Source organism: Chenopodium album, chromosome 3, assembly GCF_948465745.1.
Source record: "Chenopodium album chromosome 3, dcCheAlbu1.1, whole genome shotgun sequence".
Lineage (NCBI taxonomy): Eukaryota > Viridiplantae > Streptophyta > Magnoliopsida > Caryophyllales > Amaranthaceae > Chenopodium > Chenopodium album.
This window is the reverse complement of record NC_137836.1, coordinates 308,302-369,249: the sequence shown is the minus strand read 5'-3', so window position 1 is coordinate 369,249 and position 60,948 is coordinate 308,302. Positions and strand designations below refer to the sequence as shown.

Genomic DNA, 60,948 nt, shown 5'->3' with positions numbered 1-60,948 from the left:
AGGAAGGAGAGTGAGGGTCGTCGACGGGGTTCTGGGGTTGGGATAGCGTCGCCGGCGGGGGGACAAGGAACCCTAGACGCTGGCAAGAGGTGGTGGTGGACTGTGGTGGTGGACTGGTGGGTTTGGGTGGTTTTCCGTTGAACACGTGGGTGGTCAACGTCTGAAAACGGGGTCAAACCCCGTTTTCTGTCTAAAGGTATGATTTTGTAAAAAAAAAATTGATTAAGGTATGATTTCACAAAAAAAAAATTTATAAGGAGGTTTTTGACAAAAAACATGCTTTTAAAAGGAGGTTTTTGACAAAATTTCCATATTTAAATTAATGGAAAAATTGCCCGGAATAATCCCACCTTTGGGTCGTCCGCCCAAAATAATCCCACCTTTGGATTATTTTAAAATAATCCGACCTTTATACCCGATCCGCTCTAAATGGTCCCAACCGATAATGTAACTTGTTATAGCAGGTTACCTAACACATGGCGGCCTGTGATTGGTCAAAAACATAAAAATAAAATAAAATTATTAAAAAATAGATTTTTTAAAAGAAAAAAATAGAAACAACCCATCACCAGCATGTTCCCTCCCGCAGCTCCGGCCACCCACCCCACAGCGAGCTGAGCCTGTTCCCCCCTTAGCTCCGGCCACCCACCCCACAGCTGAGCACCAATGCCAACGCCGGTGTCACGACATCATCACCCTCCCCCTCCCTCCTTCACGCGGCATCCCCCTACCCTCGAAAACCCCTTTCCCATCCCGATCCCAACCCCTACCCGTCCCTAAACAGGCCACAATGACCTTCCTTGTCCCCTATCCCGAACTCCTCCCTTGACGTCGATTCTGGCCACACCAACCTCTATCTTCAACCAGTTTCATTGGTTTTGGTTTGGTGTTTGAATTTTCGAAGGGGGTTTGGGTGCTTGGATGGGGGTCTTGTTCGGTTGTGGTGGTTCCAGGGTTTGTTTTGGTGGCGTCGTGGCGGTGGTTCCTGGGTTGGCTGGGTCTGTTTTCGTGGCAGTGGTGGACTGGTGGTTCTGGGTTTGGGTGGCGGCGGGGATGGCGTGGTGGCTGAAACTTTGATTTTTTTTTGTTAATTTTTTTTAATTTTGGACAAATCAAGTTGTGACACGTGTAAAGTAAATTTAATAAAAAAAAAATTACCTCTTCAACCGGTTACTAGTCACTCGGGACCATTTAGAGCGAATCGAGTAAAAAGGTCGGATTATTTAAAAATAATCCATAGGTGGGATTATTTTGGGCGGACGGCCCAAAGGTGGGATTATTCCGGGCAATTTTTCCTAAATTAATTTTTTTTATGATGAGTTAAAAATACATAACTTACGATTTAACGGTTTGATCTTTAAAAGTATTGATTGATTTAAAAAAAGTTATTTTTATAAATCAATTGGTTGAATTAATTGCAGCCTGATGAGTATTTGATAATTTAATTGTACCCCTACCCGGGACTGGTTAAGTAAGACCATGAGCTTTGTATTATCCGGTCTTTCCTCGAGTATAGTATAACTTTCTTGGGGGGTGTGCACACTTAGGTGAGGAAAATTGGTTTGAATTTATATTTTATAATTGGAAAGTTTATAAATTGGAAATTTATTGGTTTATGGATATTGCTACCCTTGAAGATTTAACTTTTGGAAAGTCTAATTTTGGGAAAGTGACTTGTGGCAAGTTTAAATTTAAATGGTTATTCGAAAGCATGTTTGCCTAATAAAAGTATTTACATGCCTTGCACTTATACGTATTTAGCGTTTTAGCTAAGCTTTTTTTTTTTTTTTTTTTTTTTTTTTTTTTTTTTTTTGCCCTGTTTACCATTACTGGTAAGCAGTCTTGATTTCAGGTTTGGAGTTGTTCGTTCGCATGCTAGAGTCGGGATGGGATCACGTAGTTAGGAGTTAAATTTTATTTTATGACTGGACAAATTTTTATTGAAGTAAATTGAAACAGTTTTATGGTTATTCATTTTATTAATAAAAGTAAGTTATTTTCCGCTGCAACTTGAGTATTTATTTAAGCCTTACGTTTTCACGTGGCGGTAATACGCCAAGTCTGTCTCTACGGTATTTGTATACGTATAAATATTGTATTTTCGCAGAGGGAGGTTTGGGGGTGTTACAACTTCATCTTTGAAAACTAAAACTCGAGTTGAACCTAACAAGATTACACATGACTATGTTTTGAAAAATTAAAAGGAAAATTGAAAACTAATAATCCCACCTTTGTCTTTTCTGCTCAAAACAATCCTACATTTTCGAATTCCCAGAATAATTCCACCTTTAACCCCTATCTTCTTGAAACAAGCCTTTTACCAGTTTATGATTTTGGTAACTTGGTTTAGAAGGTGACTTGCCACATGTCACTGACAGGGTAAAGTCGTATCCCCTAATCAAAAGTAATTACCTAAGTCCTCTAACTAAAGTAGATAGGGAAGTAGGGTCGAACTCCACAGGGAAACAAGTCTTTCTATTCCTAATTAACTAATATAATTAATCTAGATTATGAGGTAACCAATATTTATAATTGTAACACCCCAATAATTCTCTCTTAAAAACCTGTGAGAAACCTGTATATAACCTGAACAATTTCAAGAGAATTACTGGTGCGCTACCGCCACGTGTTCAAACGTTAAGGCTATCTCAGAAATTTGCAGCAGAAAACCAAACAGTTTTAAATAAACCTCAAAACAAAGGAATTAAATCAAAATAAGTATTACAAGTTGGAACCATTAAGGCCCTTATTCAAAACCCAATAAAAGTAGTAAGTGATTAAATTCAGAGTTCCAATAACTTCAAACTCAAAAGAATTAGTGTCAACTAAAAACGAATTAAAATAAATTCAAACTTTGCAAAATAAATAATATGGAAACAACCAACTCTCTACTCAAGATCCCACAACCCTGATGAATGCTGCATGTATAAGAACCTGTGGTTATTCTGCTCCCCAATATTACAAGTGTAAAAATTGGATCGTCACAGGGTCATTGAAAGGCGAAGGCTATGACCAAAGAAAGACACACACAAAAGCACGCAGTCAGCAAAGATGAGTACATACAAGCTGCGAAAACAAATTGAGAAAATACCTAACATGCTACTAACATTCAAGCACAAGCATCATTAAATATAGACTCAATTCACGACTCAATTAACAAATTTATTAAGACTTCACTAGTTAATATTAACTGACTCGTTTATTTATTTCATTGGATTTAGCAATAGACAAGGTTGTCCAACCCATGTCCCATTTGGAACATCAATAAAGAAAAACCCCATGCCTCCTTTCGGAAACATCAATAAACATCCAACGACCACGGGCGCGACTCCGTGACCGTAGTTAGTATGAGATCTCACCTAACTCCTAGTTTTAGAAAAATAATATTTGAAAGAAGAGACTCGTAGATCAGACGGCCTCGATAAAAGTACACGGCTAATACCCCATGTACCCCAACCCCTGATTGTCATTACTCTAGATGTGCACCATTCCAGAGTTTTATTGCTCATCCATCTTGCACTTTACGTGATTTACAGGTTTAGACTCAATGATGACTCTTATACATATCAATACAAACATCCCAAAAGCAATTCAATCAAACATGGCAAATTTTCAATTTAGATTCTTAATTTATTAGTGACAAACAACATTTATTAATTATTCCATTACAACCTCGGTGTATAAACACCTTGAGTGCATAAGGCAACCCAAAACCTTAACCTCGTCTTACAAGACTTGAATTTCTCCTTTACTCATCCTGTTTACATAATCCTGAACGAGTAATAATTTGATCTTTACACCAATCACATACCTTTGCCTTTAAGCGCACCTTGCATAAATAAAGCACAAATAATACTTGCATTATAAACTAGTGCACATCATTTGAAATTCACAATGTATAACCAAACAATTTAACCCAGTCAATCCTATACATGATACTAAGTTCTCGATCCGTCCTTAAACATGCACCTACAAGCAAGGTTTCGTATCTTGTACGTACCTTGTGTAAACAATCCGGTTGGCCACTTTAAAACTAGAAGTCGCCTTCTACAAAGTCCTCTCCTAAACCAAACAATTAGGAATAAATCAATACCAAAGCAATTACAATTACAGCAATACTAAACTACTTTAAAACCTCTTAAATTACCAAAACAAAGTCTTTAGATTGTCCCCAAAAATCAAAGTTAGTAATATAACATCCCAACTTTAAGTTTACATGTTAGAATTATGAAAATATAGTGTTTTATATCAAATTACAGCAACTTTAAAGTAGGTAATTAAATCTGGAATTTTGTTTTAAATATATAAAATAACCCCATAAGCATAATTACTTGAAATAGTCATTATATAGCAAGTTAGTGTGTTAAAAACCCAAGAATATATCAATTCAATGCAATTAGAGGCTTCAAAATAAAAGGTATAAAATCTGAAAATTATTTTTAAAGTTAGAATATCAAGTTCAAAGCTTTTTTAATCACAAAATACTCACAATAATTATTTTATAGGTTTAGAAGCATAAAAACATGAAATTAACACTACTTGTTCATAAAAATTGAAACTTTAATAAATATGAAAATTAATATACAACCAAAATAATCATACTTTGACATACTTTGAACATAGAATAATTAAGTAATTTGTTTAGTACGTTATTAAGCCTTAAAACATGAAAAATCAACACTTTAAACCCTAAATTCATACATACCCAAATCTGAAAATTAATATAATAATTTAAACATGTTAAAACCCATAAATTTATAATCTTTTGTAATTTATACATACTATTAAAGCCTAATAACAATAATTTTATAATTATAATCAAATAAAAATTGAATCTTTAAATCAAAATAACAAGAATAAAGGAAGAGAAATAGGGGGAAGGAGAAGGGAGGAAGGCGAACTGCAGGGAGGGAGGTCGGTTGCTGGGCGGCGCGGCGGTCAGGGGGGCGGCGGCTGCTGGGCGGCGCGGCGGTGCTGGGCAGCGGTGCAAGGGTTTGTGTGTTTTTTTTTCTTTTCTTTTCTTGCTGAATGTCGTGAAGAGGGAGGATGAAGAGAGTGAGGGTTTTCCTTTTTTTTTTTTTCTTTAATCCCACGTGAAAGAGGAGTAGAGGAGTTAAGGTGGGTTTTTTTTTTTTATAAAAGTTTGGCCTAAATTCCTAACCCAAGTAGAATTAGGAGTAGGAACTTGCAGAACTTGCAACTTGGGCTTGAATAAGAGGAATTAAGTGTTTGGGCTAATCACAACTTAGTAGTTTTAGTTTGAAAATAATTAAAATCTTAATACTTTACCTCAAATAAAATTCATACTTATAAAATAAGAAAAATATAAAAGTATTTGTAAAATAAATACTAAATAAATACATTATTATTAAATTGAAAATATGGGGGATTACAATAATTGAATAATAAACTAAACTACGGAGATCAAGAATAAGGAGAAAATAATATATAAAAGGATCTAGGGCATAGGTTCACCAATAAATAATATTTCAGGGTAGAATATAATAATCATTCATCAATGCATACATCAATCAGATTATAAAGGGCTTTCGCTACGTATTATAATCACACAATTAATTTACCGGTATTAAATCTCATCTTTCGAATCTCGACTTAACCATTTATAAATTAACCTGCCTAATGAAACTAGACCTAAACATCAATTCTCATCTGTCGAATCTCGAATCAATATTGTCAAACTCATGCATAAAAGATCAGGCCTAATCTAGTCACAGAGCATTAAATCAATCAATAGGAAATTAATCTAGCATTGATAATTAACAACAATAAATTACCCCTTCATATTATTTATGGATCCCCATAAACCCTAGAAAGAAAACTACTCACGCATAATAAAAACTAAACTAATCAAAGCAATAAAGAAAGACATGAAAGGAAGAAAATAAGCAACTAAGATTAAGAGAAGAGAAATAGTTACCAAACAAATCTGGAATTAATGAAAAGATTAAGAACAAAAGTATAAGAGAGAGAAAATCTAAGAAAACAATTAAGAGAGTAAAGAAAAGAGTCGAGAGAGAGAGAGAGAGAGAAAGAGATCCTAAAATCGTATTACGGAAGAGTATTTATACTCCGTACAAATCTTAAACTAAAACAAACTAAAACGAAGAAATTAATCCCTAATATTTACACGCGCCCGATCGGGCGCGCCTTTTGATCTTCAGTACGCTTCTCGCTCCCGGCCGGGCGCGTCACCGAGCGCCGACCTTTGCTTCTCTCGCCCGGCCGGGAGCCAGCCTTTTTGGCCGGGCGTCTCTCTTGGGCCACTAATTGGACTACGATTGGGCTCTAATTCTTTGGGCCAATCTGGGTTTCCTCTTCAGGTCTTGAATACTCGGTCCAAATGCCCCGGTATCACTTATACCGAGCCTTTAATCACCAGTTCGATGGCTCTAACCGACCCTAGGCTATAAAATCTGGTCGTGCTTCCCCAATGCTCGTGATTGCTCCAAAATATCTCGGGAAAATACTCTAAAAGTGTAAATCCCTGCAAAAGTCAACCAAATCTACGAAAACACTAGAAAACACCAATTAGTAATAAAAGTGGCTCTAAAGAGCCAAAAACACTACCAACTATGACCAAAGGACGGGGGTAAAATACTATATAAAATAGACACATCAGTCACCTTCTAAATAGTCCAAGTTTAATTATTTACTTTAAAAAAATAAAAATAATTTTCCCAACCCACCTCCCCACCATCGCACCAACCACCACCTCCCTTTTCCGGTTGCACCGCATCACCACCCTCATTGTTGCAATGGTCGAATTTTGTGAAGATGGTCGAATTTCGCCACCTAGTCCCAATTCGGTTTGAGTTTCGATTTTTAGGTGCGGGTTTAGGTGGGTTCAGGTGAGGGTAAAGGTGAGGGGGGGGGGAGCCAAAGGGGTTCAGAACTGTCGACGGTTTATTAGGCAAGGGGAGATCAGGGGGTTTCGACGGGTTCTAGGCTATCTGTAACACCCCTAAATCTCCCTCTATGTAAATATTATATTTATACGTTTACAAATACCGTAGAGATCGACTTGGGCGTATTAACGCCACGTGAAAACGTAAGGCTTATTTAATTACTCAAATTGCAGCGGAAAAATAACAACTTTTCTTAATAAAAATATGAATAACCATAATAAATGTTTCAAAATAATCTAATAAAAAAACTCGTCCACACATAAATAAAATTAACTCCTAACTATGTGATCCTAATCCTGCCTCTAGTATGCGCACGAACAACTCCACACCTGAAATCAAGACTGCTTACCAAAAATGGTAAACAGGGCGAACCAAAACAAAAAGGAAAACATATTAACAAAACGCTAAGTACGTATAAGTGCAAGGCATGTAAATACTTTTATTAGACAAACATGCTTTCAAATAACCATTTAAATTTAAACTTGCTACAAGTCACTTTTCCAAAATTAGACTTTCCAAAAGTTAAATCTTCAAGGGTAGTAATATCCATAAACCAATAAATTTCCAATGTATAAACTTTCCAAATTTAAGACATAACTCAAAACCAATTTTCCTCACCTAAGTGTGCACACCTCCAAGCAAGTTAAACTATACTCGAGGAAAGACCGGATCATACAAAGCTTATGGTCTAACTTAACCGGTCCCGGGTAGAGGGATAATTAAAATATTAAATACTCAGGCTCATAATGAGCTGCAAATTTTAAATTAACTCAATCAAGTGATTTATAAATATATAAAACAAATTTTATTAAATCAACCAACACTTTTCTAGATCAAACTTTTAAATTGTATATTTAAATTCATCATCATTAAATATTCATATGCAACATTTATTCAAACAACATTAAAACAAACATTTACCCCAAACATGCATTCAAAAATTATATCAAGAACCTAGCCACCTATACGTACCTTGGTCACGCGAAAATAAAAGTACGACCATTAAACTTGACCACGATCGAGGGACTCCTCCTACACAAATAACATAACCTTAATTAATATAAGGTTGACAAAACTAACACAAAAATATAAATAATACTCTATTTGTGCATGGACTACCTAAATATTAACCTTTATAAGATCAAGTCTTGTTAACAAGTTATTTTAGTATCAAAATAACAATCTTAGTATCTTAATAGTATTGTTTGTACCATAAATGGGTATTAGAAAACATAATAATAATACTAATAACAACAATAATAAGGAAATAAGAAGAGTAGTATGTATATATATTGGCAAAGGGTAAGGAGGGAAGTTGCGTATTGCACCTTACTGGCAGCAGGTGGCGTCAAGCAAAGAAGGAAGTGGCAGGTTGTTTTCGGCGACAGTAAGGTGGCGGCTAGGGTGGTGGCAATACTTGGTTGCGGTGTTTAATCAAACAAGAATGAAATAGAAGAGGGCGTGAAATTGAGAGTAGAGTAAAGAGTTTTCTGATTTTTGGTGTGAGGAATTTGTGAAGGGTTGAGGGTCTATTTATAGTGTTTAAGGGTCGGGTGGAAAAGAGTTTAAGAAGGTATAAGATTAAACTAGATAAGTTTGGTTAGTAAGATGAATTTGAATGTCATTTAGCCTAGGTTAATTTATGTGAAAAAGAAACTAATGAAAGATAAAAGAGGAAAAAGTAAGATAGGTGTTAATTGGTTAGGGAAATAAGATAGGAAGTAAGATAGATTAAGAGATTTAACACTTAAGATTGAAGATAAAACCATCTTCAAATCTCACGACCAACTTCATCTTTTTTTTATTATTATTAAATTATTCTTAAATAAATAAAATAATTGGATTTGATAATTAAATCAAGTTAAAAGATATAGATAATATCAAACTAAGAGTAGTTGTAATTCATGAGATAATAATTAACCTAAGGTTGTTAATTATTATTAAGATAAAATCCGGAAAACAAAATAATAAATTTAAAAACGGCGTACAACGTTAATAAAGTATGGACCGACCAAGATCATAATTTAAAAATATTTAATTATTTTAAATAATTAAAGAAATTACTAATTAAGAAAATATTTCCAAAAATTAGGGGTATTACAGTCTACCCCCCTTAAAAGAAGTTTCATACCGAAACTAAAAATTATTTAATAACTCGAATGAATACTCCAAATTATCTTAAATTAGTTAAAATTTAGTAAGTTCATGCACAACCTAAAGACTCAACTCAAAAGACTCGTAAAAGAAAAGCGCGAAACTCTATTGTATTCTATTCCCCTTAAAAGGGAGTTACGTCACCATAACTTAACCACTCACCATAAAAAGTTTAGGGTACTTGTAGACACCCAAATGTGTCTCCCCAAAACCAAACCTAGTGATGAATATCTTTCATGTCATTTGATTATCAAACGAAGTGAAAATGTGAAAAGTCTAGTGATGTGGATGTTTTTTGTTAAATATCTCTCTTTCCGTTTTCAAAAATGTTTCTTTTCTTCACTCTATTTTTGAAAAATAACAAGTGCAATTTATTCTGGTCTATGATAAGGGTCCAATAATAGTGCAGTTGGATTGGGCTCGAAAAGAGCTTTCCAACGATATATTATAAGCCCTATTCCGAGGAATAATGAGAAAATTATGGATTAGATTGCCCAATGATTTTACATGAGGCCCAATGATCTAGAGGAGGGCCTATTAATTATTAATCCTAAAGTTATTAGGATTGATTTTAAGTTATTAGGATTGATTTTAATCTTCTAGAAATATTTAGAAGGTTCTTTTTAATTCTAGGAAATTTTGATTTTTGCAACCTATCAAACACATCAAATTGAATTTTGCTACCTATCAAAACTTTTATTTTATTTTGCTACCTAACATATGCCCCTTTTTAAAATTTTTCTACCACTGAACGGAATCCATTAAGTGGGTCCATAACGACACGTGTCGTGTTATTATTGGCAAAAAAAAATTAAATAAAAAAATTTAAAAAAAAATAAAAAAAAAACCTAAACTACCCAGCCACCATCCCCGCGCCACCACCTCCTTCCCCCCAACTCACCGCACCCCTCCCCGAAACCACCACCCGCGTCGCACCACCAGCCCCAACCCACCTGAACCCTCCCCCTCCCTTTCCCGCAACCGCGTCGCCCCCAAAAACCACCTAAACTAAAACCCTAGATCCCACCACGGCCACGAATCTGGCCACAAATGGCCGAAATCGGCTGGTTTTGGGGCTCAGTGGCCTTAACCGGCCGATTTTGGCCTTTTAAGGCCAGATTCTTGGCCGTTTTTGGGGACGAGGGTTTTGGGTTTAGCGGTTTTGGGGGCGACGCGGTTGCGGGAAAGGGAGGGGGAGGGTTCAGGTGGGTTGGGGCTGGTGGTGCGACGCGGGTGGTGGTTTCGGCGAGGGGTGCGGTGAGTTGGGGGGAAGGGGGTGGTGGCGCGGGGGTGGTGGCTGGTATACGTAGTTTAGGTTTTTCTTTTTATTTTTATTTTAAAATTTTTTATTTATTTATTTTTTTAATTTTTTTGGCCAATAATAACACGACACGTGTCGTTATGGACCCACTTAACGGATTCCGTTCAGTGGTAGCAAAATTTTAAAAAAGGGCATATGTTAGGTAGCAAAATTCAATAAAAGTTTTGATAGGTAGCAAAATTCAATTTGATGTGTTTGATAGGTAGCAAAAATCAAAATTTTAATTCTAATAAGATTAGGATTGATAATTATATTTTATAGAGTTTTATTTTGAATAAAATATGTGATTTGTCACAAACATGGTTTTAAACGCGGAATTAGCTGCTTAATCGTATTAAGAAGATGATTCCGCGTACAAAGCGCGTTTTAAATTTGACTTAGCGCAAGACGACAAAGCTGTCGCCTGGCGCTGACAGCTGTAGTCTGGCGCTGCTCCTGTCGTCTGGCGCTAACTCCTGTCATTAGCGACAAGAGGTATTTTATTCCGAATAGGACTTGATTTGTTTTTGGACTATTTTTTCTATAAATAGGGGTCGTATCTCCCCGTTTTTCAGCATTCACAATCATCTAATTCTATTCTTTCTCTCTCTAAAAGCTAGAAGCTTTCTCTCTCTCTATTTATTTTCTAAACATTCCCTCTCATAAAATTCCTCATACACTAGCTCTAGACACACCTAACCAAGTTCAAAGTTGTCTTCGCCCTTGACGTGAAAGGTTTAATATTTCTGAGGGTTTGGTCCCAAATCTCTATTTCAATTATTTAAATTAATTACTTGATATTATATTTTCCTTGAAGTTACTAACGTGTGTATTTTGTTATTAGAAAGAGATACGAAGCATCCAAGTAAGTGATTTAATTACTTTAATTATTGATCTTTTATTATGGATATCATGCTTAGATTATTTTGTTGATTCCTAGTATCATGTTAGGATGTTTAATTGCTTCCTAGTATCATGTTTAGGGTTAACTAAGATTTCTAATATTATGTATGTTTACGATGCTTCCTGTTTCTTTCCTAATATCATATTAGTATCATGTTAAGGCTAAAGATTTGATCTTTAATGTTTAGTGACATGCTAGGATTTGTTATTAATCTTGTTAGTATCATGCCTAGGATATTGCTATTATTATGCTTTATTATTACGATTGTTATTTATATCATGTTGCTTGATATATATTATTATTGTTATTGCTTGATCACACCTTTTATGCATGTTTAAAGGGACTTGTACTTGTGATCACACTTGATAAGATAATTAATAATCCTGTTTAGGTTAATATGATTATAACTCAAGTGATCACCAATAATAGTTTTGTTTGTGCATTAATATTCAACCAACATAGTTTAAACAGGTTTAGGGTTAACCTATTGATTGCATGTTAGTCAGAAAGCGCACAAGAATAAGAGAAGAATAAAGTAGAGGCCTATTTTTAGGGCAAGTTCAATCTCTTTTAGGTTGGATTTGTACCTTCATCCCCGAACTTCCAGTCATGGTTCCAGACCTATTGGAGTTAACGATCTCCTGAATCGTTAAGGGGTGTAACCTTCATCCTGTGAACGGTTTACAAGTTCCTAAAACTTGTTGGCGACTTTTACTCTGGCTTCCTTTCTTTTGGACGCCACCATGCTTAAGTGTATGATCACAGTGGGGCTAAAGTGTGGGATGCTTGAAGTATTCCCTATAGTACATTTTACGCATTTCTGCCTCAGCCTCCCAAGTTGCTTCCTCAACCTTATGGTTTGACCATGGAACCTTGACAATCTTCACATCCTTGTTTCCGGTGCTTCTAACTTTACTATCTAAAATTTTCACCGGTCTTTCTTCATAGGTCAAACTCTCATCTAGCTCAATTGTCTCTGGTTCTAGCATATGTGCATCATCAGGAACATATTTGCGAATCTGACGCACGTGAAAGACATTTTGCACCCTTTCCAACTCGTTGGGTAAGTCCAACTTATATGCTACTTTCCCAACTTTCTGAAGAATCTCGTATGGCCTAATGTACTTTGGGCTCAACTTCCCTCTTTTCCCAAATCTCATTACCCCCTTCATAGGAGATATCTTTAGCAACACCTTCTCTCCTACTTGGAACTCTACATCTCTGCGCTTCTCATCAACATAAATTTCCTGGATCAACTTCACTTGCTTAACAATTTCCTCGATCATTTCAAGCCCAAGTACAATGGTCTCACTTATGTCACTCCAACAAACTGGGCTTCTACATTTTCTTCCATATAATGCCTCAAATGGGGCCATTCCAATACTTTCATGATGACTATTATTATATGAAAACTCCATCAAGTCTAAGTGATCTTCCCATGAACCTTGATACTCCAGTACACACACTCTCAACATGTCCTCCAAGGTCTGTATGGTCCTTTCAGTCTGTCCATGAGTTGCAGGGTGAAAAGCTGTACTAATCAATAACTTAGTTCCCATGGCCTTTTGTAAACTTTGCCAGAAGTTAGATAGGAACCTCGAATCACGATCTGAAATGATATCTGTAGGCACTTCGTGATACTTCACCAGAAAATTCACATATGCCCTTCCCAGCTGATCCATAGACCAAGTATTTTTCATAGTTATAAAAGTTGCAGACTTAGTCAATCAATCCACAATGACCCAAATAGTGTCATTCCCTGCCTGGTCCTTGGTAATGCTCCCACGAAATCCATGGCAATCGGATCCCACTTCCACCTTGGTACCTCCAAAGTTTGAACCATTCCTTGTGGCCTTCGATGCTCAATCTTCACCTTCTGGCATGTTAAGAATTTTTCCACAAACTCAGCTACTTCTCTCTTCATGTTTGGCCACCAAAATACCCTCTTCATATCCTTATACAACTTATCCCCTCCAAAATGCATTGAATAAGGAGAACTATGGGCTTTTTCCATCAGTCTATGCTTGATGTCCCCACGATGTTGTGGAACACACAATCTCCCTTTGAAGCGAATACTTCCCTCATATGCAATAGTAAAGTCCAAAACCTGCCCTTCCTCAATCTTCTCCTTTATTGCCTTTAACTTCGAGTCCCCCAACTGACTTTCTCTAATCTCATCAAAAATAGAAGGTTTCACTGTCAAGGCATTCAACATCTTACTGACCTCTCCGTGCTCCACCACTTTTAAATTCATCTTCTGAAATTCCACACACAGCTGTGAAGGATTTATGTCTTCATCGTGTACAATTACTAGATACATAAATGGATCAAATTATGAAGATAATTAAGTTTGGACATTTGGGTCGTCGTTTTATCATAGATAGAGGTACTAACAATCTTTAGGCTAGTAAAATAGCCCAAAGCCTAATTTCACGGATCCTATAAGGTCACACAAAGGGCCTAGATTGAGCATGAGAGGACGAGGCCCATGATGGGCCTCATCCTCGAGTATGGCCAGCCATATAGAGTAGGATAGGAGAGTTTCGGGCTTCCTAACCCTAGTCTAATTACAATGTGATTATAAATAGACTATGTGCCTAGGGTTTGCATGACAGTTGAATTCAGTTGATCAGTAAGATCAAAACCCGAATTAGCAAACACGAGACCTTGCCCTCTAAAACACTCCTCTCTCTCACGGCACTCTCTCTCATCCTCGACGCCGGTTGTGGTAGTGATCGTGGTTCTCCTCAATCACTCGACCAATCTAGTATTGGTGGACGACTCGTTCGTAGCTTGTGGACTAAGTAGAGGAGCAACGCTTGGGGCTCTATTCTCTCCTTGATTTGTCAATCAATTGCTACGTGGAATTCACTCTTCAAAGGTATGATTATGTGTCTTGTGTGTTATGCATGTGATCTTGGGATTAGGTACTTGATTGAATATGATTCATGATTTTCCGCTGCGTAGTACCTATAAACTCCTACAGTGGTATCAGTTAGCCTCTTGCATGAACGCGCTTGATCACATTAATACGATTAATTTGAAGTCCATGTTAATTTTATAATCAATAAAGAGGGAGAAATTAATTTAATTATGGTTCAATTGTTATATTTAATGTGATTAAACTTTTGGAATTGATAAAATGTGATTTAATTATGCTCAAAATAGCCATGAAGAAGACCGAATTAAGCCTTAGATCACTCGAAATTTTCGAACTCTTGCATGATTTTTGTGCTTGATTTTGATTTTAATTGGATTTTTTTATGTTTCTTAATTTTAATCGAATTAATTTATGCATAAAAACGTTTTGTGTATGATCATCGATTTAATTTTAAGAGTTAGAATTAAATTGGGATTAATTTTATGATGTACCCTAATTTTAAAGTTGAATGTTGATTTACGAAAATTTTAGAAAATAACACCACAAAAAAACACAAATTTTGATTATAACACCACAAAATTTAAAATTTTGATTATAACACCACCAAAAAATTTGATTTCACCACTACTTTCTAATGTCATCCAAAAAACCGTTAGTGAGCCCCACAAAGTACACGTGTCAGATGTATATTGGATTAAAAAAAAAGGAAAAATTAAATAAATTAAAAAAAAATGAAAAACCCTAAAATCCAAACCCAGCCACCGTACTGACCATCGGCGTCGGTTTCTATTGATCACTGCCGCTGCTGGTTCGCGCAGTCAACCACCCTCGACCCCCGACCACCTGAACGACGCACCACCCTAACCGTTAAACGCCGTACCCATCTTGGCCTCACCCCCAACTCCGATTTAATTCGAAATCTGGAAACGGGTTAGGGTTCAGGTGAGGGCGGTTTTTAGTTGGTGCGGGTTGGGGTTTCGACGACGGTTTTGGGTAAGAGAGAGGATAATCGGCGACGATGATGGTGTGGGAGAGGATTTCGGCGACGTGGGTGGTTTTTGGGTTGTGTGGGAGTTGATTTCGTCGAAGCTATTGGTTTTTGGGTTGGTGCGTGATGTGTCTATTTTATATTGTATTTTACCCCTGTCCCTTGGTCATAATTAGTAGTGTTTTTAGCTCTTTAGAGCCACTTTTATTACTAATTGACGTTTTCTAGTGTTTTCGTAGATTTGGTTGACTTTTGCAGGGATTTATGCTTTTGGAGTATTTTCCCGAGATATTTTGGAGCAATCACGAACATTGGAGAAGCACGACCAGATTTTATAGCCCAGGGCCGGTAGAGCCATCGAACCGGCGATTGGGCTTGGTATGTAAGATACCGGGGCATTTGGGCCGAGTATTCAAGACCCGAAGAGGAAACCCAAATTGGCCCGAAGAATTGGAGCCCAATCGTAGTCCAAATAGTGGCCCAAGAGAGTTGCCCGGCCAAAAAGGCCGGCGCCCGGAGGCGCGCCCGGCCAGGCGGGAGAAGCTAAGGTTGGCGCCCGGTGACGCGCCCGGCCGGGCGCGAGATTAGTATTAGGGAGCAAAAAGGCGCGCCCGATCGGGCGGTGCCTCGCCCGATCGGGCGCGTGTTATTGTTAGGAGACGATTAACGTCGTTTAAGTTTGTTTTAGTTTAGGATTCTTACGGAGTATAAATACTTCTCCGTAAAACGAATTTAGTAACTTCTTTACCTTCTTTTTACTCTTTCTTAATTTTTCTGAGACTTTCTCTCTCTAACTCTTTTCTCTCTCCTCTTAAACTCTTGGTATTATTTTCTCTCTATATAACTCTTGGTTTAATTTCAATAATTTATTCTCTTTCTTTGATCATGTCTCCTGTAATTGTCTTGATTAGTTTAGTTTTAATTATGTGTGAGTAGTTTTATTTCTAGGGTTTATGGGGATCCATAAATAATACGAAGGGGTGATTTATTGTTGTTGATTGTCAATGCTAGATTAATTTCCTATTGATTGATTTAATGCTATGTGACTAGATTAGGCCTGATCTTTTATGCATGAGTTTGACAATATTGATTCAAGATTCGACAGATGAGAATTGATGTTTAGTTATAGTTTCAATAGGCAGATTAATTTATAAATGGTTAAGTCGAGATTCGAGAGATGAGATTTAATACCGGTAAATTAATTGTGTGATTGTAATACGTAGCGAAAGCCCTTTACAATCTGGTTAATTGATGCATTGATGATTGACTATTATTGATTATTGGTATTGCATGATAATTTCTTATTGAATTGTTTTAACGCTTTACAATTACGGCTTGTAAAAGTATAGCAATATTGAATTGATGAATCGAGCAGATGTTAATTTGATATTAAAGGCTATTTTCAATAAGAACTTAGATCTAGTAAATTGCGAGAGCCTGTTAGATCTATGTTGATTAATAAATTGCGAGAGCCTGTTAATCATGTTATTCATGCAATGTTAATGATTGATTATTATGTTTTACCCTGGAGTATTATTTATTGGTGAACCTATGCCCTAGATCCTTTTATATATTGTTTTCTCCTTATTCTCAATCTTAGTAGTTTAGTTTCTTATTCAAATATAAATATTGGTTACTTCATAATCTAGATTATTTTAGTTAATTAGGAATAGAAAGACTTGTTTCCCTGTGGAGATCGACCCTACTTCCCTATCTACATTAGTTATAGGATTTAGGTATTACTTTTGATTAGGGGATACGACTTTACCCTGTCAAAATTTGGCGCCGTTGCCGGGGATTAGTTAATCATAATTTGATGTTTGATTGCCTTGAAATCTTAACATGAGTTAGAGGATTTAGGTATTACTTTTGATTAGGGGATACAACTTTACCCTGTCAGTGCGGGTGAGAATTTCAGCGACGTGGGTGGTTTTCGGGGAGGGGGAAGGCAAAATACGGCAGCGTGGGTGGTTTCGCCAGTTTTGGTGGAGGCAAATGGGTGCCGGCGACCTGGGTTACGGTGTTGGCGGCTAAGGTAAGGTGGCGCTGGTGGTGGAGCTAGCTAGGTTAGGGATTTTCTTTTTTTTTTTTTTAATTTTTTTTTCTTTTAATTAATTCAATTTTTTAAACCTATAGATTATTGACACGTGTCTAATTATGGCCCCACTAACGGATTTCATCCAAGAATTCGTTAAGTGGTGGTGAAATCAAATTTGTGAGTTATTTTTGTGGTGTTATAAGCAAAATTTTTAATTTTGTGGTGTTATAATCAAAATTTGTGTTTTTTTGTGGTGTTATTTTCTAAAATTTCCTTGATTTAATTTTAATTTTTGACTGATTTGATTTAATTTTTATAAAAGTTATTTTAATTAAATTTAAAACAAAAAAATAATAATTAGTTTTAAGGCCGGCAGCCGCGGCTTGGTGGCGCAGCCACGCGCGGCTGCCGACCTGGTGGCAGTCCAAGAGGGAGGGGAAGGGGAGGGCGACGGTCCAAGGTGGCTGGGGCAGCAGCTGTGCAACAGTTGCACGCTGCTGCCGTGGATGCAAATGCTACAGGGTGCTGCTGCCTTGCGGCTAGCCACAGTGGCTAGCTTTGGCTAGCCAACCAAGTTGGCCAACACCATGCAGTCACAGTTTTTCAAAAAAAAAAAAAAAAAAAAAAAACTGTTTTTTGAAAAATTATTTCAAGGTAATTACAAAATTATTTTGGGATAAAATCGGTTTTGTTTTGGATAAATTTTTTTGTTTTAGGATAAAATCAAATATTTAAAAGTTGTTATATTTGATATTATCCATATTTAAAGTTGTTAAATTGGTAATTATCCAAAATTAAAGTGGTTAATTTTGGATAAGATTGATTAGGATATTTTGAGCATATTCCAAAAGGATAATTGATTTAAATAATGTGATTATCCCATAATTAGATTAGGATATAATTGATTTTAAAATTATTTTATTGGCTAATAAATAGGATAGGATCTCCTAAATTTGTTAGGATAATCATGGAAGATTAAATATGATTTATCTTTCTAGATTAAAATAAGATTTGATTCTATCTCATGCCTAAATTAAAATATATGATATTTTATAATTGATCATGAATAATATATAATATTATCTAATTATGTTAAAATATATGATATTTTAGGAAATACGTTGCCTTAACTATGAACATTCGATGTTGTAGTTTAGACAAGCATGTTGAGTGATTTATTATATGACATTTTATATAATATATGATATTATGTTGCTGTATATAGACTAGTGTGGCTATAGATTCTAAAATACGATCTGCGCATCGTGATGTATTTTTGTAATCTAAATACGGCCTGCGAACCGTTAAGAATTTTTGTAAATTTTATTTAAAGTAAATAGGTTAGTTATTTAAATAGTGTTAGTCCAAAGAAGCCCGTGAAGTGAAGGCCCAAAGGAGCAAGGTGGATGGAGATCCATGATGATTCAAGTGGGAGCTTTTCATTTCTAGTTTTCTTAGGACTAAGGAGCCATACTATGTCATGTTTTATTGCATTAGTAGATTATGCATGTTAGATTTTATTTATGTTGATTGATGATGTGCTAGAGTTCACTAAATAATCACAACATAAATGAATCTAGGTCCCAATAATATTGAGATTGCTTTTCCAATTAGATACCCAACAATCTTTGAATAGTGAGTGATAGGTCGGCCTCCGCAGAGTGTCACTTGTTATTTTAGGTATTGTGGGGTGGATAACGTTCTACATATTTAATTGATTATGCTCAACAAGGTTACCTAAAGCGTTTAGAACCTTGAAGCAAAGAGTAATAATTAAACATGTGATGGTTAATTATTCAACTAAGAGTTACAAGAGTTGTAATCAGTAAAGAGTTTACTCACCTTGAAAGTGTAATACTTGATGGTAGGGCCTCATTCCGGTCAACTATTACACAAATAAAGGATCTTGGAATCACTTAAAATTCAATTGGGATCAATTAATATTGAATAAAATGCTTTAAAGTTACCTAATTAATTCGTATATGATACTTTAATGTTAAATTAAACATAATTATTAAACTTTGCCTTATTTTGACTTAGATGGGTAACCATAATCACAATGACAACAACATTTACAATCTTCGACCATTCCTTGAGAAGGATAGGTTGACAGGAGAAAACTTTTCCACTTGGGAAAGAATGCTAAAGCTCGTTATGAAATCTGAAGGTAGAGAGGATGTCATTGACATTCCATTGCTACGGCGAAGTTAAGAATCACAAGGAAGCTCATGATAGAGTTGTTTCTATCACTTGCTTGATGATTGTTACCATGGAACCTAGTCTTCAAAAGCGTTTTGAGGACCAGGATGCGTACACAATCATGCAAGAACTCAAAGCTTTGTTTAAGAAACAAGCTAAGCTAGAGTTGAAAGGTACAAGCTCCATCGTGAGAATCTAGATTGTAGGATGGAGAAGGGTGCCACAGTTCATGATCATGTTTTAAAAATGATCGGCCTTATTCAAAATATGGAGAAACTGGGGCACCCATACAGTGATGAGATGGCCACTGACATCATTCTCCACTCACTTCCAGAAAGTTTTAACCAGTTTATCATGAATTTTAACATGACTGTGACTGCAAAGACTATGAATCAATTGCACACAATGCTGGTTAGTGCTGAAAAGCAAATCCCTAAGGAACCTAAGAAAGAGGTTTTCATGGTTCAAAAGGGAAAGGGGTTCAAGAAGAAGGGGCAAAAGGCTAGTGCCAAGAGCAAGGGCAAGCAAGTTGCAAAGGCTCCTGATAAGCCTAAGGCAAATCCAAAACCCAAGGCTGCAAGTGAAAGTGAATGCTTTTACTGCAAGAAGGGGCATTGGAAATGCAATTGCCAGAAATACCTTGACTTCCTCGAGAAGAATGGAGCATCAACCTCAGGTATTATGTCACAAACATTTTAATTTTCACTTAGGTACTTTTGTGTTACCAAGGTTAAAAAAACGCGCATTGATGACGTACTATTGAATTATCACAATCCAAACTCTCAGAAGTTGAGTTTGAAAAAATTAGGAGGAGGAGCTTCCCACACCACCAAGTTACAATTGGATGGAGGTAGACATGTCAATTCGGGTTAACTTGTCGGGTTCGGGTCAACAGGTCGGGATGGGTCATTTGGTTCGAATGGTTGGATCATTACAAATTAAATTATGATAAATGGGTCAAATCGGGTCTATTTCGAGTCATTTGGGTCGGGTTGGGGTCAGGCTCTCTCTCATTAAAACGGGTTTGAAATCAAGTAGGATTGGGTTGCCACGTCGGGTCAGAAATTGACAGGTCTAGATGGAGGAGTATTGCAGTAGTTAGATGTCCTCGGAGGAGTAAAAGGTTTGTGAGAATTGCTCTTTGTGGTAAATTCTATATATATTTGAGACTCATTATATGATTATATTTATGTTGGTGTTTCGTTCTTTCCATGTACTCTAAATGAGAAAACAGTCCCTCCGTATTTTAATAAGTGTTACACTTTGACATAATTGTTTTGACTTAATTAATTTATTAATATTTAAAAAACAAATATTATTGTACATGGTTTGATTCGCTATAATGTACACTTTGGTAAATATTAATTTTCCTATAGTTTTACAAACATATAATTAGATAAATAAATTAATGGTCAAAGTAGGTGTCTTGACATGTGTGTTCGATCAAACTATAACACTTATTAAGGCCTAATTTGGCAATTGGATGCTGCCTATTGGCTGTCGACTGGTTTGATTGGCTGTTTGTATTGGCTTTTTTGTTGGCTATTTGACTTTTATTAGTCTAAAAACATATTTAGTAAAATTGGTTGCTGGATGTTATTAGTAACTTAGTTAGCAAAAAGCCAAAGGCCTTGTTTGGCAATTAGTTGCTGGCTATTTGTATTAGCTTTTTCGTTGGCTGTTTGACTTTTTATTAGTCTAAAATATGTTTGTAAAATTAGTTGTTGGATGTTATTTGTAACTTAAGTAGCCAAAAGCTACTCCAAGTAGCTTTTACATTTTGGCTTAAAAGCCAACTTTTTAGCTGGCTAAAAAAACCATTTACCTAACACAAATTTTGGATATTTGACCAAATGAAAAAGCCAAAAGCCCAAAGCCAATAAAAAAGTCAATGAAAAGTCATTTACCAAACAATCAAAAAGTTTAGAGCCATTTTCCGCTTTTTTCAATGTATTAGTTGTTGTTTTTGCAAGTTTACTTTATTTAGTCCCTTTTATGACCATTGGAAAAAAAAAAAAAAATGTATCATGGTTCCAAAACACCAAGCTAAGCTTAGTGGTAAGATATGTACCTTCTAACCTTAAAGTTGTGGCTTCAAACCCTGCTGGGGAATTTAGTCCCTACTTCCAAAATATGAGATTTCCAAATTTGAAGGTTTATTGACAGATTCTGTTTACTATCCCCTAAAATTCAGAAAAGCAATTTTCTGCACATTAACACCAAATACAAGTAGTTGATCTCCCATATGCATATCAGCCCAACCATGGGATGGAAATCAGATATCAGAATAATATACAACACAGCATAACAAGCTGGTGCAACGTACATGAAAAATACAAAATAATGGAATACTAGGAAGATTACAAGGTCAAGATTCTTGATCCATTTCAATGCCCAGGAAATCTTCCATCCATTCTCTGAATCACTCTTGTGCTGGTTCTATAACAGGGGGTATACAATCTACCTTGTAAAACAGAGCCTATTCCAATGACAAAAGAAAAAAAATGACGATGTAATCAATATTGAGATAGAAAACAACCAAGCCCAAATGCCAGAACAAGACCAACGTGTGCTATCTAACGCTTAGCAGGTAAAGCTCAAGTTGCGAATGAAATGCAATACTACGCTTCCTTAAACCAACTAGAATCTTGGATAGCATTAAGGAAATCACATACATAAGCCCCACCAAAAACAAGGCATAGGGGGTCCAAAACGTAAAAATTCTATTACATGTGCTAAAAACCTCATCTCAAGGCTATTCTAGGAACCTACATCTTCTCCGATATTAATTTCAACTTTTCAGATCATAAACCAAGGCTTTCCACCCTCTTTGAATGCAATGACTAGTTTAGCCCACCGCAAGTCTACTATATCATTTTACCTTTCCATAAATGTAAAAGGTATATGCAATGAAAGATAAATGCATAGATCACCAAACACATCTATCTAGTTCACAGAAACCAATTTCAATTTAAGCATTCCTACCTTTTTAAAAAAGGTTGAATATGAATTGTCCCATACTAGTTTGTAAGTTCCGGCCATACACGTGCAAAAATTTCCCTGAAATTTGTCAATTCATATAATTACATATCCCCATCAAGAACATCAGCAGAACAAAAAGCAACAGAAGTACAGAACTACTCACCTGATCAGATTCACAACGGCGATAAGGCAAGATAAGCTGTAGCATGTAAGTCAGATAATGCTTCAGTCACAGATTCATGAATGTTGTCATGTCGAAGCTCTATATAACTATTAAACTATATCTAGATGCACCATAGATATGAGAGTTTCCAGAAGACCAGAGAGAGAGAGAGAGAGAGGGGGGGGGGGGGGAAGAGAGAGAGATTTCTAAACTTATCACTCACACTTTTTTCACCAGAAGAGTTTGTATATTCCACGCTGAACCCAATATCCTGCATACAGCAAGATGAAGCTAAAAATATTACTCATAAGGATAAGTATAGCTTCGAGACATAATAATATATATACACAACATAAGTGTAAGAACAGAAGCCTCATACAGCTATAAGAAGCCAAATAAAATCATGCCACTATATCACCCCAGTGTAAGAACCCATCCTCATCACATATACTGTGTGTGTGTTTTGTTGGTACCATAGGCCTTAGAGCCATATAAGTTACGTACTTGCATTTGGACCTTGGATATGACAAAGTATTAAGTTTTCTAGTAATTAAAAAAAATATTGTGCTCCAAATGCAGTTTTATAATAAAAAATAGGGTTTTTCTATACAGTGCCCCTGAAGTATTGACTTTTCCAAGCTGTGCCCACCCATTTTCAAAATTCTACGCTGTACCCCTAAAGAGCCTTTAGTGTTTACGCTGTAACCCTACCCTAATCCCTCCGTTAACATAAGTTAACTTCAAAATAAATTAATTAAAAAAAAAAACAAAATTCCCAAAAACACCCAAACACCTCTCTCTCCTCCATCACAAGTACCCACCACCGCACCTCCAGCCGCACCGCCGCACTTTCGATCCACCTGCACCGCCGCACCACAGTGGCTCGCCCCTCTCTCCTCGACCCACCACCGCATCATCCTCCTCCCTCCTCTCTCACTTCTCCTTTTACTGCCAGATTTTCGACCATTTTTCGAAATTTTTGGGCGTAATTCGAACAATCTCGACCAATTAAACCATATTCGTGCAGATTTTCATTGGAAAAATCAATTAAAACAAATTTATGTATTTAATCTCAATCTAATTGAACCAAAATTGATGATTTAACAATTAAAATCAAATAGGGGGAAAAATTAGGGTCTGGTGTCGTTTAATTGTTGCGGTGGTGCGATTGTGGTTGCGCTAATGTAGGGGTTGCTGGTGTTTTGTGATTTTAGGGGCTGAGGTGAGAGGAGAAGCTGGTCGGTGGCGTTTGCTGGTTCGTGCGGCTGGTCTGTTTTGGTGGTGTGGAGTGCAGGGAGCAGTTGGGAGTAGGAATGTGGGTTTTCCGGTGCAGGAGGGGATTGGGGTGGCTGGTATTCTAGCGGGCAGTAGGCGGTCAAGGAGAGAGGGGCAAGCCACTGTGGTGCAGCTGGAGGTGTAGTGGTGGTTGGTGGGTAGTTGTGACTTGTGAGGGAGGAGAGAGAGGTGGTTGGTTTTTTTTTTTTTTTGTTTTTTTTTTTTAATTATTTATTTTAAAGTTAACGGAAAGTTAACTTAAGTTAACGGAGGGATAAGGGTAGGGTTACATCGTAGACACTAAAAGTACCTTAGGGGTACATCGTAGAATTTTGAAAATGGGTGGGCATGGAAAAGTCAATATCTCATGGGCACTGTATAGAAAAACCCTAAAAAATAAATATACTACTCTAAATCTTCTTTCTCAGAGTAGTGAGTCTAGTGACAAACAAAGACCATCACGAGGATTCAACCTTTTGATCGGACCATAGTGTTAACTACTTTTTTTACCACCCACCCGGCGAGCAAAAACGATATGTCGGCTTATTTGAAGAATCGAGCATCCACAGGCAAGCATAAAGCATTGGTGTACACAGGTGAACCCAACTTGAAGAGATTAAGATTAGTCAAGAGACATGAACTACAACCGAAATTCACCAATTGATGCTTTTTACACTTTGCAGACAAGTTGACAAGTTGACAATGCAGGTGATTAATCCACGACACTTCTGTATGCAATAGGCCGAGACCATGGTGCATCGAATAATTGCTGAAGCAAAAATTAAGCTGCCAAGACTTCGATATTACAGTAATAAAAGGGATGCTACAGAAGTTAAAAGCTTCATCTTTAGCATTAGCTTCTTCAAAGAAGATATTTTTAGTTCATCGGCATACAAACACCCTTCTAAAGTGAATAGTTTTAGAGGTATTTGATGAATCATATTTATAAAGGATTCTTAGACACGTTTAGTTACTTTTATAGTTACTTTTTGGCTCTTTTAGCCACTTTTTGTGGTCACATTTGCATATATTGTCACATTGTGCTCTATTACACTTTGCCAGTGTTATTATAGAATCTTAATACTTCAGTTGACTTCACAATCATTTGGATGCTTTCAAAGTATTCAAAGTTAACTTGGATGATATTTGAAAGGAAAGTCAATGGATCAAGTTAGTGAATCAAAGTGTTCATGTTCGATTTGGATGATTCAAGTTGATTGGAAACTACACTTGAAGAGCTTTTCAACAATAGGTCACATGCCCTTATCACAGGGATAAAGCGAGAGTTATAAAGGAAACAAGGACTAGTTGCCTTTCGTTGCTAGTGACAGCCGCTAGAGTGAAAACATTAACGGCCAACCATTGGGCGTTAGCCAAGTATTGTGATAGGGAATAAACTAAATTTGGAATTAATCTTGGCAGATGAGGCAAGGTTGAGATTAATGGTGGCAATTTTTCCTTTATATTATGAATCTCAATTGATCTTTTAATTTTCAATTGATAGTTTGATTAATTTTTATAAGAGTTTAAATAAAAAAATCGTACATTTAGAGGCTTATTTACAATTAATGAAGTCAATTATGGTTGCAACCATACTTTATATGTTAATTTGAAAGAGTTAATACAGCTTGTCCCGTAACTATTACAAGTACTACACAAATTGCCAAAGGCCTTAATTGCTATTTTACTACAGCTTGTCCCGTAGCTAAATTACCCATAGTAAAATTCTAACTAACACAGCCTGCTAAACAGTGGACCGTTGCTGCTATTCTATTGCCTCTGTTGTTTCTGAATCTGTCCCCTGCCGTACACTAAGGTAGCTGGTGGTGGGTGCAGTGCAATACCGACCCCCAAAAGAGCCACCTTGTCCACAAGGTGGGAGTCAAGAATTCATCGACATCGCAGCCAGCAACTCCCCTGCTGCCGTCCCCTCTAGTGCCATCAGCTCGCTTGCGTCGTCCGTTTCATCTTCCTCCACGATTAGAACGCTTAGACTCTTGGCTGTGCAGACGTGAGTGGGACCCGTCCACCGGCCGTCGCACTTGAAACAGAGGCCTCTCGCCCTTTTGTCTTGAAGTTCCTTCTAAGTTAGGCGCCGCACCTCCCCACTAAATCTGGTTGAGCTTGGGTTGGTTCGATTTTGGTAGGAGTGGGTCGGGTGGTTTATCGAAGCTACAGAGGTTTGTGGAGTTTGGGTGGGGTTCGTGGTGGTGTAGGACCGGTTGTGCTGGTAGTGAAAGGTGTTTGAGTTTGAGTTGAAGGGCTGTGCGACTGGAGTTGAGGTTTAAGCATTTTGTGGGTTGGGGTTTGTGGAGTTAAAAGGCTGGTTGTGTGTTGTGTAAGATTGGGCCGGCCCAAGATCCTAGAGGAATAAGAGGGATAGAAGCTGGGCTTCTATTAAAATCAGAATAGGGTCCAGACTTGGGAAAGGCTCCACTAGGGTTCTTCATGTGGCTGACCCGATTTCTCTCTTCTACCCGAATCGCAAGATCCATGGCCTCCTCAAGGGTCCACGGGTTTAACATCCGTAACTCCGCCTGTATCTCCTCCTTAAGTCCGTTCACGAAGTGGCTCTTCATGATACTCTCCGGGATGTCAAGTAGAGGTGAAGCCCTCTCTATGAACAAGCGCCGGTACTCCACCACGGTGGTGGTTTGCTCCACGGCAAGCCACTGCTCATGGAGGCTCCCTTCATTCACCGGCCGAAATTGAGTTAAGACCCGAGTTTTGAGATCCTCCCACCCGATTAGTGGTCGGCGCCGGCCTTCCCATTGGTACCAACGCAGCGCGTCGCCGTCCATGGCCACCACCGCCGCTTGGAGCTTCTCCACCTCCGTTAGCCTATAAAACTCGAAGTATTGCTCTCCCCGAAGAATCCAACCGTCGGGTTCGGTGCCGTCAAAGGTTAGCATGTCAGCTTGCGGTATTTCCTGCCACCACGACCGTCAGAGTGATCAAGGGGGTGATTCCGAAATCCCTCTCTCTCCGGGGTCCCAAGTTCCAAAACGGAGCCCGTTGAAACCACCACCACCAGCTCTTAGCGGCAGCTCGTTGCAACCACCTGCACCCTGCGACGGGTCACTAAAACCCCCTGCTCCAGTAACTGCTCAGCCTCCTCTGTCGTTCTGGGTGTTTTTCCGTGATTTTTCAAGGCTGCAACCATTCCCCTGATTTCCTCAAAAAACTGGTCTTGCTGGTTCTTCATTAAAGCATTTTGTTGGTTCTGGTCATCTCTGAACTGATTCACGCGACCTTCAATTTTCTGGGTTGCTTCGTCAATGGCAGTCGTGTTCTTGCGGTTGGACTCTTCAATGGCTTCTCTATTTTTGCGGGCTGCCTCTTCTTGATTCTTGTTGAATCTCTCCGTCAAAGTGTTTTGAATGGCTTCCATTCCTTCGCGAATCGTCGTCATCAAGATGTGCTGAATGGAGTTCTCTCCATCCCCTACCTTGTCGCTGATTTCCTCTAAACGCTCCTCGAGAGCTGCAACTCGTTCCACGGTCACTGTCGGCGCCATTGGAGGCATGTCGGCTCTGATACCAACTGCAACGGACTAGTGTGAAGTGATTAAATTAAATGGACGGAAGGTTGATTTGGATAGATAAAGCTTGAAGCTTTCGTACAATCGACAATGGCTTTAGGCCATCACTCTCCAAGGACTCTCTAAAAATAATACTTTCTGCCTAATTTCTCTAGCTACTGCCCTCCTCTATTTAAACTATTACAAGTACTACACAAATGGCCAAAGGCCTTAATTGCTATTATACTACAGCTTGTCCCGTAGCTAAATTACCCATAGTAAAACTCTAACTAACACAGCCTGCTAAACAGTGGACCGTTTCTGCTATTCTATTGCCTCTGTTGTTTCTGAATCTGTCCCCTGCCGTACACTAAGGTAGCTGGTGGTGGGTGCATTGCATAAAACTACCCATAATACCCTCCCCTAAGTTAGTTCATTACATAAATTGTAAAAGTATATTGATTGATTATGAAGTATAAACATGGTGAACCACAACCCTAGGGTTCTTTATTATATTTTATCTATTTTTGTTAGTATAGACTATCCATACTAATTATGTGACATAATTCTAAAGCAAGACTAAATAACCATCTCTCTATGTGTTCTACCATACTTACCCTACTACATTGGTAGGAGGTTTTACTAGGAATTTATTTTTGCCGGGCATATGACAACCTATCAATATCATTGTGTAAAAAAGAATTGAATGAGTAAACTCAACCATCTTACCCAAAAACTAATTTCCACCCCTTCTTTCACCAGAATGAAAGAATATAGTACACTGAATTATTAGGTTCTTATAGCTTTCCAAAGTTTACAGAAAATTCTTACACAGTCTAGGTTGTATGGTGCTAGTTATGGAGATGGAGAGATAAATGAACATCAATGTTCCCATGGTCCATCAACTGTATCAATATATCCATTGAAGCCATCTCTAAGACAATGCACCAAAGAGGCAATAATTAGGCATAAATGATAAGAGGTCGGCAGCATCATGCTTTCAAACAACACAGACAGCACATATAATTCAACTTTGATGTCAATTGAGTTCACAAGAAATGCCCTCAAAATTTTCTGGAAGAAAATACCAACCAACTTGAACCACTATCTAAGCAAAAAATATCAGCTTAAAACTATCCCCAACTGCTTGATTCAGCTTAAAACTATCCCCATTTGCTTGATAGAGCAGCTAACTAATTTCGTCAAATTCACGGCTAAAAATTAGATCCACATGGTGGTGCTCAATCACAGTAATCTTTCCAAGTTCTCTAGTGAAACACTATACATTTGGACCTGTTTTGAGTTTAAAAAACCAGGCAACAGCCATTTGGCAATTACACTGGCTTATTTCATACACTAAAATAGAAAAGCACATCTTCTATAATTGCAGTTGCATTCAATGACAAAAAAAAAAAAAAAAAAAAAAAAAAAAAGCAAGAGAGTACCAATTTCATTTTACTTTGCTCCAAAGAGAAGTCCCAAGCAATATATGAGTTGATTGAATCCACTGACAACACCACCTAGAAAATTTTTATATTAAAAAAAAATAATTAATAGTGAGATCAAGCAATACCAATAAATGAAAATATAAAAAAAAAGATTTTTAAAATAAAATTTAGGTCAGAGAATTAAAATTACAAGCTCCTAGAACAAAGCAACAGGTTGGAACTTGTTTTGCAAGGTTGGCAATAAGATGACATAAGTTTATGTGTGCAATGTGGCAGCTTGTCCAGTTTTAATACGTAGTATTTAAATTCCTGCCCACCCCACCAACCCTAGAAAAATGGCATATTTGCCATATTACTTTATTGGTGTTGCCATTTTCAAATCAAAGAAATCAAACATTTCAAGACAGACTCTAAGAAGAGACTAAAAGACCAGATTCTAAAACAAGTGTTGTCTAAAATCAAGATGCAAAACAAGAGGGGATACCAATTCTACCTAAACCTTTCTGGCTTTGTACTCTACAATCAGTCTTCTCAAATCCAAGTTAAAGATATGCCATATGCCCCTTTCACCAACCCTCTTAGCAAAAAGGTCAATGACATGAATGATATCATTAGCTCAAACCTTAGATGAGCTATTTAATCAATGTTGTGGTCATAATAATTTACAAAATGGGGTCTCCAATAGTATTCCTGGTCTTATGCTAATTAGGCTTTTGCATGGTTATCTTCATTTTGATCTTCTGTCATCAAACTTAGCCCTAAGAAGTCAATCCACTTACCAAATATCAACAAACAAAAGAAATCCATAGACATACAAAATACCACCTTTACATTTAAGTTTGAAAAGGGCTATTGCAACAAACCTCATGGGTTTTCCCAGCAGGAATGCTCATCTCTTTATAATCATCATTTCTGCAGATTCCAATTACAAATTAAAAACTTGTTTATAGATTAACAACAAGAAATTCAATTGACAACCAATAATGAGGGTAGCATATTAGCCTTGCCTGACCCTGACAATAAGAAAACTAAATAAGAGCTCACCTTGAATCTATGGAGCCTACTTCATCAGCTGATATAAAGAAGGGGGAATTTGCAAAGACCTCACTAACAAAATAAGGTATGCCCCCAAAACGATGCGTCAATAAAGTATGAAGATAATGGAATGTGCTTTGGAGAGCAATTGTACTTTCAAAAGAATAGTAAGAAGGTTTACCCCATAAACTTGATAAACCTCTCAAATTCAGTAGTATAAACGTTGACAGCTTGCTCTAAAATAGCTAATTCATTTTCTGTTCTGTTTATCAAGTAAAACAACAAGAAAAGTGTTAGAAGCTCACAGGGATGACAAAGAGTACATCTAGGAAAAGTAACAAAAAAAAATCTGAAAACAGCAAAATTTAGCTGCACTACAATCTAAAGGCTAAACAGTAAACACATCAGAATCCAGGAAAATAAGAGAAAATATCAAAGAATATCTCACATCTTTCTGGCATCAAAACGCGTCCACATCAGTAAAATTAACAGCCGTATAGAGAGCACCATCTTTGTAAGGCTGTACAGTGGTGGTCCATACCGATGTCTCTGCTCTTCCATGGGCCTGTTAATAAAAAGCATTTAAGCTAATTTAAGTAAAACATGAACAGGAACATCGTGTTCTTATTTCTCTTAACCAGACAAGAAGTTAAATGAAAGAGACGAACTGAGCAACATCAAGCAAGCAATTACTTTTAAGTCAAGTTCAGCAGGATTCAGTAGCTGATGTAAATGAGTAAAAAGGGGTAACAGAATTTAGCTATATACCAATGGACTAGGTTGAACCAAGTTTTGGCACAATCTAAAAAGAGCTCTTAGCATTGGAATTTTTGGCCAATCATCACCATAGCCAATGAATTGGGTTTGAACTTTGAAGATAGCATTACCCATCATCAAACCATTGGCACACATTCTCTTCATCACTCTGACACGTCGTGTAGCTATTTACATTTTCACCCTACTGTAAATAAGTCTCTTAAAGGCTCTCTTTCATTGCAATGACTTAATTGTTTTAGCATTGAAGAATTAGCATACTTTTGATTAATATAACTAGTGTTGTTGGTATGTTGGAAATAATTATTTCTTGGAAGTTCCATTTTAATTTATCACCAATAGTCACCTAATTCACAAGGGAATGAAAGGTGATCTGGTGGAGCAAATGACTTGTAGGTGGACATGCAATCTCAATTCACGTGAGGATTAAATTTCCATAAAATTTCATCTCATTGGAAGTTTTTTTTCGCTGTACACTACCTAGGAGATGCCCTTGATATGTTTGGATGACACTAAGGAAGCACTACCCATTGATTGATTTCTTTTCTTATGTTTGGCTGACTTCATCTATTTCCCATGCAATCTAACAGCTTCAACTACATGTTTATGTACTTCCCATAAATTGCCTGTATTTCCATTATAAATTAGGTAAAATTGGCCGCAACACTGAATTATGGCTTAAGTGCACTGAGCACCCTGAACTTTGCGTAGTAGCCAAAACACCACCAACTATGGTATTAGGTACAACGCATGCCATAAATGAACATTTCGGCAACTTATTTCACCGGGATGAGGTGAATCTTCACGCTCTATAACATTTATGTAGTATTCCATCCAATTAACACGCATGGATTTACATTCTCTAATGAAATAAGTGGCAGAACATTTTCATTTAAGGCACGCGTCACACCTACCACATAGTTGGTGGTATTTTGGCAACTACACATAGTTCATGGTGCTCAGTGCACCTAAGCCATACTTCAGGGTGTTGTAGCCAATTTTGCCTTTAAATTATTGTTTATCTAATATTTCCTCCGTTGTTTTTTATTTTTATTTTTAAGTTTACATGTTTCTTAAGTCACATTTGCTAATGCACAAATTCAACTATTAATATTTTTATTTACCGATAAGCAAAAATTATAAACAGTTGATATTTTGAAAATCTATATCGTAACGAATTTAATAAGATCCAACATGACTATATTTTTCACTATGTATAAATCACAAAACATGGTATAAGGGAAGTGTGTGACAACTTAAAAAAGGAGGTAGTAGTTGTTATGGATGACTAAGGTTCATCACGCAATATATTGCATTATTTTATGATAATCTTAATGGCTACCTATTTATACATACTATTGATTGAAAAAGCTTCATGACTAGTTAATGTTCATATAGATTACATCACTTTTTAAAACCTAATAACCTTATTCTTTTTGCAGCTTAGAAACTAAAAGAGAGATATATTTCCATCTCTATTTATAAATCACAGTTATTTTACGCCTTCTTCTCCCAAGACAGAAAAAGGTTCAATGTAGAACCTAAATTAGAAGAGGAGGCTGCAGAGAAAAGCTTGAGATTTAGTTGCTTGATTTCAATGGACGAATCAAATATATGAATCTGTATTTAATATATATAAGTTTTAGAATTTGCAAACTATCCATTTATAAACACTATAAAGAGGAAAAATTAGAGAGAAAGAGAAGGGGGGCGGGGGGGGGGGGGGGGGGGGGGAGGAGATGCAGCTGTATTATTAAAAAGAAGATGATAAAGATCATTACAGAATTGCCATTATTTACACGTGAATGGTAGCCATTAGATTTCAGTATATCCAATGGAATAATGGGTTTCTAATAGGTCTCTTATTAATAAGATTCAGGTTATAGCTATAGCCACCACATTTTAAAGCTCCCAAAATCAGATAATTTCAAAGCCCTAACACATTATATCAGATAAAAGTCATCACTGGTCCCGCTTGTGTCTAACTAGACCTGCTTGGCCATCGTACAAAGCATTGATCAAAGATCTGGCGTGTACAACTACGTGCTCACAAGTACTTTTGACCCTAAATAGACAAGAGCGTGAAACACTTGGACCATGACAGTTGGTATATACTCCCTTCGTCCCATAGTATAGTACTTGTTTCTCGTTTTACATGGGAATTAAGGGTAGTAAAGGAAATGTGTAATATTTTATAAATAGGTGTATACTAGGTTAAGTCCCGTGCCATGCACGGTCATAATTAAATTTTACAGCAAATAAATAATAAATAATGGTTTAATTCAACAATAATTTATCCAAAAATAATAATTATTTGTAAACAAATAAGTTGAATTTTAATTAGTTTATACCAATACTAAATACGTAAAGGTTATTAAATTGAATTGTATAAATAAATAAATATAGTAATAGAAAATTAGAAGCTATAAAATTTTATATAAGAAAATTAAAAAATAAACTTAGATTAGTACCCATATACGAACTCATATACATTTGTCCTTAAATTGTTGACATACATTAATCGACATAATATGAAAATTAAGTTGAGTTCATTTTACTTTAGGATAATTAATATTCTATAATCAACTTTTTAAATATGTTTTAGTGAGTAGTAGGCCGAGGTTTTAAAATATTTAGAATAATTAGGTTTAATTTTTCAATATGTGTTATGTATAAAGTATACTATTACAAAATTATTTTTTTTCTTATAAACGTTATGTATAATTTTAAGATTAATACAAAGTATGCTACCAAAATGATTTTTTATTTTTAATTAAAATAAATTTTATTATCATATGATAAAAGTTGAAGGAAAAAAAATTGATATTGATAATATTATAATAATATTGTAAAATAATATATTCCAATACAATCTATGTTAGTATTTTTGTAACTTAAAGTTTCCTAGTATATAGAATATATGTAAAAAAATTTAATTGAGTATAATTGAATTAAATATATTGTCAAAATGGAAATAACTATCATCTTAGGTTATAAAATGGATGTCATTAAAATATGGCAAAAGACTAAAAAGGAAAGAAAAAAAGGCGGAAAATTTTTTAACTAAGAAATGACATGTGTCATTCCTGGTTTCGCCTTTAGTATAGTTTATTGATTGTGTTACTCACCCGACACAAATCCGGGTATGAAATCCGTTCCAGACATGCCACTAGGCTGTTGGGTACGGCAAGGTTGTAGAAGGGAAGCTATAGAGAGAAGATGAAAGCACGGGTCGTAGCATTAAAGGAAGATGATGCAATGTATAAAAAAGCTCAAAGGCGCGCTGAGGCGAGAAGGGTTATGCAGCGCCTTGGCGCACCCGCCTCGGTGCGTACAAGCAGTTAAAAAATTTGGCAAAAAATTGCTTCGGGTGCGCTTTTGGTGCGCCTAACCAAACACGCCTCGCCCAGACCAAGTTAAGCGCTTACCCCATTTCGCCTTGCGTCTCATGGGCCTTAGGCGCGCTTTTTCAAACACTGAGATGAAGGATTTTTTTTTATTTTTTTACCTTTATTTAAATAAGCTTTGTGGTTTCCCAAGAGGTACAATGATAATTTTTGGTCCTTTGCATTTATTAAAAAAAAAAACTTAAAGGCTCCCCGAGGAAGAAAAACTTTTTTGTATAGAGCTGATAAAAAGGCTTTGTGGTTAAAATGTTTTTGTTTTACTTCGTAATTATTATTTTAGTTTGGTTTCCCAAACAAGCCTCCCCAATATTTTATAGTTAGTTAAAATATACGGTGTTTATCAGTTTATGTAATCAATTTTAATAAATATGTTTAATTTTAAAGGGTTTCAAAATTAGATGCTTATTTCCTTTTTTAGTAAGTGATTTTTTACCAAGTTATCCTTATTCCCCAAATTTATTCCCGAAATTGATGTGGCAATACTTTATTTACTTTTGCTTTTGGCATTTAATGGTTGCACAGATACATTTTATTCTCTCTTAATTCCCCATTTGAACAATTGCAAACCATGTGCAGCATATTAAATGAATTTGATTGGTTCTTTTATTTTTCATAAACAAATGTCATTGGCCTTTTTTTTTTTCCTTAAAGGATTGCTGACATGTGCAAGCATTTAATTTCATTCTATTTAGTTTTATTCAATGATAACAATAAAAGTCTTTTTATTCCCTTTGTACTTCCCAATCATAGGTTTTAATTATACTCCAAGTTCCTTAATTCCCGAAAGTAAGCATCTAATTAAGGGACGAAGAAAGTATCTTTTTTTTCCTTAAAAAAATTTATTATCGTATTCGTACCCGAGTCCAAAGTTAAGACAATGTCCTCGTGTCCTAAATTTTTAAAAATGTCGTATCGACACTTGGATTCGTACCAATATCGGATACCCATACCTGTGTGAATGTAACATAGGGTGTATATTATAAAGGATAGAAAACTAAATAATGGCATTTAATCAAGCTTTGGATGTAGAGAAATATTATATTGCAAAGGTAAAAAAAAGTAGATTATGGCATCAAAAATTGAGAAAATGATGTAAATCAAAAACAGAAATATTAGTAACACAACACTTTGGGAAACCTAAAATTGAATACAGGCTACCTAAATTACGAAACAATATATATATATATATATATATATATATATATATATATATATATATATATATATATATATATATATATATATATATATATTTTTGTACGCGGCTGGCCACATGGTGCGGCAGGGGTTACTTGTAGGGTTGTTACTGTTTTTGCAGGAATTATTTGTATTTGTATTGTGGGGTTACTTGTACAAGAGTTACTAGTTTTGGTCAGGGGTTACTTATACGGTGTTACTGGTTTTGTCAAAGGTTACCTGTAGGTGTTACTTGAATTTTGAGGTTACTTGTATGGGTGTTACTGGTTTTGGTAAGGGGTTACTTGTAGGGTGTTACTGGTTTGGTATGGAGTTTTGGTCTGGAGTTACTTATAGGAGTTACTCAGAATACAAGTAACACCTACAAGTAACCCCACGATACAAGTAACCTCATAATGTGCAAAAAAAATCAAATGTGCAAAAATAATCTGACCGAAATTTAATGTGCATATTTTTTTTGTGCATAAATCTTCGTTTTTCCAGAAACATCAAAAAAATATCAGGTCAAAAATCAAATGTGCACATTTAGTAGAAAATACTACGTATGTGCACGATCAGTTCAAACTAAATGCACATCAGATCTCAACACTATATGTGTGTGTGTGCGCGCGCGTGTGTGTGCGTGTGTGTGTGAGTATACACGCATGCGCACACACACACTTGGTGGACCAATCGCAGCCCCAACTAATTAATTATACTCTCCTTTGTAGGATTTTTTTTTTTTTTTTTTACCATGAAAAGATAAAGATGTGAACGAGAAAGGGAATTCAAACATATCCAAATTCCTAGTCAAACACTGGAATTAGGGTGGAGTCTAAAGAAGTGGGCACTATACATTCTCAGTAAAAAGGGGAATTTAATAGAGGGTATCTTTTTCCAAAACTAGCATTTCAGGACAATTCTAAACGTGAAACATTATTCAGTCTAAATCACATTTGAGTACATCAAAAATAAAAGTACATACCCATCATCATCATTAATCTGCCGAATAAAATCCAGCAAAACCTACATTCAAAGACATCACATAAATGAGATCATTCCCTAAACACTCAATTGTTTTTAATCATGATCAGGAACTATATCAGCAAGAGCAACAAAGACTGCGGACCACCTAATACTTCATGGCTGCATGCATTTCTATAACAGCAACATCATCAATATCAGTTCTACAAACCATATTGATGCAATTATCACCAGCTAAACTCATTCCGTTGATGCTTAAAAAAAAAAAAAAAAAAAAATTAAATTGTGGCCAAAATTTTATATCCATTTGAGTAACGATTCAAGCAACACATGTTGTGATTGCTGGGAACTTCTAACCACCTTAGACAGCCCAGGGGAAAAAAACCCCTCTGTGAGTAAATTAAAAGAGAAATGATTTCGAGTTAACATATCAGAACTCCACATGTACAACTTTGGAACCCTGTAAATACACTAATTAGATGTCCCCATTGAACTGGTACAAAGTCAGTGGAAAATTATGGGAGGACTGAGGAGCATGTTTTGTATGTTGCAATAGATATTATACATTCTTTCGTATCACTGCCTCATTTACAAGGATTGTCGTCGTCGATCTTTTACAAATATTCGGGAGAGTAATAGAAGATCTAGTACAAGAAGTGTTAAAGAGAAGAAATGCTTTACTTCTACACCGACATCTAATACAATCTAATTAATACATATGGAAGTAGAATATAGCACACTCAAAGAGAGAAAAGAAATAGCTTTTTTTTCGCACAAATAGTTCTCTCTTTTTTTTTTCTTTTTGAAGTGCCATTATTTCAAACTCCCTCTATTTCAAGATAAATACTCCTAGCGTCGCTAAATAAAAATCCCATTTAACTAACAACCTATGACACTAAATATAAGTCACATTTCACCTTTATATATAGTACCTCCGTTAATTGTTATGTGCAACTTTGGAATATTTTATATCTCAAAAATAATACCCAAAAGTTGCACATAACATTTAACGGAGGTAGTATATATATTGAGATCCAATAAGAAGGATCTTAAAATGAGAAGAATGAGAAGGAATTTTGATCATGTATTTAATCCAATGGTTAAATTTTATCTTTGTAAAATTGTGCACATTTAGCCTAAAATACCTGCACAATCAGTTCGAAAATTATGCACATTTCATTTTCCAGTTTTTATATGATACTTATAACTCTTTTTTCTCCTCCCCAACATCTCTCTTCTTAGATTCATACACATTCTTTTATCTCTTTTTCTCTCTCCCAAAAAATATGCACATTTGACTCAAAAATTATGCATGTTTGACTCAAAACTTAAGCACATTCATAATTCACTTTCCTTTTTTCATTGTTTTTCCTCTTCGTTGTATTGAACTCTCCCTCTCCATTATCAATGCTTATTCATAGTTTTAATTGTACTTATAATTTTAGAGAAGAGAAAGTGATAGTGGCCATGAACAACTTGTAAACCTAATAATAAGGATTAATTGCTAGCTGAACATTCTCCAAATAACGTTCACTTTTACTTGATTCCTCTTAATAATCATTTTAGAACATCTTCTAAACTCAAAGTGAAAAAAAAAATGGGGAAGAGATATGAACAAGGAAGAGGGAGAAGGAGAGGAATGGGGAAAATAGAAAAAAAAAAAATAGGAAAAAGGGATATTTACATCTTTGCCATTAATGAAGGATGTAATGAGAGCCATTAGATCTTTTTATTTGAACGTATGAGATTCCTTCTCATTCTTCTGCAACGAGCCCGTGTACGGCAGGAAGCCACGAGGACAGTTACAGCAGCAGAGCAATTCACCCACTACTCAAACAACAACACAAGCAGCAAGTAGCAGGGCTTCCTTGGATTAATTGCTTAATTTGTTTTATTCCCTTATGTATGGCACTAAAAGACAAGTAGTAGTAGTTGTAGCACTTGTAGCCCTAAAGGCATGTGGCCAGCTATGTAATAGAATCTAGCAGTATAAATAGAGAGAGAATAAGAAGAAGGCAGTAGCCAGAAAATTGTATTGAGTAATTGGAGAGTTATGGCCTGAAGCCATAGTTACATTTCGCAAGCTCGACGCTTTATCTATCAAAATTACAACCTTTCTCCTCTAATATTCTTGTTGAGCCACCGCGTTCATTCCATCTTCTCATTTTAAGGTCCTTCTCATATGACCCTAAATATATACACACACACACACACACACACACACACACACACACACATATACACGCACATATATAAAACTTTAATCAACCAAACCCCACTATCTTTAAAATTAAAAACTTTCAATCAACCAAACCCTACTAGGCTACTATGTTCTTTAATGTTAACTTTTAATCAGTCAAACCCATCTTTTTCTTTTTACATCCCTCTAAACTTGTGCTGATAGCAAAACAGAAGGGTTCTCTCTATCTATCTCTGAATTCAAAAATAATCCTGCTTGCTTTCATCTGTCCCTTTTTGGGGCCAGTGGGTCCCTTATTAGGGCAAGCGGAGAGGGTAAAAAGGAGTTTATGGTGGAAGCATACTGTTTCTTTAGCAAAGAAATTGAAAATCCACAGACATACAAAATTTAACAGTTTTCCAGCAATTAAAATGTTCATTTCCCAACACAAGCCGATTGATAGTAACCATGCAAAATTTATTTGAGCAAGCCAGCATGATGTCAATGACTAGAAAAGGAGGAGGGAAAAAGAAAAAAAAGCAAGAAAAAAAACTATAAACTTTCAAGTATTATATGATAGTAATGGAGTTCTCTCTATCTGTCATGCTCATCAGATACAGGTTTCAAGTTTTAGATGACTTCCAAAGTCCTTTCTCATACCTCTTCAGCTTCTCTACCATATAAAGACAACAAAGTCATTGCGAGGGTCTCCTCTCTCCGACAGACTAAAAAGCCTGGATATTTTTTACTCTTCCAATAATTTTAAAATTAAAAGTTCTTGATTATCCTAGATCCATTCAAACTGATGCAATCTTCCAAAATTAACTTGTAACTTCTTATCTACAGTTTGTTAACTGCATCTTCTCTGCATCCTCTATTCATTTCAGGGTCGGACCCATATCTCATGTCTGTATCAATGTATAAAAAAGCCCAAGGCGCGCTGAAGCGATAAGGGTTATGCGGCGCCTAAGTGCGCCTCTTTGAAGTGAGGCGCACTATATAAACAGTAAAAAAAATGGCAGAAATTTGCTTCAGGTGCGCCTCGGGCGCTTTTGGCGCACCTTATTGAAAATGCCTTGCCTGGGCCAAAAAAGCGCTTACCCCCTATCGCCTTGCGCGCTTTTTCAAACACTCGTCTGTATCCAGCACGTATCAACATCAAACTTGAGTAAGTTTTTTTTTTTAAACTAGTTGAGGATATTAAACGTCCCCCCCCCCCCCTCTTTTCTCCCATATGCTCCATTATTTTTTCAATTGTTAGGTGGATGGAGTTTAGAATTATAAATTGCAGATGGAACGTAAAGTACGGGGAAAACATGAATAACCTTGTATAGTTTTATTAGCTTAGATTTTAGAGTACTGTTTTATTCTGACTCAACAAGATTTAACGAATTTTATTAAACAGGTTGCAAATCTTAGAATAATCGTAATTAAATATAAAAGAACAAAATTGAGTTACATAAAGATAATACTCCAAGTAGTGCTTCGGGTATAAATAGACTATACACCCCCAAAATTGTTTTCCATGCATCTTCTAACATGATCAAGTGCTCATTGATTGTAACAAAAAGAATTAGCCATAATTCTATTCTTACATATTTAAATAGGCTAACACATTAAAATTGATATACAAAAACAATGTTGTAGGATGAGATTAATGGTGGCACTTATAATAGAATTGTAAGCTCTTATAATTCTCCATTTGTTACATATTGAAACCAAAACAAGGGGGAGGGGGGTAGTCATATAGTAATGCAGAATATTAAGAGTGAAATTTAAGCAACAAAAAAGCGTATCAGGTAAGAAAAATCATAGTCAAAGTATTTCACATGTGATAACATTTCCTAAAATGTGGACAACAACCACAAAGTTGCATAGGCTTATACATCTCTAGTCGCCATTAATTGAATAAGACACTAACTAAATCATAAAAGTGGTAGCTGTTCTTTGTTCTGCTAACATGAATCTCTAGCATATTATCAACAAACAAAAAGGTAATTGTATATCCTACCTTGCAAAACAAAAGGGCTCTTATTTACCCCATCCCAACCACTAAAAATCAGTGAAGGAACAACACCCAAACAAAACTAAACTAAAATAATACAAACCTGTGGTACTCCTACTAGGTACTTCACAAGTGTTTTATATACACCTGTTGCAGATCCAAGCTGAGCCAATTGCCGCCTCCTGAAAATACAACAATAATATGAAGCAAAAAAAAAAATAAAAAATAAATAAAAAATAAAAAATAAAAAAAAAGAATCGGCCGACAAACAAAATTTAGACAAGCCACCTTTCCATCTGTTGCTTCCACAGCAAAGCATATCGATCACGTATACTGACTCCGGACTTGACCAAAGCATCAATTTCAGCTTGCTTAGTCCTCTCTGAGCGTTCCCTTTGTTGTCGAATCAAGGTACCCCTGAAGTCTTGAGGCATATAGCTCATGACTGAAACATAACCACAGAAGAAAAAAAAAAAATCAATGATATCCTCCTATTGCAAAAGTGCAAGACAAAGACTGCGAAATAAATTGTACGCAGTGCACGGCTATGTAACACTTCCTCCATCTCTATTTACTTGGCTAACATTCCTAATCTAGAAATGTCATATTTCTTGTCCTATACTATATTTGGAAAACTTTTGGTAGACAAATCCACTAAATTATCATCATATTGTGCAAGTGGGAACAACTTTTGGGGTAATAAAGTAAACCATGTGCACCCCGCAAACCACCCCTCCTTTTTTTCCCCATCTCAAAAAGCCCTCCTTCCCCACCGAAATCTGTCCCCTTCCCCAGCCCCACCATCAAAATGCCCTCTCTTTCAAATTCTTTCAAAATCCGTCCCCAGCCTCAAAATTCAATTTCTTGTAATGGTACCTCTTAATTCAAAAGTTTCCCCAGCCCCACCATCAAAAACTATCACAAGAAATTTCATTTGCCTAAGGGAACAACAGTAAGAGACTTCCTCTATGTGTGGGAAGTATAACTGTCAACCAAACAGCTCCGCCCTTATCCACTTCCCATAAAAATTATACATTGTACTTCATCCGTTTGTTTTAATTGCATCACTTTTACAATTGCAGACTCCTAGGCAATTTTTAGAAAAAGAGAAAACAAAGAGGGCCTGCGTGATAGAGAGAGAGGTAGATAGAATTTATCAACTAAAAGAGAAAGTGATGGAACTAAATTGGAACTTCTACTTATCGAAAGTGATGTAACAACAAAGAAACGGACAAGCTATTAAAATCACATTTTGTACTATAAATCCATACAATGTAATGATCCAGATATGAGTACATGATTCATATACATTGTACGACCATTGTAGTATTGTAGTATAATATTTGTTAACGAAGGAATCACTAGATTCATGACCCTAAATCCTAGGAACATTTTTAGCTATCCTACAGAATGATTAAATCGTAAGCATTGAACTCCAGAAATGAGAATTTTCCAATATTGCAACAAAAAGATCCCAGGAACCTACTTCAGACTATGATTCTATGATACAATCCATACAGAAATCTTGAGAAATGTTACAAAGTTAAACTTGGTGTCTCAATACGCATTTACTATTAAAAGTGAAGAAGAGCAGAGCTAACCTGTATTAAATACATTATCAGCATTTTTTGATTGAAAATATTCCAATAACTTCAATGTGTTTTCAAATTTAACTTTCATCTCCTCAAAAATGGGAGCAAGTTCCACATCTCCCAATTTGGATTGTTGTTGAAGCTGTATGCACAGGAAAAGTCAGTTCACACCTAGGCCCAGGTATCACTACACAAAAGATGGTTCAATGATACTAACAGCAGAAATTATAAATAGCATCTGTATCGTGGACTAAGTTTCAAATCTTTGCAACTGTACTTTATAGCCTACGTAGTACGTACTCTTTCAACTTCCTTCCAAATTTTTATTTTGCTTTGTAATCTTTTGGTAGAGACTTACCATCTAATATTTTCTTCCATATTTTCTACTTAACAACAGATAAAATTACATGGTATTTATTTTTCCTTTAATCACTCATTTCAGTTTTCATTGTAAAATGACTCAGAATCCGAATGCAAGATAGCAACACAGATGACTATATTTTTCTAACATATTGGGAATATTTCAAAAAAGATTTCATCAAATTGTAAATAGTTGCAAGATTATAAACAAAGGGAGCATGATTGATTTATCATGTACATAAAAAATTACTCCGTACTTACTAAAAATATAATCTCTAAGCCTTTAGGGGATCGCGTTTTATTAAAGCCCCAAGTAAATAGACGCAAAGCCCCAATCTAAAACTCAGAGTTGGGATCAAAAGCCAGGAAATGAATAAGGGAGTTAGTAGTGAATACCGTGTTTGGCCAATGAGGCCTGTCGAGCAAAAAGATGATCTCTTCTAAGTGTTCTCGATTCTTCCACATATTCTCATCAATTTTATGAGGCGGCTGGGCATCAACTTCATCCACCAAAACACTTTCATCTGCAAAAGTATAAAATAAAATGTAATTGCAGACAAACTCTAATTCCGAAAGTTTCAAGAGAAAAAAAAAAAAAAAAAAAAAAGGAAAATAGAAAACCTTGAGTAAGCGGGGTATGTGTCTGCAAATCGGTGATCAAAGAGCGAATATCCGAAGTGAGGGTAGCAACATCGTCGGAGAGAGGGACGAAAGGGTACTTGTCGTAATAAGAAGATAGATAAGCCCTGGTAATTGGAACCAAACCCTCGGTTGAAGCCATGAAAACCCAATTTCAGATCTCACCAAGGAAGAAGATCCCACACACAACCACCAAACGACCGACTTATTATGAACAATGGAGTTTTTGCTTTTTAAAATCCAACACTGTCTCAGTATATTCTCGCCTTCCAAAGCATCCAACAGAATTTACCCCAACCAATTTCTCTCTCTTTAGCCAAAAATTGTTTGTTGGTGAGAGAAAAATAAATAAAATGCATGTCATAAAGATAAATAATAGTATGACATTTTATGGAAAAAAAAAAAAACATTTGTATACTCTCTCTCAAATGTATGTGTGTAACTTCATGAAAATTTATTTTTTTAGAAATTGATTTTTTTTTATTTTTAATCATTTTTATTTCAATCTTTTGACTGTGTCAATAAATAAATAAATAAATTTTTGGTTGGAATAAATAAATTGATATCTAGGAATTAGCTTTCAATTTTATATTTTGTTACTCATGTAATTTATAATGATAGCTGCATATCTTTTATGATTTAACTTATTAGTATATACGAGAAAATAAATAATAGGAATAAGCTATTTCATTTCAATAATTTTTGTAATCCTTGCATCGGGTCTAATCTAGTTATTGCACATAATAGGTAATAAGCGGTAGTAATTTATTCATAACTAGTTTTATCCCCGTGCAAATGCACGGATTTATAATAATAAGACTTGAAAATAAAAATAAATAAATTAATTAATAAAATTCAATTAAAATGGAGTTAGTTTAAATGAAATGGCTTATATGTAACATTTTTTATTTTTGAATTTGAATTCATATCATGTCTATCCTTAAAATTCTCATGTTAGATACATTATTTAAAATATTTTATAAATTATTGTAAGTTTTTTTTCATTAAATTTTTTTTATCATGTTATTTTTTAAGGGAAAAAAAGAAATTTAAAAAAAAAGCTAAAAAATATTTGGGCGGGAAAATTTTTGTTGTGAATGTGACATGTGTACTTAAGGGATAACTCTGGTGATTACTTTAGTATATAGTATAGATAAATTTCTATTGTAATTTGTCAAAAAAAAATTAGTTTCCCTTAGACCTCATCCAAATTGTAGTAAATTAAATTGAACTGAATTAAAATAGACTAAACTAAAGTAGAAAAAGAGGAAATACAAGTTAATCTTTATGCTTGACAAAGTATGTAAATCATAACTTCAAAAGGGTAAAATTGACATTTCTATGAATTATTTGAGATAATTTTGTAATTTTAATGGATACCGCTAGGTTTAGCATTTCCTTCCTGTTTCCCACTGCTTTCTCATCCTTCTCTCCCTGCACTCCTCTAACTCAACAATATAATGGAGCTTCAACATTAAATTTTTCGACCTCACTTCTTCACCACCACAATCATTATCACAATTACTGTCACAATCACTATCATTTGCTATCTCCTCCCCAACGCCGCCGACATCACTTCTTTCATCATTTTCAAAAATCAAGCTCAATTGAGGGAGCTTTCAATGGAGGACATGGTCACCCCTACCCTTTGGGGTTGACCATGCCCTTAATTTCACCCTTCATTCATAGGTGTAGACACCCATTTGTGTCTCCCCAAAACCAAACCCAGTGATGAGTGCCTTTCACGTCGAATCATATCGAATGAAACGAAAGTGTGGAAAGGTCTAGCGTTGCGGAGAGTTTTATTTCTTTTCTCTTCTCCCTGTTTTTGAAAACTTTATTTTAAGAAAACAGCCAATCCAGTTTGGTTGGTCCATGATGTGGGTCCAATAGTGGTGTAGTTGGATAGGGCTTGCAAAGGCCTTTCCAACGATATATTATAAGCCCAATTCCGATGAATATTGAGGAAGTTATGGCCAATTTACTAAACTGGGTCCGGTTTGAGCTTTATGTACGGTCCAATGATCTAGGGGAGGGCCTAATATAATTTATCATTCCTAATGCAATTAGGAATGGTTTTAGTCTTCTAGAACATTCTAGAAGGTTCTTTTCATTCCTAATTCAATTAGGACTCTTCAGAGTTTTAATCAAGATCAAATAGCATTTTCGATGGAATTATATTATTTTATCTTCCAGTACGGTAAATTTATCAGATTTTCGAAAACGCATTGAAAACCACTTTGGCGTCCAACCCCAGGCCTTGGCGCCTGGAACCAGGATTGGCGCCAGGCGCTAGCCATTGGCGCCTGGCGCTAGCCACTGGTGCTGGCGCCAACTAGCCAAGGCTGGCGCCAATGTTGATTTTCGATCTTCAGACTCTGTTTTGTTAAATTATCTTTTTGGATGATTTTCTCTATAAATATCGTATCAACTCTCTTCATTCACCAACTATCTTCATCATTCATCAACAAGCATCAATCATTCATCAATTCTTTTAATTCATTCTCTTCATCACCAACTCTCATCAAGATTTTCTTGATTATTTTCTCTCTCTTTCCTTTTCAAAACCTTGTTTTTAAATACAAAATTCCGCATTCGCAAGATCTAGAAACACCTAGCCATATTCGAAGTTGCCTTCGCCCTAGATGTGAAAGGTTTTAATTTCTGAGGGTTTGGTCCCAAATCTCTCTTTCAATTATTTAATTTAATTGCTTTGATTATTATTTTCCTTGAAGTTACTAACGTGTGTATTTTGTTATTAGAAAGAGGTACGAGGCATCAAAGTAAGTACTTTAATGGTTTTAATTGATATTATGATGTAGAAATAATGTTTATATTGTTATTTTGATTCCTAGTATCATGTCTAGGGTAATTTTAATATTAAATATGATTCTTGTGATGCTTCCTATGTTCTTCCTAATATTTGTGATTGTTAGTATCATGTTAGGGCTAAAGATTTGATTTTTATTGCTTAGTGACATGCTAGGGTTTGTTATTAATCTTGTTAGTATCATGCCTAGGATCTTGCTATGCTTTAACATGATTATGATTATGATTGATTATTATTATTATTCATGATGTTGATTATTTATTTATGTTGCTTGATATGCATTATATTTTATATTGTTATTGCTTGATCACCTTTATTGCATGTTTAAAGGGAATTTGTACTTGTAATCATGCTTAATAAGATAATTAATAATCTTGTTAGGGTTAATTGTGATTATAATTCAAGTGATCGCCAATCATAGATTTATTTGTGCATTAATATTCAACCAACATAGATAAACAGGTTTAGGGTTAATCCTATTGATTGTATGTTAATCAGAAAGCGCACATGAATACGAGCAGAATAAAGTAGAGGCCTATTATTAGGGCAGGTTCAATCTCTTTTAGGTTGGATTTGTACCATCATCCCCGAACCCTTATTTGGTTCATGACCTTATGGAGTTGACGATCTCTTGGATCATTAAGGGGTGTAACCTTCATCCTATGAACGGTTTACAAGTTCCTTAAAAACTTGTTGGCGACTCTTTTGCTCTATCTTCTTCCCTTTTGGACGCCACTGTACTTTAGTGTATGATCACAGTGGGGTTCGAGCTAGTGGGATTTTAAAGGCTTGAAACTATTCCCTACAATAGGGTTTTCGTTTAAGACTGGGAAAAGTGGGTGGAGATCTGGGAAGCTTCATTGGTGTTGGTGTCAAGGAAGCTTCTATGGTGTTTGAGGTCGGGGTAGCTTTAATGGAGGAAGAGTAAGAAGCTTTTTAATGCAGGGAGTTCAATGGAGGTGTAGTCGATGGAGTAATGGGTAAAAAATCGTTAAGTTGGCGTTATCTTTGCTCTTGATGTGGCATCAAGTGCTGCTCTGTATTGTTACAATAATGCCATTAGATTGACGAAATTCGTCAATCAAAAAGATTAACTGGAGCTGGTTCGTAGAAAAATGAGTTGAGATGAACTAAAGATAGGTCCAAAAAAACATAGCCTAAATAGCCAAACCATACACTTGCCCAGTTGCATAATACTCCACATGGAGTAATATTACAAAATAAGGGCATGTTCTCATTGACTGAACTCAGCTGAACTGAACTGAACTGAACTGAATTGAGCTGAGCTGAAATGAAATGAATATTATATAAGACAAGGAAATTAGGAGCTGAGCTGAACTGAGCTGAACTGAACTGAACTGAACTGAACTGAACTGAGCTGAGCTGAACTGAATTGAATTGAATTTCAACGTAAGAGAACAGACCCTAAACTCATTTAAAATTTTGCATGATCATCAATCAATAACATAATACTCTATGTAAAATTTAAGATAACTACTCACAAGACTTTAGCTAGTCTCATACTCCTTATATTTCAAAGTAAAGAATAGTAGATTTTATTTGTCAAAAAAAAAAAAAAAAAAAAAAAAAAAGAATAGTAGATTTTAACTCTGAACTAGTGGAAAATTTCTTAAAATGAAGGTGGATGAGATATAACCCGCAACCTTGTTACCACGCTATGTCTAATACTCCACATCATATTTGAGAATTAACTCAATCAAAAACTTAAAGGAGTATGACACGTGCCTAAACTTAAGTGTGAAATGATGTCAATGTTGGTTTGTTTTAGTAGTAGTTAATTGATGTTCATTAGAGCTGGTTATTGGGCGGGTCAGGTCAGGGTCGGTGCGGGTCGGTTGCGGGTCAGGGTCAAAGAGGGTCACATTTTATAGGGTCAATATAGGGTCGGGCCAATGCGGGTCGCGGGTCGATAATGGGCGGGCCTACAAAATATCAATTAAAATATATATTGGACAAAGCCATTATTAAATACATATGAATACAAATTAATCTATATAATTATTTTTACATTATGTATTTTATTTATCAACTAAATTGGAAAAACATGTTGGCCCTATATTGATCCTACCCAATAAGAGCCCTGTCCATTAATAGCCCTGTCCATTAAAAGCCCTATGAGCTTGGCCCTGACCCTATTATCATTGGGCTACCCTGTCCAATAACCACCTCTAATGTTCATCATTGAATTGGAAAATATATTGTAATAATTATCACCCAAAGTCAAAAAACAGACGTGCCAAACTAATCTTAAAAAATGCCCGATATCAGAATCACCCACATTGAAAACAAACACACAAAAAAAAAAAAAAAAAAAAAAACTGAAGCCATAAAAGAAAAGATAAAGACTTACCACGGATGGCAAATGAGAAAGCCAACAGAAAAAATAAAATAAAAATTAAAAAGTAAAATAAAATCTAAGAAAAGATGGCCATTTGCACAATAGATAGGTAGAAAAACAAAACCATTTACATCACATTAAGAGGCATTTCCAGTCATGATTAACTTGCTATTAGATGTTGCATGTAAGGTAGGAACTAGGAGCAGTATACAAAGAGATACTAGTCATCTCACTCGGCAAGGTGCAAGACCACTGGGAGAACAGTTAGGGTTGGGGGAACGACAACTAGCTGCAGCACTAACATTGCTGGGAAATCTTTGCCGTATTGGGAACTCTGGCACTCCCCTCACAGGAAACTGACCAGCACGCTTACTTCTGAAGGCTGAAACCGGTAATGATGAGGATGCAGATGATATTTCACCCACAGCATCACCACTACATTGCAAAGGTTCCAGAGTTTCAACCACATCACTCATTAAGGGTCTTGCCTTTGGGTTTTGGCTCAGACAATAGTATGCCAAACTGCAGGCTTTCTGTGCCGCTCTTATAGAGTACTGATTTTCCAATCTCGGGTCAATTATTTGCAGAAGCTTTCGCTTGTCATTGAGCTTTGGTCGTGCCCAATCCACCAAGTTCTGCTCTTTACTTGGTCTGGTCTTGTCAACCGACCTTCTCCCTGTCAATAGCTCCAAGAGTACAACTCCAAAGCTGTAAACATCACTTCTAGCTGTGAGATGACCTGCTCACATAGACTCTGATCAGAACCATTGTTTACATACAATCGTACAAATTCCAATAAAATGTGTTATGAAATGCATATTTGGGGTACGGGGCTTCATATGATGTGCAAATGATGTAATGAAAACTGAATAGAGTAAAACTAGCTAGAAATTAGAATCTGCTAAAGTAATTAGAAAAGGACAATGAAAAATAACACTCTCTTGCCAGGAGTAGGTAAACCCAGTTTCTTTCTATCACTAGCAATCCAGCAAAAAGACTAGATTTCAGGTCCACAGAACATATAAACAAATCCATAAGGTGAAAAAAACCTACTTAGATAGAGTATAACCAGAGCTAGTCAAGTACATACACTCATGTACTTGGAAGCACACATGTTTTAACACACCTGCTTCCCAAGTTCAGGCCAACTCCTGGTTGATAATCGCAATCGCATAGTTCAAGTTTATCAGCGATATATTCGGCATAATTTTTATCCCGGCCAAATGAAGTAATGAGCAAGGAAAAGACAGGCCAAGAAGGAAAGTTGACAAAACACAGAACATAAACCCAAAACTTCCAATGAATTTCCTTTACATGCACTAGTGAGTAAGATGTAAGTCATGTGACGCATTGTGGTTCTCATTCTTTTGATCCCTGAGGGAGGGCAAAGAGAGGGAAATTTTCACTTAGCTTGATCCTTTTATTGGAGAAGGGAAAAGTTGATCCTAATTGTCCAAGTAAATTAGAACCCTTGGTGTGGAAAAAGAGGGGGGGGCGGGGGAACAGGAGGGTAAAAAATATCTTCCTTGGTTTGCACTCTGCAGGAGAGGAGTAGTGTGGGGGAGGGGAGACCAGGTAGCAATACAAAGGGGAATGGGAGTTAAAAGGGTTCCGAGGAAAGATGGGGGATTATTTTTTAAGTTCACAATTACCTCATTAGTGGAAAAAAAAAAAAAAAAGAAGGTAGGGGTAACCTTAGCAAAAAGTTTATCTAACGGATGGAAATTATGTTTCAGTGTTTACATGGAGACAGAATGAAAGATTAGGAGGGCAGTTTCAGTTATAAAATTTAGCTATTGATAGTTAATGATCCCATTAGTTTAGTAAAATAAAAATTGCTAGGGATGTTATATACACAAATGACAGGACAAGGTATTACCATAACATACTAATTTTGACACCAATATAATTGCAGTTATAAAATTTAGCTGATACAAATAGATGAATAGTGCGAACTCCGCAGTTGTGAATTACTACAGCATAAATCATGAATATAATTATCATTCTCAAATTTCCATTTATATGACAATAACTTGAACCAACAGTAAACTCAATTCATATAGACAGCAGTAATTACTGTAATTAAAACAGACACAATTTTTCTGATTTGAGATGAGACAAGTGCCAAGTGATGAGTGTACGAACTAACATATATACACTTGTATTTCTGCTGGAAATTGCAGCACATCAACAACACGTCACAATGACCATTATCAGATACTGCAAGAAGACAATGAAAATCATAGAACCATACAGAATAACAATCAGCCCATGTAAGCTATTTCTTGTTGAAAGAAAATATTGTGATTGGAGACATTAGTAGCAATTGTCCCAAGATGTAAGAAGATGATAATACAAGAAACCTCAGGCAAAAGAAGGAAGGACAGAAGTTTAATTTGATCGAATGTTTGAGCTCTGTTACATACCAGTCATCACATATTCAGGGGCAGCATATCCATAGGTTCCCATCACACGAGTAGATACATGGGTCTCATCACCTTGTGGTCCAGCTTTTGCAAGCCCAAAGTCAGAAAGCTTTGCCGTGTAATCCTAGCGAGGGCAGCAAGCACAGACAATATGAATATATATGAGAATGAGGTATTAGCACATCAATATCATCCCTAAATCTAGATAGAGATCAGGAACATATTTATGGTATTTATTGACACATCAAACCAATAGTTGTATACTTGTATATATTAGCACATCAATATATATCTCCTTTCAATCCGTATTTCCTTCGAACATGAACTAAAAAAAGTCAGCAGACCCTGCCCCAGTCTAGTAGGTGTCACACTGTACACAGCAGCCTCCTTCATCAGGCAGGTCAACAGCATCTCGAGCCCCACTTAAGGGTCTCATGGCCCTCACCCTCCCCTATTGGCTTTCTCCACACACTCACAACTCTCTACTCAAAGAGAAGGAAAAGAAACTTAGTGCCATCAATCATTTGCCAGCAGTGCTCAGAGCCACTAACCACCTCAATGGTGGATTGACCCTCCCCCTTATCCTTTCCTTTCCTTTCCTTCCCTCCCCCATTGTTTTTTCCATCCATCCTGCTTTCATTCAGCACCATGATACACAGGGGCTGCAATCCATAAACCCAATAACAAGGCAAAGTGAAGGCTCCCTACTGCCACTTATTTTTATTAAGTTGGACTTAATATGTCTACACTCTGCTAAGGTTGTGTCTTAATTTTTTGGCCTTGATGATTCTTCTAGAATTGTTACCGTACTTTTACACTGACATTTAAGAATAGAGATTATCATATGGCACCTAGTTAGCTTTGTGTTTTTTAATATCAAAGTCTCATATTTTAAAATATACTCAATAATACAAAATATATCTTCTACTTATTAACTATCAAAGTAGTGACTGAAAGACAATTGGCAGCATTCAGTTAAAAAGATTCCCTACAGATCTACAAGCTGTTAAGAAAGCCTAAAAATATTAATAATCTATAATAATTCCATATAAAATTTAACTTCTAGAATTTTAAGTTAGCCTTCTTTTTTTTTTTTCTTTTTTTTTTTTTTTTTTTTTTTTTTTTTTGCTGTTCTTAATGCATATAACTAACTTAACATACCTAAAGCTATAAGTTTGGATTGTTATAATTCTAACAAGAATAATAAGTTTCTGAACAATGAAGAGAATAGAATAAAAGTCAACCTTTCTAATTAGGGAAGAAAGAGGGCTTTGGTAAAAACGTAATTCTTGACATTGCCACATGTAAGAAGATAATTAACCATGAGATTCGGGAGCAAGAATTAAAAAGGGACATGAGTTAGTGAATTCTATAGGTACAAGTTATATAGACATATTGGATTATTATCAGCTATCATAATTTTGGTTTTAGATAATCTATTTAGATTTGATAATTGTTAAAGTTCTGCATTGGCACATGTGAAAGTCAAATATAGAACAATTGCGAAAGAAAATGGAGGGAGTATAAAAATAGTAAAGTTAAGAAAACGTACAGAGTCTAGAAGTATATTAGATGTCTTGAAATCACGGTAAATAACAGGCCTTTCAGCATTGTGAAGGAAGGCAAGTCCTTTAGCTGCTCCAAGGGCAATCATCATCCTTGTAGACCACGATAAGGGAGCAACTGCCTCTGTATGCCTCAGGAAAAGCCATAACAACTTAAGCTAAAAATGTCCAGTAACTATGTATACATAAATAAATAATGTAATTAAAAGGGACGAAGAGCATGATTAAAATAATATTGAGCAATGACACTGCAACAAGTTCAAAGAGATCCAATTGCATGCAATCCTAAATGAGTTTGACTATTGTACCCCCATCATTATCATTTTGACAAATCCCCTTGTAACCTCAATGTGGATATCGGAATGAAGATGGTAACCTAACTTGTAGAGTCGGCCTTCACAATGGGAAATCCTGAAGGTGACCTCAGTGAAGGACATAGGATGGTTTGGTTGACTTTAAACTTATTAAGCTCAGGGTAATATTGCTGAAAATCTAAAAGGGTAGTCAATTATAATGTATAAGTTTTAGTATGTCACTTGAGTGCAAGTTTGTTATTTGAATGAGATATTGTTCTGTCATCCTCTTAAGTTGTCGGAATAATTTATAATCATCAAAAATAGAAACTAAAATCCTAGCTTGAAGATCAAGAAGAAAGAGAGTTGATAACAAAATTATAAGTAATAAAAAAAAAAAAAAAAAGGAGGAAATTACATACTTCGAAACAAGTGATTTTCAAGGCTTCCTCGAAACATGAATTCGTAGACGAGTAAGCGATGGTCATCCTCGCAGCAATAACCAATCAACTTAACAAGATTAGGATGACGGAGCTGGCCAAGAAAATTGACTTCAGTCTGCGAATAAAGTGAGGGTGTGAGCTCATTGGAAAATAACAACTTGAAAAAGGAAAAAACAAAAACAAAAAAAAAAAAAGGGGTGGAAGAAGACATACTAGCCATTCCCGGTGGCCCTGAAGACCTTCTTTGTTGAGAACTTTGACGGCAACAGGGAGAGATTTAAGGCCAACACGGACATTCTCATCAATGTAACCCTTGTAAACAGTTCCGAAGCCGCCTTCTCCCAAGATGTAGTCTGAACGGAAGCTCTTAGTAATGGTCTCCAACTCATAGAGTGTAAAAGCGATAACATCTGTGTAAAGTCCGACATTCTTTCTAGAGTCTTCTTCAATGCCCAATAATCGAGGGGTAGATGAAGGATCACTCAGATCTGACACAGACCTATGCTGCTTCTTGGATCCTGCTGCTACTGCCGCTGCTTGCAATGAGGTTAGCATGTGAAGCTGATCAACTACATAATATGATACACCCCAAAACACTTAGATCTATATGTATGTATAGCTTTACAATCAAAATCAAAATTTTACTAATAATGTTTGTCTGTCTGTGTGTACCTTGAGCATGAGCCACCACGGCAGATTCTTCTCTAGTGCCGCAATTGCCCATCTTTCGAACCCAGTTTCAGCTCAGCTCGATTCGACTCGACTCCTGCACCGCTCAAGTAAATAACCAACCCCGGCCTGGAAGTGGAGTGGCCGTGCAGCAGATGCTCACTGTCCACTCTCCTGCCGTGACAAATTAAAGCTTCCTTACCAATTCAATTCAATTGCAATTGCTGCTTCTGCTGCTAGTCCTGCAGTCTGCTACTACGGAGTATCTCTCATTCTTCCGGCTAATCCTCTCTTCACCTTTTTCGACAATAAAAATAAAGTATACACTACTTTTACTACTCCCAAAGTGCAAGTACTGAAGTAAATTTTTAACTAGTGTTTTTACATGAATTGCCTACCTTCCCTCCCCTGCTTTTGCATTGTCTTTTCCGCCTCCAATGTCCTATCCTCACTAGTCACTATTTGGGAGATTGCAAGATTTGCAACTTCCACTCTTCTTCCTCTTTTCTTTCTTTCTTGCTTTTTTATTTTTTTATTTTTTCTCTTATTATTATTATCTTTAGTTGCTCTCTTTCATGACACTTTTGGTTCATCACTTCTCTATTCTTCTTTAAAAAGATTGTTTCCTTATCGCTCCTTAAAAAAAGAAAAAAATGTTTCCTTATCAGACATTTTTCAGGTTTTATCCTCTCTATTTCACATAAATAAATGCAACAATTTGATTAATTCATATATCAATACACAACTTTAATCATTAATAATTGCAATCTAATTTGATATTATATCATATCATCACTACTCCCTCCATTTCATAATTAGAACCTTATTTCCCATTTTTCACGGTTATTGGATTCAATCATAACCGCTCCAAATTGTTTATGAATATAGGTGAAGAAACTATATGGAAGACATCAGCAAATCAATAAAAAAAACAAGCATTTCATTTTCATTAAGCTTTCCTCTTAGTTTTCCCTTGGCTTAGTAGCCAATTCAAGCGATAGTCTACATGTATTACTGAAGATCTATCGTCTTTTTCAATTGTATAAACGTGGAGATAACCTTTCCTTCGAGGATTTAACTTTTACAATTGTGGACCTGACTTTATCATTTAATTAATATAGCGCATTTGCATTGTTTATCATATGTTTATCTACTTGTTTCTTTTTAAGCAATCTAACTAGTTTAATTTATTTTGGAAACTTCTTTATTGTTTGATTTTGTTACATTAGCGAGACTTTCAATCTTTAAACAAGTAACTGGGGTAGCCCCCTAATACAATAGAACAAGATAGGGAATATGAATAGTTGGTAAAGAACAATATTTGCCTTAACACTTACCGATTCTGCTAGTTTTTTAAAAAGATATTTCATATTCTTAATTGTTGTGTTCAAAACTCACTACTAACACTAGTAGGATAGCTTGTAGAATAAGACAGGTAATTAATAGTGTGTGGAATAAGTCATGCAAGGTAATGTGTAGATAAGCCAAGTGTTGACTTAGTTGCTTTTGTGGTAATGTGCTTTGTACACTTCGTAGTTGGCTTGTAGAATTGTAACACCCCCGATTTACTAACTATTAATAAACAATAAATAAAGAAAAATAAACAACCTTTAAATAATATTGCGGAAGCATACACCTAAATCGAAGGTATTACCGCCACACTCGACAACTTGTCAAGTGTTAAGGCTTACAAAATCCCCAATAATTACAACCCAAAAAATCTAGGTGAGCTATTTACAACTTTACAAACTCGTTATAGCATACTAATCGATCACTTGAGCTCCTTTAGCTACGATCACTTGATTAACCTGCTTAAACAATCTTGACTGCTGCTCACCATTAAGTACAAATTCCAAAATACATCGTCGCAGGACCACCATAAGAAAAAGACATGGCCGCAAACACCAGTAGCAAAACAAAACAACACACACAAGTCAGCAAAACCTGAGTAATCACCACATATCAAAATATAGAATATAATATAATAATTAACATTACTAGATCAATTAAATAATGTAGTTTGAAACTACATTACACATTGTACTCTAAAAATAACCTTTAACAACTCAACCTCGAATAATAGTACGAACCTTTACTCAACTCTTAACCAATAGTGTGCCATGCTCTTTGTTCTATACTTAGCCTTGGACATGGGTAATTCGAATAAAACCAACAAGTATAAAAACTTGAATACTCCCAATAACCGAAAAAACACCTTGAACCAGACCATACACGGGCCAATTCCCATTGTAGGGGACCATAGAAAAACAAATAATAAAGATTGTACCTCATTCTTAATTCATTATCATTATCTCATTACCAACAAGCCAAGGACTAAGGTTTATAACGCCGAGCCTCAAACCAATAACAAAATAATAATCTCAACCTTTTGATCTCATACATTGATCAAATAACCATTCACAAATTAATTTATAATATCTCAACAATGGCACAGATTCCCAAATAACATAATAATTCAAACTCGATTCAATCGTAGTATATCTCAACTCTTAAGGGCAATCATACTAGTTACCCAAATGTAATCAATTCTCAACCCAAAAATAATACTCTGCATTAACAACCCTAAACCTTGATAAAACAATACTCTCTATAACAACAACATTAAAAACCCTAGAAATAATTGCACAGTCAATTATATAACAAAAAATAAATACGATATTCAAATCAAATCATACAATATCATACTAATTAATCATATATACAAAGAGTACAAATAATAAATCATATCACACATAATAATACGAAATATAATACAAACATCTCCAAAGTTTTGTGTGATTACCGTCACAGACATACAATCTGAACTTATAAAATACTCGTCTTGCTTGATGAGGAGAACATCACACTTTTTTTCACATTGTATAATGAAAATCTCATGAATATGAGATGTTTATTTATGCGCACCAAAACAAGGGTTGACTTTGATTTGGAAAATCCAATTGATGATTGAATTGTATCATCATGGTTAGCGGCCAAAGTAGTAAACACACGAGTTTTTTTTTTTTTTTTTTTTTTTTTTTTTTTTTTTTTTTTTTGCAGAGTACAAAGTTGGAGTAAGCGGAGGCAATGCTTAATATTATTAGGGTTTAAAATAGTTTATATACGTTTAAAATTGTAGAGTCCTATTTAAATTAAAATAGGGTTTTAAACCTTTCCGAACTCTAAAATAAAAATATGAGATTAGAAAAGTTTTTTTAATAAATAAAAATAACTATCTTTTTAAAAAAATATATATATATAATATAAAATCATAAAATATTCGGGTATTACAAGAATAAGCCAAACTTGGTAGTGTGTTATATAAGTTATAACATACTACTTGTATAAATAGCACAAGTAGAAGTGAGAGGAAATACTACTTACTCTAAGGTTTTGAGAGAAAATATAAGAGAGTGAATAGTAGTTAGTAGTTTGTGAGTGCAAATACTAGAGAGCTTGTGAGTGCAAATACTAGAGAGCTTGTGAGCTCACTAAGAGTGTTTGTAATTATGGTTTTGTAGCTCAAATTCAATAGTGAGATTGTCTTTGAGAAGTGTAACACAGTTACCCATAAAAAAAACTAACAAATTGGTATTAGAGCAGAGGTTGTTTCCGGGGCGATTTAAAGGCCAAAGACACATTCTTTGAGGTAGAGAAGGTGTAGGAGTTGTGGTAAACTTAGGTATTGAAAAATGGGTGATTTGCCAAAGTTTTCAATTCCTTTGCATTGTTTGATGGAAAGATGAACTTTCAAGTGTGGAAAAGTTCGGTTGAAGATTGGTTGGTGCAACAAGGTCTTGATGATGCTCTTGAAGAAGAGAAGCCCACTAACACAGAGGGTGGTAAGTGGGAATTAGAGAAGAAGAAGGCGGTGAGTACAATCCGACTTGCGATTGCATCGGAAATCAAGTACAACTACCTTTACGAGACGAATCCTAAGGCGTTGTTGGAGAAGCTACAAGTGGTGTATGCTTCGAAGTCTTTGACAAACAAGCTTTGTCTAAGGTGGGAGTTGTATCAATTCATGAAGGAGGAGGATACAAGTATGCAAGATCACATTAATATATTAAATCAATTAGTGTGTCAATTGTTGAACGCCGATGAGAAGATTTCGGATCAAGAGCAAGCTTTGTTGTTGTTAGCATCTCTTCCTAAAGGTTATAGAATAATTGTTAAAACTATGCTAGTTGGAAGAAGTGAGATTACTCTTGATCAAGCTTTGGCGGTATTAAGAGAAAATGAGAGGTTGATGTCCAAAATTGATGGAGAAAAGAAGTCATCGGAGTTTGGGCTAGTTCCTGAAGGTTCTTATCGGGGAAGAGCTCAGAAGAGGAACAAGGATGGCCAACGAGGAAGCTCAAAGTCTCAACCAAGGAAAGATTATAGTGGCTTGTAGTGTTACTATTGTCACAAAAAGGGCCACATTCAATATTCTTGCAAGGCATGAAGGAAGACCTCAAGAAATTGAAATCCTTGAAGATGAAAGTGAAGGAGACCGAGAGGGGAAGGGGATGCATCTTTTGCTCATAGCGATGAGGAAGATGATGATCAAATCTTCTTGCTAGAAGAAGAGGGTGTAATCCCCTGTATTTTTAAATATTTTATAAATGAAAATTTATTTTATTTATAATATTTATTTGTTATTTTTCATAATTTAATTTCAAAAGTTTCAAATTATTAATCTGGGTCGAAAATTATTTGAACAAATTATTTTATGCACCTTTATTCTACAATTTATGTCCAATCACTCAAGCCTAACCCATTTGTTTACTTAATCGACCCATTATTTTTATGAGGCCCAATCTTCCTATTTACCCTACAATTCTCTCCTATAAATACCCCATGAATCTTCAAAAATTTCCCACACAAAAAGGTTAGTCTTATTTTCTCCTTTGTTTTATTAATTTGTATAATTATAATTATTGATTTATGAGTTTTGATTTTATTGTTTGAAATTAATTTAATTAGTATCAAATTGTATTTTGATGATTAAATTTGATAATTTCAGATTTTATAAATGTCATAATTTTCAGATTTTGTAAATTTTATAACCTAGTGTTTTTAATTATTGTAAATCATGATTTTAGGGTTTTTATGAACAATTGATTTAAGGCTTTTATAGTAATGGTGTTTTAAAATTTTGGTGATTATAACTAATGATTAGTATAACTTAATTCCAGATTATTTTGAACACTTAAATTCGGGTTTTAATTTTTAGATTTCCGTTCGTTAATATTAATCCCGATCAGGTTTTGAACTCATCTGATTTTGATGAAAAAGTAGTGTTTTTCATGTGGAAACAACGTTTTAAGAAAGAATCACTACTTTTAGTAGTGTGCACCACCCTCTCGTGGCCAAATTCAGCCTGTAAATATGATTTTCGGGCAGTTTTTGATTTTAACGAAGTTTTTTTATACTTAAAATATTATCCTTGAGTTTGATTGATAAAATTAATTATGTTTAAAGTTAATTAAGCATAAATATATGTTTTTATTGAAGTTTTAAGTGCTGGAAATAGTTTCTAAGTACTACTTTTGATGTTTTATAAAGAGGGTTTAATCACCCATTAAAGGGAGATTATTAGGGGTTTTTAAATAATTTTAAGATTTTTATTAAACTTTAAACTTGCTGTAATTTCATGTATAAGAGTGTATTTTAAGGTTTTTATGAAGAAAATTTAATGAACTATATAAGCCTTTAATCTTAACTAAAGGGAAGGTTTTAAAGTGTTGTTTGATTTGGATTTTGAAGGTTTTAAAGTAAGTTAGTATTGCTGTAAATTTGATTGATTGGGTATTGATTGAGATGTTATTATTTGGTTTAGGAGAGGAGTTTATTGAAGGTGATTTCTAGTTAGTAAAGTGGCATACCAATTCGTTTATTCAAGGTACGTACAAGTTACGAAACCTTGCTTTTAGGTGCATGTTTAAGGACGGATCGAGAACTTAGTATCATGTATAGGGTTGACTGGGTTAAATTGTTTGGTTATACATTGTGAATTTCAAATGATGTGCAATATTTTATACTGCAAGTATTATTTGTGCTCTAATTATGCAAGGTTCGCTTAGAGGCAAAGGTATGTGATTGGTATAAAGATTAATTTATTACTCATTCATGATTATGCAAACAGGATGAGTAAAGGAAGAATTTAAGTCTTATAAGACGAGGTTAAGGTTTTGGGGTGCCTTATGCACTCAAGGTGTTTGTACACCGAGGTAGTAAAGGAATAAATAATAAATGTTGTTTGTCACTAATAAATCAAGAATTGAAATTGAAAACTCGTCTTTTTTATTGAATTGTGTTTGGAATGTTTGTATTGTTATGCATATGAGTCATCACTAAGTCTAAACTTGTAAATCACGTAAAGTGCAAGATGGATGAGCAATAAAACTCTGGATTGGTGCACATCTGGAGTAATGACAATCAGGGGTTGGGATACATGGGGTATTTGCCGTGTACTTTTATCGAGGCCGTCTGATCTACGAGTCTCCTATTTCAAATACTATTTTTTTAAAAACTAGGAGTTAGGTGAGATCTCATACTAACTACGGTCATGGAGTCGCGCCCGTGGTCGTTGGATGTTTATTGATGTTTCTGAAAGGAGGCATGGGGTTTTTCTTTTATTGATGTTCCAAATGGAGCATGGGTTGGACAACCTTGTCTATTGCGTAATCCAATGAATAAAAATAATGATTTACCTATTATTAATTAATGGAGTCATAGTGATGTAAATAGTTGAGTCCTGTGTCGAGTCTACAAACTAATGATGCGTGATGATTGATTATTAGTAGCATGCTAGAGATTTCTTATTATGTTTCGCAGCTTGTATGTACTCAGCTTTGCTGATTGCGTGCTTTGTGTGTCTTTCTTTGGTCATGGCCTTCGCCTTTCAATGACCTTGTGACGATCCAATTTTTACACTTGTAATATTGGGGAGCAGATTAACCACAGGTTCTTACATACGCAGCATTCGCATCAGGATTGTGGGATTTTGAGTAGAGAGTTGGTTATTATTCGCATTTTATTTCTTTTCATAAGTCTGAATTTATTTAAACTCTGGTTTTATTTATTTACTACTTTTGTTGGGTTGAATAAGAGTCTTAATGGTTCCAGCTTGTATCATTTAATTTGGTTTTGGTTATTGGTTTTGAAACTTATTTATAACTGAGTTAGTTTTTCCGCTGCTATTTTCTGATAAAGCCTTAACGTTTGAACACGTGGCGGTAGCACGCCAGTAATTCTCTTGGATTTTGTTCAGGGTATTTACAGGTTTTAAGAGAGAATTATTGGGGTGTTACAGAGGGGGCAAACGGATCATGGATACGGGTTGCTCATACCATGTATGCCATGATAAGAAGAAGTTCAAGAAGTTTGAAGCTTGTGAGGATGTTTTAGTGCTTCAAAATGAAGAGAAAGTGCAAGTTGAAGGCATTG

At 35.6% G+C, this 60,948-nt stretch overlaps 2 protein-coding genes across 3 annotated transcripts; both read right to left on the bottom strand.

Annotated features, from left to right (window-relative positions):
* Positions 1 to 21,603: 21,603 nt before the first annotated feature.
* LOC145623142 (uncharacterized) lies at positions 21,604 to 43,275 on the bottom strand. The gene is made up of 15 exons (XM_081676457.1): positions 42,912 to 43,275; positions 42,687 to 42,814; positions 41,940 to 42,072; positions 40,627 to 40,783; positions 40,442 to 40,520; positions 36,156 to 36,196; positions 30,262 to 30,378; positions 29,995 to 30,075; positions 29,823 to 29,885; positions 29,642 to 29,690; positions 28,776 to 28,850; positions 22,759 to 22,806; positions 22,536 to 22,571; positions 22,376 to 22,450; positions 21,604 to 21,869 (listed from the first exon to the last, which is right to left on the bottom strand). Exons 1-15 carry the CDS (start codon positions 43,069 to 43,071, stop codon positions 21,813 to 21,815), a joined length of 1,299 nt encoding a protein of 432 aa, XP_081532583.1. The 5' UTR covers positions 43,072 to 43,275; the 3' UTR covers positions 21,604 to 21,812.
* A 4,920-nt stretch (positions 43,276 to 48,195) lies between these two features.
* On the bottom strand, positions 48,196 to 54,161 carry LOC145623116 (putative serine/threonine-protein kinase PBL8). 2 transcript variants are annotated; one of them, XM_081676455.1, is made up of 7 exons: positions 53,913 to 54,161; positions 53,518 to 53,811; positions 53,059 to 53,414; positions 52,825 to 52,960; positions 52,097 to 52,233; positions 50,545 to 50,668; positions 48,196 to 48,857 (listed from the first exon to the last, which is right to left on the bottom strand). In XM_081676455.1, the coding sequence occupies exons 2-7, from the start codon at positions 53,567 to 53,569 to the stop codon at positions 48,343 to 48,345; spliced, it is 1,320 nt and encodes a 439-aa protein (XP_081532581.1). In that variant the 5' UTR covers positions 53,570 to 53,811; positions 53,913 to 54,161; the 3' UTR covers positions 48,196 to 48,342. The 2 variants fall into 2 exon arrangements, with proteins under 2 accessions (XP_081532581.1, XP_081532582.1); XM_081676456.1 differs by having other exon boundaries at positions 53,059 to 53,378; positions 53,518 to 54,161.
* Positions 54,162 to 60,948: the final 6,787 nt, after the last annotated feature.

Excerpts from the sequence above, each read along its gene's own strand:
- LOC145623116 (XM_081676455.1), bottom strand. The coding sequence starts at position 53,569 with ATGGGCAATTGCGGCACTAGAGAAGAATCTGCCGTGGTGGCTCATGCT. Across the intron at positions 53,415-53,517 it reads CGTGGTGGCTCATGCTCAAG|TTGATCAGCTTCACATGCTA; the intron begins GTACACACAGAC and ends CATATTATGTAG. Across the intron at positions 48,858-50,544 it reads CCCTGAATATGTGATGACTG|GTCATCTCACAGCTAGAAGT; the intron begins GTATGTAACAGA and ends CTATGTGAGCAG.
- LOC145623142 (XM_081676457.1), bottom strand. The coding sequence starts at position 43,071 with ATGGCTTCAACCGAGGGTTTGGTTCCAATTACCAGGGCTTATCTATCT. Across the intron at positions 29,886-29,994 it reads AGGTTTATCAAGTTTATGGG|TGAGGTCTTTGCAAATTCCC; the intron begins GTAAACCTTCTT and ends TTATTTTGTTAG. Across the intron at positions 22,572-22,758 it reads ACTCTTCTGGTGAAAAAAGT|CTTATCTTGCCTTATCGCCG; the intron begins GTGAGTGATAAG and ends TACATGCTACAG.